The sequence below is a fragment of the Haliotis rufescens genome, unplaced genomic scaffold (genome assembly GCF_023055435.1).
Source record: "Haliotis rufescens isolate VD_foot unplaced genomic scaffold, xgHalRufe1.0.p SCAF_3, whole genome shotgun sequence".
NCBI lineage: Eukaryota > Metazoa > Mollusca > Gastropoda > Lepetellida > Haliotidae > Haliotis > Haliotis rufescens.
Window position 1 is genome coordinate 52,089,028 of NW_025964001.1, and position 59,735 is coordinate 52,148,762.

General features: G+C 38.2%; 2 protein-coding genes across 2 annotated transcripts; both read right to left on the reverse strand.

Moving 5' to 3' along the window:
- Positions 1 to 12,223: 12,223 nt before the first annotated feature.
- LOC124141970 (D-aminoacyl-tRNA deacylase 2-like) lies at positions 12,224 to 15,117 on the reverse strand. The gene is made up of 4 exons (XM_046510177.2): positions 14,996 to 15,117; positions 14,453 to 14,614; positions 13,865 to 13,934; positions 12,224 to 12,887 (listed from the first exon to the last, which is right to left on the reverse strand). Exons 2-4 carry the CDS (start codon positions 14,558 to 14,560, stop codon positions 12,562 to 12,564), a joined length of 504 nt encoding a protein of 167 aa, XP_046366133.1. The 5' UTR covers positions 14,561 to 14,614; positions 14,996 to 15,117; the 3' UTR covers positions 12,224 to 12,561.
- A 3,875-nt stretch (positions 15,118 to 18,992) lies between these two features.
- On the reverse strand, positions 18,993 to 42,830 carry LOC124141969 (transmembrane protein 145-like). The gene is made up of 5 exons (XM_046510176.2): positions 42,238 to 42,830; positions 26,187 to 26,736; positions 25,157 to 25,412; positions 23,886 to 24,011; positions 18,993 to 23,179 (listed from the first exon to the last, which is right to left on the reverse strand). Exons 1-5 carry the CDS (start codon positions 42,708 to 42,710, stop codon positions 22,998 to 23,000), a joined length of 1,587 nt encoding a protein of 528 aa, XP_046366132.1. The 5' UTR covers positions 42,711 to 42,830; the 3' UTR covers positions 18,993 to 22,997.
- Positions 42,831 to 59,735: the final 16,905 nt, after the last annotated feature.

The following is a 59,735-nucleotide window of genomic DNA, read 5'->3' on the forward strand; positions in this document are numbered from 1 at the left end:
ATAACTGAACTGTTTTTGTTATTGTTTGCCGACGATGTCATTTTGATATCTAATACAGTTTCTGGTCTACAGAAAAGAATATGCATATTAGAATCATACTGCAATAATAACCAGTTTACAGTTAATTTGGATAAGACTAAAGTGGTTGTTTTTTTAAGAATGGGGGGCATTCTCTCGAGAAGTGAAAAATGGTATTATAGAGGGAAATATTTGGGTATAACTTTTAGAAAAGCATTATCTTGGGATAAGCATACCAGAAGTGTGGCTTCTCAGGCTAGAAATGTTTTGTTGGGCTTATTAAGGATATTACATTGATTTAAACCAATTCCGTTTGAATAATTAATATGGATATTTGATACTAAAATGATGGTCTGAATGGTTTGGGGGTTGGATAGTGTAGCAACTATAGAAATCATTCACATGTTTGCATGTGAACGCTTTCATGGAGAGATTATTCCAACACCACATTAAACAGTATTGGGTGAACTTGGCAGATACCCTTTGTATATGTTTGCATTTAAACGTTCTATAAAATTTGGTTTATCATTATGCAAAATGCTTCAGAAAAATCAATGTTGACTGATCATTGCTTTAATTGTTATATATTTACATGTATTACATGCTGACCGACAACCCGTATGAACATGGGCCGGAGCCTACATTCTTCATGAATAAAGATCATTGTGTCTAGGATCATTGTGTCACTTCACTACATCTCTTACAAAACTACCTTGGGAATACCAACAAATGGGGAGCCAACCTCTTTTGCTACGCCGAATGCCGATCCCTGTCACGTGGTATACCGGGTGCCGCAGACTTGTATGCTCGATGGCATGAAATGTTTAGCTGGTATTGCAACGCGGGTGCCAATATTTCAGTGTTGAATTTGTTTTTCGTCTTTATTTCTGCAAAGGGTGACACATCAAAAGGACATACAGACCTAAGCCTATGAACAACATGGTCAGGCATTCTCTGTGAACAACACAGAAAAGTTTACCCGTACTAGCTGTGTACACTGATATGACTCAAGAGTTACATAAGACGCCAAGACACACTATGCAGTATGAGGGGTGGTTTTGGCCCTCAACATTCTCACAGTCTCTATATATCAGACAGTAATAAAATATTGGATGCTTCATGTAAATGACTGGATACAAAGAAGCGTTATTACAATGTTATTGAAATACGTTACATGCAGTGAGTAATCGATCGCCAGATTGAGTGAAGGAACAAACACTGCTCTACCTCCTATTCACGCTTTACGTCACGTACTGGAACATAATATGTCTATATGCTTTAATTCAGTCGTTCGTGTTCATGTGGGTGAATTATTCATAACATTCAGCGTACATTGTGTTCATTAGATTTGTTCGGAAAATTAAATTCAACATATTCAATCTTGGGTGACGACGCATGTGGGAACATCAGTGAGAGAGTGAGTTTAACGCTGCTTTGAACAGTATTTCAGTAATATCACGTGTGTCAGTTTAATGTGGGAGGAAAGCTCGAAGTACTGCAGGTCTCAGGCCTTTACCAGTTGGTGAAATCCACGAGCACGGGTATGGTGCTGACAAACCTAGAAACAAAATCGGGGCAAACCGGGATTCGAACACATGATCATAGGTTTCTGACACATCTAAGGGAAGCAACTGAACAATGAAATGTGGTGCCTTAGACGACAGGCCACCCGTGCCATGTGTGAATATCAAAGCCGTCATCTCAATCTCAAAGCTGGTAGATCCACTTTCGAGATAAATGGACGCTATGCATAGACGAGAACTGCCCTTGCACAAAGACACGACTGTATAGAGACACAAGTACAATTCAAGTGTCCTTAGCTCGCAATTAATTTGGAAAAAGGTTCGTGGTTTATCAGACACAACGTTAACCCTCACTTGTATCTAGAATCAAATTGTGGGACACTTGCACTTGGTATAGAGTTTAGAGTTCCCTAGGTTCTCCAATTTGACTCTTGTTATATCCCCTGCAAGTGTTTGATTACAGAGGATTGGTTCAATGTAATCCTTTTAAAGATTTAAATTCCAAGTGAGATTGGTTGTGTTTTCCAAGCTGTAACGGCGACCCGACTCCAGCGCAGCGTCTCATGGGATGCCGGTCTGCTTGGGATTACGGCCGCGCACGTTCAACCTACAAAATACACCTCGCCTGCAACTCTACAAATTGATGAATTCTTTGCACGGAACAAGTTCTGATATAATTACGTAGGGACCTCACTTTCCTCGAGCAACGGCGAACATGCAGTTTTCTGAAGTGTGTCTTTATTGTAATCAGCTGTGAGGCAGGGACCAGACATGCCACATAATGACTTGTACACATCTCTGATCGGCTCATCACGAGGATGCTGGTAGATGTCTCACTTACTTCGGGCACTAGCTGACGCACTCAATAGATTACTTTCTGAGAATACATCAAATATAATTTCAGTAATTGAGCACCGATACTGTTGAGATAAGTAGTATCAGTGAACTGTCGATTAACGTATGATCAGGTTTGTCTCTTACATATATGAGTTAACTCCTGGGTTTTGTTCTTCTCTCTCACACTTAAACACACACGCACGCACGCACGCACGCACGCACGCACGCACGCACACACACACACACACACACACACACACACAGGCGCACACGTGCACATTCACGTCAACGCCAGATAATAACCAGTCTCGATTATCTGGACGTAAAAGGCAAAATAGCTGTGAAAACTACATGAACACATCACTGAAAAACAGTGACGACACCAGGTGGTCGCGAAAGGCGTAAGCATGTCCTGCCCAGGCGGTAGCACCCGCCACTCACAATTTGTATAAAAAGTAAGTATTTGTTTCTTGTCTGACGCCGCACAGCAGTACTCCTGCCATGATTTCAGTGTTTCATAAGCTTGTTTTTCTCTTGCGGTAAATTGGCAGATGTTATAAAACCGCCTGAATGATGACAGTTGCCAGCCTCCAGTAGCTAGCCTTCAATGTCGCACCATGATGGCTGCGGGGCCGGAAATGACCTGTCAGCTGCTTGATGGTACTTCCGGTACTTTGCGCCACCTAGCGGGGGTTAAATGAAGAAACGAGGACTGATAAGTCATCCGTTTATGATTATAAAAGTACTTAAGGAAAACACACACGCAACTTCTCAAACATATTTATCTTTGAGACGATGTCCAAAACCAGGAGTGACAATACGCTGATGGATCGAATGTCTGCTTTTGATGCCTATATTAGTACAACATTATACAAAGCAGTCGTTTAGGTAAGCAAAACCATGCCCTCCATTATGAAGGATACTTATAAAAGAGGAACGCATTCCTACCTTTATGTTAGTACATTGAAGTTATAGCCGTACTCGTACAGGAAGGTCACGTCACTACATGTGTCTTTCACTACATTTTGAAACAGTGTGAGCATACTGCGCTCGAAACTATTCACACAAAGCACAGAAACAGTTGACGTTTCTGATTCATTGTGGTGGGACATTACATGCAAGTAGCCGCTCGATACCTTTCATCAAATGATCTGTATTTATTTGATCACCGCCATGATAGTTTCATTCTAACAGCATTATTGTTTGTCTGTTTTTTGTTTAACGCGTCGCTCAGCAATATTCCTAGCTATTTGACGACGGTTTGTAAATAACAAAGTTTGGACCAACAATCCAGTGATTGACATCATGGGCATCGTGCAATCCACCAAGTCACCGAGCCTGCTCACCCCATCCTCTTAGTCGCCACTTACACGTATAGGTTGCCGAGGACATAAGTCCTTACCCGTAAACCCCACGAGCATTGTACACCTGGCCGTAAGCGTATAGCATTTGCATCTCCACGTTCATAAAACCTTTATTTCCCTAAATGGTACAAAGGTGATACTTGTTCGTTAAACTGCACTGTTCGTTTTACGTTACGATCTCCACTCGAACACAGAGCTAAAGCTTAACACAGCTTGCTTAAAGCTTGATATTGGACCTATAATATCAGGATAAGGATCGCGTAGCATAGTATACCATCATTCTTCTGGTGTAGGTTTCCATGCACAAGATCTACGCACCACTCTATTGCAGCTCGTATCAGACACGCAGGACGGCCCCTATGTTAGGAAACACGAACGAGTGCCATTTCTAATACCTCACCCCTCTACCCTAGCCGAACACCTAAAGTTCTAGGAAGATACCCGACTTCTCTCACTCCCTTGTTTTGGAAGTGGTCAGTAATTTGCATACATATTAATTCGCCTAAGAAAAATGGAAAATGACGACCTATGAACTCATTTCGTGTACTTTTTGGCTAAAAAAAGAAAGCTTTTCAACTGCTACGGAACAAAATGGCGGTCTTCATGTGATGACAGTTTATATCTTAAAGCCGATTTCTTGATAGTTTTGACAATAAATACAGTCTTTAACAAGAAGGTTATGCAATTGTGGAGCATTATACAAGTATCGGAAAGAAAACAGTCGAAACTGCCTTACTTTTTCCATTAAAAAAAAAAAAGTGCCCGTGGTGATCGAAGATGACAAATGTCAAAACGTGATAAAATCAGATGACCATACTGATACTGATGTGCAAACAGAGAATTTCGTGCGGGGCTGTATTGAAAAACTTATAACGAAGAACGTGTGTTTTTTTCTGGACGATATGCCACAAATATGACAAAAGTGGGAAGGTGAATGCATTAAAGACTGGGTCAAAATCTTTTCGTTGACACGAAATAAAAACCTGCGCAACAGTGAGTAAACTAACATCATCTGTGATCATGAAAAAATGAAATGTCACGGCAGGATCTAACTCAAAACACGTCCCAAACCATATGTACTAGTATTAAATTGCACACGGTGTGTTCCTACAGCATATCAGTTATCAAAATGGCGATGCGAAAATGGCTGAGAAATGGGAGAATTCAACATAGCTTTTCTGTAATAGCCTCGGCTTCAGAGATCATATTGCTGAAGCTGTATACACTAGCTCTGTGTGCTTTCAGGGCCAATTGTTTGCTTCCTTGTTCTTTAACAGTAATAGTAAAGCTATATGACGGCAGTCTGTAAATAATGGCGTCTGGACCAGAACATCCAATGATAACATCCCACGCAATTGGGATACGATGACATGCCATCAACCAAGTCTCCAAACCTAACCACCCGATCCATTGAGTCACCTCTTAAGATAAGCATGGGTTGCTGAAGACCAATTCCAACCCGGATCTTCACTCGTTGGACATCAGTGAAGACGACGAAGAAGATGACACAAGGGGTGGCTGCAATAGCCTCGAAGAGAATCAGGAAGCCCTTCATCTGCCATCATTAAGGAAAATGTTGATAAAATACATATTACCATGGAAGATGGACGACTCACCACATCTCATATAGCAGTAGGTTGAGAACATTTTGAGGAATGAACTGGGGCAAGACAAAGGTTTCAGCCAGGTGGGTTCCAAGGCTTCCGAACGCTACAGGTTCATAATCTCTTGTAAGAATGTACGTCTTTTTTAAGCAGACCCGCTGATTTTGTTGAACGATTTGTAACCATGGATGAGCCTTCAGTTCACCACTATCAGCCAGAAACTAAACAAGAGTCAAAGCAGTCGAAACAGCTAACATTTCCCCCAAAGAATAAGGAAAGGTCTGTTCCATCAGCTGGCAAGGTGATTACTTCCGTTTCCGGGATTCCAAAGGAATCCTACTGATAGGCAATCACCCGTAAGGTCAGACCATCAGTGGCCAATATTATAATATGTTTAGGCAATTGCACATGAACACAAATCTATTTTCGCCATGGCTGCAATGCATGACTGGCTCTGAACTCATGAAACATCATCTGTATTCAAAACTCCATCAATGCAGTTCGTCATAGTTAGTCTTAGAACTTTTCAGCTACCCCTCGAAAAACGTTAAGATATTATATATATGTGCATATATACAGTACATTCAAGAGTTCAATATACATAGTTGCAGAGGTTCACAAGGAGCAGCACACGGACCAGCAGTCCAGACTAGTCGGTATTCAAGCCCCTCTTGGTCGCTGTTCTCCACTATCTCTCCGTAGAGATGCTATATATAGATGTGGTCGCCCACAACAGAGTTCTTATCGGAAATAAACATAGATCTTAAATGCCACTGGTTGAAATATAATACAGGGAAAATAGTTCCAAGTGAGTAATAACAATTCAATGACATATGACACTTAATTACTTCTGTGTGGACAAAGACTAAGCACAGTGAAGGTGAGTGAGTTTGTTTTTACTGCTGGGTCTAGGCACATTCTCAACAGATGCAAAATTTATTCACTCTGGACGTATAAATGTAGTCATTCTGTTACGGTTAATTCTGCTGTTACAGCAAAACCCAAAAATTGTCACAGATGTATTCGCATGCTCTCTCAGAGTTGGTTGTATTATAGTTCCTTCTTGTTTTACATATCCAGAAATGATCTGGCCAACATAAATGGAGACATTAAGAAAAGTCTATGAACCGAGAATTCAATTCCCTCTCGAAACAATTCACCTTTTCCACCTGTTCTATGTGCTGCTGCTATAATTTTAATATCAGACTCTAGTATCTTGTCTCCAGAACCGCACAGATGTTCCCAAATAATACTGTACAAGAATTCTGGATATGTAAATCTTGAAACCAAGATGTGTGCAGGTAAACAATCGGAATGTGTATTCATCTTACAAATTCTTTGGCGTCACTTTCTCATCTTACCTTTAAGAATAATCAACCCCCTTCTTACGGAAAGGAAGTACATATGTTTCGCATTGTTGGAGAAAATGTAATGCGCACTTTCCTTTCAGACGATAAGAATTTATTTATATATATTAAAACATGTATAAAAATAAAACATACTGACGTATATTTAATTTGTCACCACATACGATCAAATATTTGTGGGCCGACATTGACCTTCTCGTGCATTTGGCGTACAGCGAATCAGTGAACGAGCGTGACCTGACCTTTTTGAATAGTGACATCATCGTTTCTCTGTTTCTCTCTTTTGTGTACTTCTTACAAGTATTGTCAGTCGTTTGTTCAGCGTCCGTTTGTTAATATGTCAAAGAAACCATCTTACAAATGAACGCATTTGGTGTTCATTTGTTTGTTTGTTATTTAACGCCGCACTCAAAAATATTCCAGCTATATGACGGCGGTCTGTACAGCTTTGTGTCTGGACCAGACAATCCAGTGATTAATATTGTGATCAACAATCCACACCGTCAACCAAGTCACCCGAACCATTTGGTCGCCTCTTACGACCAGTATAGGTTGCTGGAGACCAATTCTAACCTGTAATCCCCATGGTATAACGTCATTTGAACGTAACATATAGCGACATTGACTGTGGTGGTATGCAGACTGGTCTGTAGTCAGGAGACCCAAAACAGGCCGTCCGTAAGAAAACAATTGTTAAAAACCGTCCTATCACCTAAACAGGGAATCTCGCAATATTATAAACAGAGGGGCAAAAGATGCTATACCTCTCAGATGATTTTATCATATATTTGATTTTCAGTTGCAAATATCTTAAGTTAGCGACATTGTATAATAACAATGAACTGTACTGACGCTTAGTCACTTCTACACGGTTATATTTTCTGAAATATAATTTTATTTAAACTTTTATAAATTTGAAACAAAATCTCATAATAAATAACTGCTGATGGGTATCTTAGACATCTATCTTCGAAAATCAATAAATATGCTTCTTCGGCACAAATTTACATTCAAAACATGGTAGGGATTATGTGGGTGTAAATTCGTTTCTTACCCCTCTTTGTTGAACTAATTTAGTTTTACAGATACTTACCCAGCCTCAGATTACTTTTTACTAACTATTGTTGGGATACGTGTTAGTTAAACAGACATAATCAAATTTAAAACAACCCTTCTTTCAATTACATAAAAAAAAAGACTCGGTATACTTTCTTTTGCCGCTAAGTTTAGTTCAAAACAGACGTCATCAGTCAAATTTTTGAGCCCATCATTGCATGTCAATCGTTTCCACTTGGTTGTTTTTTATAGTTTTCGGGGGTATAGTTAGGTTTGGGGGATACATGGTGCTTTTTAAGCTTTATATCATAATGACAGGCGGTGAGCCATTGCCCACTAGGTGTGCAAAATAAACAAACCTCAGGTGCATGATTGTCTGGTCCAGACTTGATTATTTACAGACGGCCTTCATATTGCTGTGATGTTGAGGAGTATGGCGTTAAACAAACAAATGAACCAAACCAACATCACTATTTCAATAATGAATGTCAATATATTTATCAAAAAAGAGCAAACAACTTTTTCACAATATAGTTATTTTTCAGAAAAATATTAGTTCGTTCTGAACAGATATCTTATTACTGATTCATGTATTTAAAAGAGCATGTAACACAGCACAAGGGAGGTAATGATTTATCATAAATTAAAGTCACGATGCAGTGAGTGAGTGAGTATGGTTTTACGCTGCCTTTAGCAATATTCCAGCAATATCGCGGCGGCTGGGGACACCAGAAATGGGCTTCATAAATTGTACCAATGTTGGGAATCGAACCCGGGTCTTCAGCGTGATGAGCGTACGCTTTAACCACTAGGCTACCCAAACGCCTATAAGATGCATAGGCTTCCTATCTATTTTCCTGTGATGTTAGTCGATGAAAAGGCCAAAACAGAGCTATCAAGAAAGAAATTTGTTCTTTTATGTTTCGATGATGTAATGTGCACATTATTTATTTTTGGTTTTGGTTTTTCTGTTTGTTTATTGTTGTTTTTTTGGCCCCCTCCCTGCAATAAATTACCTGTCCCTTAGTATAGGATATATCACCAAGGTCAATGATACCACGTGGTCAAATGTTCCGACGGCTTCCACGTCATTTCAAGGCATTGTAACTTTTTAGACCCAATATAACATTAATTGATCACATTGACACATTGACAAAGCAATGCAGAAAGATTCCAGTACGTATTGGGATCGTAATGAACAAGCATCGTTGCGCCACCAGTGGCTATTACGATTTATGTTCCTTCTATGTCCATCCTACTGACCAATCAGATTCCACCTCTGTTATCACTTGCATTTGCACCAAACAAAATGGCGGCAAGTGAAGACGATTTGATCGATAATCAAGATATCTATTGTAATAAAATGGGTCTTACTTCGCGAAGTGTACCAAATCACGTGATTACCTTGATTAAGAACATTAATAGATTTGGAAAATATCAGCATTCTGTTGACGGTACACATGCTTTCAAAATCCTGCAATCGACCGAAATCTGTATACGAACCGAAAGTTAATTTCGTTTCGCGATTTCGATTGGATTATGCAAAGACTCATTAGGCCAGCCAAAATATAACTCCATAATTCCGGCCTTGTTTGGCAAGAAAGGAAACTGGATTTTTATAGTCGGATAACTCCCTTGCCTCGGGAAAATGATCCCCCACCAATGATTGCAAGCTGACAACTATAAACTAATAATATTGAATTTTATAAAACGACAGGCATCAGTCCTAACTAACATGATACATTTACAAAGTCGCGGGCCACTTAGTGAAAGATCTGGTACCAGAATAAAACTGACCTTAATTTGTTGCCTCGGAAAAGAAAATCTATTTTTTTAACTTCCAGAACATCAAATGCACTAGTTCAGCACTTGCTTCATGTGCATACAAAGGTTCACAATATATGAAACAGTTAATGCTCTCATTTCAGCAAACCCAAACAACAACTAAACATAGGGCATAACTCTGTAACATATTAAGTCTTTATGGCTGTTTTCGAACTTCATAACATATTCAAAATTTCATCTATAGTGGTTTCTGAGAAATTGACAGTACCGTGCACCATGTGCAAAAGACCAAATAGGGGCCATAACTCTGAAAACCATGAATTTACAATGACGGATTTCAAACTTGATCGAAATATTTCTCTCTTACTGATTTATGCAAAATGTCGTCCCTTTAACATTAGCGGATTCAAGAAAATCTGCACTTTATGGGAGTACAGTGCACCAGGTCCAAAACCTTAAGGTAAGGGTCATAACTCTGCAAAATAATTATTTCTGATGCTTCGCAGCTCAACATCCTATAGTGACATGTGCAAATACAACAATAAACAAAAAACAGTACAGTGTTCACCTGACCAGCTACATTACACAAAACACGAGATATGTATAGGTTTGGTTGGTTGGTTGGTTTGTTGTTTAACGCCGCACTCAGCAATATTCCAGCTATATGACGGAGATAATCGAGTCTGGACCAGACAATCCAGTGATTAATATCATGAGCTTAGATCCACGCAATTGGAATCGATGACATGCATCTACCAAGTCAGCGAGCCTGACCACCCGATCCCGTTAGTCGCCTTTTACGACAAGCTTAGTCATCTTTTACGGCAAGCATGGGTTGCTGAAGACCTATTCTACCCCGGATCTTCACAGGTCGTATAGGTTTGGTAAAGGTTGGGTGAAATGCAAATGACCTTTCTACGGGTCAGTATTCGAGAGATACCAGGGTAAGTCAGTACTGAGCACCGGTATGTTCTGTTACAGTGTACCTGAGAAAAGCACTGTTAATCATTTAACAGGGTTTTATCTAGGATTCGAAACTAAGCACCTTTGACAGGTTAATTGGGGACAGAATTGTGATATTTTTTTATGTTCTTGTTTTTGTTTATTCTGAGGTTTTAGTAACTTTTGTATTCAAATTGGGAATTTTTACTGTCATTTACTGAAGACTTGGGGCCGTTATCAATGGAGTAATTAATCGAGTCTGGACCAGACATGAGCATCGCTCTACACTATTAGGATACAACGCCATGCATCAACCAACTCAATCTGTCCACCCTATCTCGTTAGTCGCCCTTACGTCAAGCATGGGTTTCAGAAGATCAAGTCTGTTTTATGGACACACCAGAATCATTTAAACCTAGCTAATTAATGACCTGTCTTCTTACTTATGTGAGCAGATAAGAATAGCAGTATTCATCATGAAAAGAAAACTCTGAAAGCCTTATCATTTCTTTGCGAATACCTGCTTCACTGAGTAGGTCCAATCTTTCTCCAACTAAAGTTGGTTGGTTGCTTGGTTTGTTGTCTAACGCCGCACTCAGCAATATTCCAGCTATATGACGGCGGTCTGTAAATAATCGAGTCAGGACCAGACAATAAAGTGATTGATATCATGAGCATCGGTCCACGCAATTGGGATCAATGACATGCATCAACCAAGTCAGCGAGCCTGACCACCCGAACCCGTTAGTAGCCTTTTACGACAAGCATAGGTTGAAGACCTATTCTACCCCGGAATCTTCACGGGTCTCTCCAACCAAAGACGTACATACATCCATCTATATGTCTTTTCTCCAACATAGGTGCAGGTTTTTGTTTTGAGAAAAAGTCCATTTACCTTATTGGAAATTGAACTCCGTCAACTCCCTTGCCTCGGAAAGATGACCTGACCTGTCTTGAAATTAAGTGTACGAAACAGTATTATTTTAATTGGGCCAGATACACTGCACTTAAATAAGACATCTACAGTTTGTAACATTTTTGTGTGCTGCTTAACACCGCACTCAGCAATATTCCAGCCATATGACGGCGGTCTGTAAATAATCGAGTCTGAAACAGACAATCCAGGGATTGACCACATGAGCATCGATCTACGCAATTTGGGATATCATACAACACATCATACTGTCTATATCTCCTGTTGTAATTAGCATTGGATAAGGACAAAGAATAACAGAACAAAAACAGTAGCTTCAAGGTGCCATTTATCTAAGGCGTCAAGAGTTATCTCCCATACATTAAAGCACCTTCCCGAGACAAGGGACTTAACTGACTATAGAAGTCCAGTTTCCACCCTTGCCGAACTAGGCTGGTATTATGGAGTATTGTGGTATTTTGGCTGGACTAACTAGTCAATGTATAGTCCAATCAAATTCGCGCAATGAAATCGAAATCCGGTTCGTAAACTGTTATGCAGAGTTCGGTCGATTGCAGGAATTGCAAAGCATGTGCACTGCCTACTCGGCGTCAACAGATATTTTCCAAATCTTTTCATGTTTTTAATCATGGTGCTCAAGTGATTTGATGCATTTCACGATGTAAGACCCATTTTGTCACAATAAAGATCTTGATTATCGATCCTATCGTCTTGACTGGGCACCGCCATTTAGTTTGAAGCAAATGCAAGTGATACGAGAGGTAGAATCTGATTGGTCCATATGAGAGGCATAGTAGGGACATAACTCGTAATAGCCACTGGTGCCGTTACGATCAAGTCCAGGAATTCAAGCCTAGTTCTGCAAGGGTGGAAACTGGACTTTTAAAGTCAGTTAACTCTCTTGCCTCGGGAAGATGGCATTGAAGCTGCAGGATAAGCTAACTCCTCATTAAAGTGCAGATATCCCAGTTTACAGCAGTCAACTTTCCATGGTCATTAAGTAAAAAAGGAATGATATCAAGATTTGTTGTCATTCAGTGAGAAAGGATATTCTATGCACCAACTCATATATTTTCCATAAAAACAACGACAATGTTTTTGTAAATCAAGAACCTGAACTGGCAGTGACTGTCAAAACTCCAGTAAATGTGTATATGGACCATTGGTATCACATGAAAACACCTGTCTGTTCCCATAGGTACCTGCCTGGACGACACATCCAGCCTCCTGTGAACAAACAGTCTCCTGTAGGGCAGTCCGACACAGAGACACAAAATCTGCGTACAAAGATGCTCCCTCCCCTTTGTCTATGTTTCTATGATACTGCATTCTCTTGCCCTTCAGAGATCCACCAAGTGTAGCCTGTGGAATGATGAGGACATTCCCTGGGAGCTCCAACACAGAAACACGCTTCCCTTCACCAGTCTCACTCAACTGGGCAGACAGCACACACTTCACTACAACCAACAACGTTTACAATCACTCCACTACAAAACTAGACTTTATTGCAGGCTTTACAAGCCTTATCAGTTGACCTTGTGTACATTTCACTGAAATAAAAATCCTGACATTTAAACACAACACTTAAGCAATGTTAAGTCCATAGGCAGATCCAGAGGTAGGGTCCATGCCCAAATTCATCTTCCTATGTCTGTGAAATTCATAGAAGCTTACAGAGCCAATATGCCTTAGAATTCGAGAGCATGGTCAAAATAAAGTCAAAATTGCAAAATATTTTAAAGTAGATTATTTAATAACTACCCACTATTCACTACACATATACCAAATTTCATCACATTTATTAACAACAAAAAATTGACTGAGTAATGCCCATAATTAACTTTTTCAATATGGTAGGTGAGATGGCCAAATCGAGCATAATCAAAGTGCAAAGGTGAAAATTATGAAAATAATGAAAAATGGAACACGCATTGATTCCCACTACTAATTACACACATACCAATTTTTCCCTACATTTTGACAGATAAATGCTGAGTAGTGGCCATAAAGATGTTTTTAACATGGTGGCCATGTTGAAAATCTGCGGTGGCCCATACACGCCACTGGTGAGATCATTTTTCACTGCATGCCTCTATATTTTATCTGGCTCAATCTTTCAAAGCTCAATCTTATGGATACAATCTCCAACCTGTCGATTGCCAGGGCACTGATCTGGAAGTAATTCTGGTCACATGTGGTATGCCAATTTGAAACGGAAAGTATCTAGCAAAATATAGAGGCATACAGTGAAAAATTATCTCACCAGTGGACATATCTGGCGGCCGCCAGAAAAAAATATAGAGGCATACAGTGAAAAATGATCTCACCAGTGGCAGGTATGGGCCACCGGAAAAATCAAATTTGAACTTCTTGAAAAGATTCAGTGTTATCATAGGTGAAAACAGTGACTTTGTCTTGCCAGTTGAAATATTACCCATTTTATCAAGGATATCAGCTGTAGCTCCTTTCAGGAAACACACATACATGACAAGTCCTTTTCCAATCTGAAATATAAAAAAGCCTATATGCTACTAATCACCTGAATACTTGTTATGAATAGTTGTGAAAAGTTATGAATACACATGTCTGTATAAAAACTAAGGCATTTATTTCAATGTTTCTTTGTTGTTTTGTCAGTCAGCAATATTCCTCAATTTTTAAGTCCTTTTTAGTAACTTTTAGACCATGATTTGCATGTCAGACAACAGTAATAAGATTGGTTGAAGACTGGTGGAAAGCATGTTATAATCATATGAGTATGTCGCTGCAATATCTAGAAGGCTTTTAATTATCTTCCTCATCACTAGAGACTGGTGAAGCTGCAAGGCCTACGCCACCCCTACGCAGCTATCACAGAAAACAACATGTACAACTGGGTCCAAACTGCAGTGACTAGCTTTATATCTTTGAGGGTGTAGGACAGTGTATGCCCTGTTATCACACTATCCCCCTTCCATCCTAATTCGCTAATTCTGGATGGATCTCTACAATCAAATTTCATGGACACTTGGTTGCCATATACCTCAACATATTTTGCTTCAGTATCCTCTGTGGCAGGTTGAACTTGTAAACGTGCAGATAAACATTGCTGTAAAACAATTCGGGCTTTACTCCCCTGACCACTCGCCATTACACCAGCAGACAAGATAAATGCCAGGAAGGTTCGCGTGGCCTGAAAGAGCGTCTGCAACCAAGGGGGGTAACTCTATTGCACGTACATAAAATACACATAGTATAAAAGTAAAACTACAGTTACAAACCACAATCCATATATTGGAATTATTTTGGATGATATTGTAATACGAAATATCCGAAAGGGGAGAAGGTCGTTACTTGAAGAAAAGCTCAGTCTCAATTGTTCTTATCACAAGCGACCCAAGATGGCAGCTCCCACTGGGCATGACCGATCACGCCGTCCTAACGACGAGGAAGAAGATGACCCAGTTGAGGCAATGTTGAAGCGAACAGGCTGTGCTGAGTTGCATTATGCTGTTCAGGTGTGTCATGTTCATAACATTTAACTGTCGTGCATTTTTCATGAAAGATAGGTTTTTACCCCACTGACCACAGCTTTTAGTGGAAACCTTGAATCGTAATATCCAGACACCGAGACATTCCAGTGTCGTAGCTGTATACATGTACTGGGTGCTGGTTCACTTCTCTGCTCTCCGACATCCACTGGTCGCGGCAACAATGCAGTTTACCGGGCAGTAATTGAGTCAGGCTGCATCACGCGCTTCTCTGATCTCGCGTGACTCTTTGGTGTTATGTTACGTGTTAGTTTGGGTAGGGATACCCCCCAACTCTGTCCTTTGCTCTTTGATGCCCTTTACTGATCAAACACCCTTTTACGATCCTTAGGGTTAGTTGTGAGGTTGGGTAGGGGTTTAACTATCTCTTTTTATGATAACAAAAATCCTTACAGTTTCTTGTCAAGTTTCAAGTTTTGCAGAGAAAGTCGCTACTGTGCATGAGCTTAAAGTTAAAGGTAAACGATCAGGTGCTGATGACTTGGTTAACAAGAACTAATATTATTATTTCTGATAGCGCCCATGTTAAAGTTTTGGCTAATTAGATTAACTCTTTAGTCAAGCTTTGGTTCAATCTGGCAACGTGAATTTGATCCTCCACACACCGCTACATGAAAACTGATAAATTAAGTGCTCCCGGGTAAGTGCGCATCTCCCCTGGTCGCCAATATACACATTCACACTTTTTTAATGTTTCTAAAAAAGTCTGATGTTGATTTTGAACTGGTGTTCACCATCTCCATTCTTATATAGAACAGATTTGTTTCCCTTTGATCGTTTTTATATCTACAGGCCACTGGTCATACATTGGCATGTTTTGTTGTAGGTGACATAATTCATGTCTCTGTGGTATTATAGAGTGGGAAACATGTTAAGGGAGCTGAGCCTGACTAAGTTCCCTTTCTGCTACATATACTACTTGATATCTGCAGCCTTCTCAACTCACACAACATCTTAGATGCTCAATTCTATGCAGTCCTACTCCTGTTTTGGGGATGTGCTTTGCATTAGCACTGTGACAAAAACAGAAGCAAATCAGCCTACTTACATTCAGCGACAAGATGGCATTACCTTCATTGTCAGATGATCAGACACTATCTATGCCAGGAAAGACTTCAGAGTTGTGTTGGCCAGCTACATTTTCCACCCCTTTGACCACTTCTGTAGTATTGAAAGTTTTGACACCAGCAGAGACAAGTTCCACAGATGCATAATTTTTTTTCTCTTCCAGAAATAACTAATTCTTGTGACATCACTCTATTGTTCTAACACCGCCATCATATAGCTTGAATATTGCTGAGTGCAGCTGTTAGAACAAACAACCAAATATTGTGCTGTGTGTTATTTCCCACGAATAATTTCAGCCAAATAGCTGAAGCTCCCCAGTCATCAACATGAACTATTCCGTTGTCATTGCAAATCGCAGTGATTCATTCACCATGTACATTTTGAACTGCATATGCAACCACCTGTTTCATTTCGACGTAGGTATAGTTGGTTGTGTTTGCACATTAGCTGTTCGTCTGCATTAAATTATTCATGTCAAAAAGCCCTCAAAAGCATGTATTCGTGACTCTCGTGTATTCTTTTTCACAAAAACACACTTTTTTGCTCTTTCATCCTGACAGAAGTTACCTTCATCCCCTTACAGCACAGTCCTTTCACAATCGCTTGTTTCAACTCGTTTGGTCTTTCCAGGATTAGCTACAACACTCACAGGCTTTAAAGGGGAGGTGTTTACCAAACTCCTTGCATCAGGTGTCCCCATAGCAACTTGTGTCAACAGTTAGCTTTTCCCTTTGAACCTGCTCTACAATATTTATAGTCAAGAAGTGTCCATGTGATTTAAGATACGTATCGTATAGTGAGGCCCCTAAGTATCGTGATACTTATCGTATCGTGACCTTGCTGTATCGTTGCTGTTGATTCTTTACAGGAATGTATGGCAGAGACGAGGGACTGGCGCCAGTGTCAGGATAAGGTGAAAGCTTTTCGCAAGTGCGTCGAGAAGAGCATGCTAAATCAGTTGCCCAAGAGCTGACCATTGCTGGACACGCCGTGCTGTGACGTGTTGAACTTTTCCATCCGCCCGTTACAGTTCAACCACAGGACCAAGTGTTCTACTGAGTTTAAAAGTCACAGTTGTATGATGAACATATTTCTGTTTGATATACATGTATCATGTATATTGTATATGTCCAAAATAATGATGGAAATGGGTGTAGGTAATTCTATCAAGGTCAGAGGCTTGCCCATCGTGTAATACTTGTAATAAACAACAGATAGTGCTGTACATTGTCATGTGGACTACCACCCTCGGGAACATGGAAAGAGCATGCAGAGTCAGGTTAATTTGTGTCAACAGACTGTGATTTATTAAAGTTTTTCTAAATTTTCCGTCCTCATTGAGATTTTTTCCGACACTTTCTTGACAAAGTTGAAAAAATTGGAGAACATGTTTTCATGCATCATGCAGCTGGCTTACAAATCAGAAGAAGCCGAGTTACCTCTAATCAGTATCTTGGTGACCTTGTGCCATGATGTTGTCAGATGCTTGGGGAGTATCGATTGAATGTGAATATTTGTCACCTTCATCTAAGTAGGTGATAAACATACATTGTTTTCAATGGAGCAGGGTTTTACGGGATGCAGAACATTGCGTCTGATATGCAGTAAAGTTGAGAGTGAACACACATAATCTGTACTCAACAGTTCATGGAATTCACAAGTATGGCTCTATGAAAGAGTCAGGGAGTTTGGTTCCCTGCTGCTTCTAGCAATATCACAGCGGGTGAAAAAGGCTCTCCACATTGTGCCCATGTGGGGAATCAAAACCAAGCCTTCGGTGTGACAAGCGAACCCTTTAACCACTAGGCTACCCCACCGCCCCTATGACCCTTTGAAATGTTGACCAATTCAGTTGCAGCCATGGTAGCATGCACAGAACACTTTTATCTCCATGTCTGATTTTCACGCAAAACAACATTGCAAACATAAGACATTAATACAACATATATCCCCATGTTATGGGTTTTCGGACGCTGAAGTAACATTCATAGTTTTCTCACTAATCACATAAACAACTGTAAAACATCTTATTCACTTATGGGCTAAAAGACAACTTTATCTAAAAACAAGCCATCTTCTGAGTATTTACAATTTCTATGTGACGCCACACTCCGCGTTGTAGTGCAAGTATTCGTGATAAGAAACGTATGATGTCCAAAAACCTATGATAGGACGATAGTATTGTCAGGAATAATAGTAAAGGCATATATATATGATGCTGAAAGCTCTGGTCGAAAGCATTGATCTATGCAATTGGAATACAATGACATGCATCAACCAAGACCACCCAATCCCGTTAGTCACCTCTTACAAGCATGAGATGCTGCACATACTGAAGACCCAGACCTTCATGGGTCTTCTTTGTTTGTTGTTTAATGCCACACACAGCAATATTACAGCTATGTCAATTATCGACAGGAGCATCGATCTACACAACTGGGATACGATGACATGAACCAACCATGTCAGTGAGCCTGACCACCTGATCCTGTCAGTGGCCTCTTGCAACAAGCATGGGTTGCTGAAGAAGTATTCTAACCACGACCACGAACGAGTGTTGATATATTTGCTATCAAAAGACAAGTGGGTGAGATTATATTTATCATCCAACATCATTCTTCCAACTTTTTCAGTTTGTAGATAGTAATAAGCAGTGTCTTATTTGTAAAAAGTACTGCTAACAGCTTCAGTAGCAGAGCCATTAGTGATGTCATTTGATTGTGACGTCATGGTAACCAATGACGTCACGATGGTCTGCAAAGCATTGTGATGCAGTTTCATTGCAGCGATATCTACAATGAAGATATTGCTTGATCTCACCCAAGTGAAATCTCCTGTGGGAGCCAGTTTTGGATGATCAATGTGATTGCCATTTTTGTTTATGTACAAAACAATGAAAGGAATGTGTGTATGTAATATTTGATCTATGGTACTATTCAAAACCAAAAAATAATAACTCTCACAAAACCTCCCCATAATTTTATTCAGTCAATATGACATATACATACTTGAAACAAAATGGTACAAATTCATCCAAAAGATGAGTGAGCAAACATACATTTATACCAGTGTTTCAAAACACAACCCCTTGTACTTTCAGCACGTGTCATCACCCACATGTACAGAACATGCTATTGCCAGATCATACAGGGAATAATGGCCAAACAACACTTCCAACTGGTTTGTTGGTTGTTTCACGCCACTCTCAGCAATATTCCAGCTATATGGCGGAACCCTGTAAATAATCAAGTCTGGACAAGACAATCCAGTGATTGAAGTTGTGAGCAACAATACATGTCATCAGGATACAATGACACTCAATCAACCAAGTCACTGAGCTTGACCACCGATCCAATTGGTCACCTCTGATGACCAGCATAGGTTGCTGGGGACCAATTCTAACCCAGAGCCACCATGAGGGATTCCAAATGGTACTTAGTAAACAGTTTCCGCAATGAAAGGTGGAGGATTCTATTTGTACAATTTGAAGAATACACCATGTTCATAGTTGCTCATGCAACCTTGGATGGCCTGCTTCCTCTTACTATTTGGACAAGAGCAAGTATGTCTTTCCAGACAGGCGATGACATTTTGAATTAATCTTTAAGCTGTATCACATACCAGTGACAACTGAGGACCTAACTTGTACTTGTATTTGTATTGCTTGCTTGCTTGCTTGCTTAATGCTGTGAGATAAATCTCATAAACTGTGCAACACATACATTGATCTAATATCACTCAAACTGCTTCAGTGTAAAACAGCGACAAAAAGTGCACTTTCATATTTAAGGCCTTTTATTTTGTTTATTGGCTTACGAGAAAGACCGACACCAAAATAAAAAGAATTTTGTCTGACTTTTATAATTAGGGGAAATGGTGAATATGTATAAAAATCTATATTCTAACAAAAACATCCACAGTTACCTTTCAGTATTTTGCCATGTTAGAACACCTACATTGAATATCAGGCATAAACTTTTGTAAATCAACAAGAAAATACCTAAATAAATACACGGCCTTAGCATGTTCCATTGTGGCCACAACATCCTGCAAACACTTGAGGTACTTGACATAAAGCTAAAGTCGATGAAGCCAAGTGGGAAGTTAAACTATATCTATGTACATATGTAAACAGGTTGAATAGAAGCAGGAGAAGGTGACAGGAAGGAAATCCATTACTTGAGACCATGTTGCCCCCCCTGTCCCTTCTCCAACACAGCAGCAATATAATAACAAGAGCTAAAATTAAATATGCATGATATGAAAAATACAACAATAAATCGGTTATCCATTGTAAACATTCTTGTTTGATTCCCTGGAATGAACTGGAGTATAACATACTTATATTTATTAAACATTCTTACTAGGAATAGGATTATTTTTACACAAAAATGTGCTACAATTAATAAAACAGCATGCAGGGCAAAGTTTATCTACCCTTATTTTATGTATACCTGGCACACTGACGTCATGAAAACCCGACAAAAGATGTCATTCTTTTTGCTCAGTTTCCCGAGCTGCTGCTTGCAAAACATACAGCACATACTCTTGCTACTGACTTCATGGTGCACACACAGCTTGCAAAGGCTTTGAATTTTAGTGTTGGTCTTGAAAAAGCCTTTAAAAGGCCTATATACCGGTAGTTACATGAAAAAATCATGTGTTCTCTAACTCCTTTTGAGTAGTATACATTGATGTTACTAGCCACATTCTCTGTGGAGCAGGATGCCTAAAGCTGTAAAACAGAAGTTTTTTTGCATGTTCAGACCAAAGATAAGTTTTCTATTTCTCTATTCAACGAAATAATTTCCATCCCACACAACCCTGCATAATGATGAGATGGAACGGTCAGGATATATTAGGACTACTCACTCCTTATTTTCATGTTGTAAACAAAACAAATATATAAAGAGGACAATTGTCTTTTCTCAAAGAGAGAAACAAAAAAGGTTCTGAGGAATATTCAGTCAAGATATGTATTGATACAATAGTTAACTGAGATCAAGGATTAATGATTTCAGCAAGTGAGCATGCATAAAATGAAATGAGGACAGTTGTGTATGGTGAGGGTGCCAACCCCTTCTCTCAACATGCTCAAAGCATCCAGCATTCCACTTAGTTTGTCTTGGCATCCAATATAAGAACTCTTAGTCATATCAGTGTACACAGCTGCTAAAGGTAAATTAGAGTGGGATTTCACATGGAATGCATGACGATGTGTGCTCACAAGCTTAGGCTAATATTTTATTCATGTGTCACTCTTTGCACGAAAATAAATAAGACAAAAAATTAAACAATGAGATACTGGCTTCCAGGTAGCACCTAACAAGGCTCAGCTTTCATTTAAATGTGTAATTGCAATCAGAATCATGAGGTCATGCCACAGTTTTTACATTGAAATGTCACTGGGCTGAAACTTATTCGTTGACTTCATAGAAAGTTGTGAATAATAAGGTATATTAATAAAAAAAATTGGCCAATGTTGTTCACTGGCTGTGGAAACTGACATCGTTGTACATGTTGTATGAATGAATGTTGTTTGAAAGATAAATATCATATTAAGAGAATGCAAATACTTGTTGACTTCTAAAATTGAAATATACTACATGTCACTGTCTGACTTCAACAAGCAATGACTTTTCCGCAAGGGAAAGTGAATTCCTCCATTCCATGAATCTACCATGTAATCATAACACAACTACCGTAATTCCTCAATTAAACGCCCAGCCTCAAATTAATGCTGAGGTCTCGATTAAAAGCCAGGCCTTGATTTATGCACAGAGTTCTCCACATTAATATCTTTGTGATTAAACACCTGGAGCAAAGATTGTCTACAAATTTGAATATATGCCCAGGCGTTTAATCAGAGAAATATGGTACCCGGGGTATGGTGTATTCCAAGCAGGAGGCAGTGGTACCTGACCTTCCATGATATCATGGGACTAGACTCTTTGGGGCACACCTCTATTACTTCCAAGGAATGGACAGCTAATTGTGACGTTTTGATATACACAACCTTGCAATAAAGTTCTTTTTTCAAACATATAATATAACAAGTTTCGTAATGAATATGTCTGACTGCAGGTACAATTGAAGAATGTGTAAATATTAAACAACAAATTTCCACCCAGTAAAGACAATGAGAAGGATTCAGATGCACTGACGCAAACCATAAAACATAGTGCCCCGGCACTGTAGCTCACCTGGATATGTACACAACAGTTGTAAATGTTAACACAGACAGACACTGAACAATGCCGGCCACATTGAAAATGAGATCCGTACCTCTCGGACAAATTTAGGTGTCATCACTGGTGGGAACAAGTTTGTGAAATTTCCGCTTCTTTGGTCCAGTGGTTTGTGAAGATGTTTACAACAGATGACTGATGCTGGATGCCAGACTATCAGGCCATGGCTTAAGCTCAGTTGACTTTCAGTCAGGAGAGCTAACATCTATAGCACAAATTCAACTCAGTGTGACAAGACTCCACACACACGCCACGCTGTTAGACAGCATACTGGAAACAGCGAAATACACAGCAATCACATCACATCATAATAGGTAACTTCACATACGTATCAGGTTAAAACTTCTGAATATATATTCTGAATATGATTTCGATATATATGTGTATATTACATTGGATTATGCTTGTACTGTCAATCTTAACAATATTAAATGACAGATAAAAATATGTCCCATTTGTTTCTTTTGGCATATCACATAGTCTCATCATTCTCATCATCTTACCAAACATGGCAATTCTTGTATCACGATAAATATATTATGCTTTGAATAATAATAATGTTCAAGTAACATGAGCCTTCTTATTAAAAATACTGATGCCAGTATCTATTGTTTTACAGCTATGAAATTTCAAAATAAACAAAACATTATTTTTGTTCATAAAAGGGATTCATGAACGAAGTGTAGCATGAATGCACCAGTGATCTGCTACAGCTGCAGATCTAAAGTGATGTTTCTTCTGGTTCACCTAGTAGAGTCACATGGTTGACTTTCCCATTTGAGATGTTGCCGTTGCTCTTTTTGTCCTCAACATGTCCAAGGAGTTCATCCCCCTCCTCTTCTTCATCACTCTTCCCTGTTGTTCGTGCAAACAGCGTTGTTTCCTGTATGTCATCCAGCAACCCTGCAACATCAGTTCAACACCATCATGCACTGATCACAAGACAAAATATCTCATTTTAGAATCTGCATCTCATCTTTTCTAATCATGAATCCGAGAAGAAGCTGTGAACTTTATTGCAGGTCTTTAATCTAATCATCATTTACAACCCGTTGACTTGGTTGATGCATGTCATCATATCTCAATTTCGTAGATTGATGCTCATGATATTAATCACTGGATTGTCTGACCCAGACTCGATTATTTACAGACCGCCGTCATATAGCTGGAATATTGCCCAGTATGGCATTAAACAACAAACAAACAAACAACATCATTTACAAATGTATTCATACGCCACCCTTACACCAACAACAACCTTTTTCAATGTTGAAATGAAAGAATGTGTAAAGTACACAAATAATTTACAATACTTGTCACCTTAGATACCATTTTTAGCAGAACTCTTGAATTTTTGTAAAAATCATTTTCGCTCATTAGATACATTTTGAAATACATAATAAACACAGTTTCTAACTGGGACACTCACATATATTTTAACCTTTAACACTTTCAACTCAAATACACACAAATTATACAAACAGGTCAACATGTTCAGTTCCAATACACACAGGTCATACCAACAAGGCATCATGTTTAGCTCCAATACACACAGCTGGTACCACATGTATTGTTTCATATTTTCAGCTCCAATACACAGAACACCAACCTGTTATTTCCAGATCATAAGTTTGCAAAGGGACTTCCCCTTTAATCATGTACAACACGGACTTGCTGGGCCAGAACAGGTGAATCAGAACAGCATACGCCAAGACATCTGCCGCATAGGATATACCTGGAGATACAGAATTAACATAGTTAATGAGATTAAGATTTATGAACAAGAATGTGTAACTGTCTCAATTACATTCAAACAGACCGAAAAGCCTCCTTGGACAGTTTAACACTCATACCTTTTACTGATGTTTGGCCCCCAAATTCATGTGTCAGTAGGTCAGAAAAATTAAAAATAGAAATTCCTATTTCAAATATCTATTTTATTTTTCTACAAATGTTAAGCAGGTAGGGAAAATATTGAAAATTTTCAACAGGTTTTAAAAACAGTATTTTACATTATTTATTTATATTGATAAAAAAAATAATGATAGGGATGTCACCACATGACAATCTTGAGCTGTTGATGAATTTTTATTTTCCAAAGGGCATAACACCATTGGCTTAGTACTTCCTCTATATCTGGTATATAAAACTTAATCTGTCTCGTTTCAATCAATGTTATTCAAATTTCAGATAAAACTAGAATGTCAACACCAGTTAGAAAAAGACTAGAACAGAATTTAACTCTCAAAACATTGTACAATGTAGATCTAGCATAAATTAATAATGATAAAATTGTGTATTACAATGTAGGTAATTTTGCCAACAAAGTCAATCCATTGATGTTTTAAATGTTCCATGTGTGAAACAATACGAGTAAATCCTGACGTCCCCAGTGAATGAGGTTGTTGTTTTGAAATTATTTCTGGTCAGCAGAACAAGCAATGATAATAAGAACACTGCTTCTGAATTTTATTCACATTTCTATTTTTGGAAATCAGTAGATTTTAACAATGTATGTTTGGTTCAAATGAATTATCTTCTTGTCTGAGAAAAAACAACAACTGAATACCAAAAACCAGTTCAGGACAAGTGTGACGTGTATTCACAGTTTCACAAAAAATACATTGAATTCTTCATGACTCATGAAGAATTCAATGTATTTTTTGTGAAACTGTGAAAAATATGACTGATGAATGATGTATAATGGATGGACCCTGTTTCAATACATGTAACAGATACATCAAAACATTTCCTTGATAACTGTGACACATCCATGCCTCTATTTACATTCACATGAACAAAGAAAGTAATTTATCTCCTCACAACCTGATACCATGTTCAGAAACTTTAGGAAATATTAAGTTAACTGCATATACATACTGAGAACGGTTTTGAAGCGCCATAAAGCTGACACCTGCGTTGCAATGAGAGCAAGGACAGGCAGGTAGACAAACCAGACCAGACAGAAAGCACCAAAGTGTTGGAAGAAGTTCAGGCGGTCTGGGTGGACGGCAGAGCGGAAAGTTTGGCGAAGTTCCCACAGAAACCACATCATTATAACCAGACGAAATGCAAGAGTCAGATATCCAGAGTATGTCTGCCATTCATCTAAGTTGGATATGATGTCTACTTCAGTCTGAAACATACATTGGATATATCTGCTTCTGTCTGAAACACACATCAGATGTCTATATTTGCCCTGAAACACTAATACAGTCTGTGACTTTAGCCGCTAGTCTCACTGTCTGTACTCAGAGTCTAGTAAAATGTTGTCAGGTCTTGTAATCTTAACATTAACACTAAGTTCTACTGAAATTGATGCCAAGAGACAGGTACAGGCTAGTAGACTCATACGTCTTGGGTACAGATTGCCAATATCTTTGTCTGCCACTAGTTCACTTAGTATAGAAGAGATAACATAGTCCCATCCTACAAAGGATCTACTAGTATCTGAAACATAACTTATACAATATAATACCAATAGACTGGGTCCCCTAAAAATATAGGTTCTTTGAGCGGCATTTAGAAGTTGGAGTACTAAGCATGCTAAGTAGGGATAAGATATATGAATTAACAACTTCTTTTTTACAATTAGGAGCTATGTTTCAGTGAAGTTGCTGGATGGATAACGGTGTTAGAACCTACACCGAAATGTCGCTCCTAATTGTAATAAAGAAGTTGTTCATCCATAAATCTTATCCTTACTTAAAAATATAGGGTCATAAAATATAATAGAAACTAACTGTTTAAGTCCCCTAGTCCTTATAATGATAACATATTGCAAAACCCTAAAGAATGGCAAGTTTCTATTAGTCCTTATGATACCTTAACAATTGGGCAGTTTGGAAAGGTCTATAATCATGATAACAGTATAGGACTAGAGCCAATTTCTAATGCTGACAATACTTACTTTGTTCCAGACAAAGAGGACAATATTCAAGACAGTGTAGATTCCCCATAGAGTGAAGAGGACAGTGTTTCTGCTGAGTTTGTCCGTGGTAATCTCCCAGCCTTTAGCAATGAGCAAGAGGAACAGCATAAACAGACACTGACTGAGGACTCGGACAAGGGTGCCAGTGATGCCCAGCCACTCGGCCCCCCACCCATTGAAAGCAAAGATGGTGGTGTCAAGGAGGCTACAGCTGATGCCCACCATCTCCAACAGGAAGCTGACAGTGAAGATCTTTGTTAGGGTGTGTTGTTGTCTACGGAATGCATACAACCACAACAGAAACAGTAAGCTACACAAAACTATTGCCATCAGGTGGATTTCAAACACATCATGCAGCTCGAAGGAGAACTGGTGTTCAAATGGGTTGAGGTGTTTTGCACTGGGGTCACCATTGACCATCCATATGTCATAGGCAACTATTCCATGTTGAGACCTGTTGTAGCGCCACTGACACCTGGGCTCCTGAACAGTTTCCCGATAACAGGCAACAATACTGACATACCAAAACCTGAAACAGACAAAAAGTTATGACTGGTTAATTGGAATACCAAAATAGAATTGACATGCATGATACAATATTTGGTTTTTAAAATCATTTTTAGTTTATGTCCTGTATTTTCTGTCATCTGACTTGCTCGGGTGGTTTTTGCATTTGCAACATCTCTGAAAATAGAAAGTCTATGACGCTAATACCTTACATATATGATCCCAGCTATGGTGTCTCTAAAGTGAGTGAGTGAGTTTGGTTTTACGCCGCTTTTAGCAATATTCCAGCAATATCACGGCAGGCGACACCAGAAATGGGCTTCACACATTGTACCCATGTCAGGAATCAAACCCAGGTCTTTGGCGTGACGAGGGAATGCTTTAACCACTAGGCTACCCGACCGCCCCGATGTCTCTAAAGACTAGAATTTTGTCCCTATCTTAAACATGGGCACCCTGACAATGCTGGCAGTGTATTTGAGATAGAAGGAAGCTGTGTCGGGAGCAAGGACAGTAATCATGGTGATATAAAACTAATTGCTACTGTAAAATGTAGAACACTAACAAATTCAAAAAAGAAACTGACAAATGCTACATGTATATGTATTCTTCATAGTAAAATAAAAACAAACAAAATTAGTTACTACTTTCATCATGTAGACCCCCTCAAAAATTATTCCAAATATTTGACAAATCAAAATAAGAGCCAAGTCCCTTTTACAGACACGTCACACTTATCATAAAACAAGCCTTGCAAAGTTTGATCTGGCTTTGAATAAAACAGCCAATCATGATGTGTGGCAACATTTAATACTTAAGGGTAAAAAATTATCTCAATTGTAATATACATTGTTATTACATTCAACACAATTTCAAGAAAACACCCAACTGTAGGTGTCCATGGTAAGAGAGTATGGCGGCAATGAAACATCAACAATAGCTACAACAGTCGACAGGAGCTCAACCATACCTGTGTCATCTATGTTGTAATCAAGGACCTGCATCATTTAGTTACTGTACAATTGGTAAATTGTTTGATAGGCATTACTTAGAAGTTGACGGATGACAAGGTAGACACAATTTTATGGATAACAACTCCTTTAATACTGTGAAAAGCGACGTTTCGGTATAGAAACTATTGCTTGACAATGGTATAAGGATCTATACTGAAACGTGAAAAAAACTTGATTCATATTGATCAAACATTTATAGCCATGATAACAAATGTTCCACTGTTTTCATTGTTTGTGAAGAGGCCCATAGCAACTTGACATCATATGAATGCATTGCCATAAATAACTGAAGATTATGTCCTCAATTGTTCATGACGACTTACTGTGACATGATTCCAACAACAAGGTAATTGACCTGATGTCTCAGTTCAGATCAGGAAACTAGGGCTGGGACGAGACCATATTAACTACCCGGGTACCCACCACCCTATTACCACTGATTACTCAACCCTTAGTAACCCGCTGAAGATATTTAGAGATAGGTACAAACTGTCCGATTTGGAAATGTTTGACCATAGCCCTGGCAAAATGTATTTAGATACACGTGTAAAACGATCCGGTCATGCATACACTGAAGTTTACTGCATGAAGTTTTATCCTTATTCAAACATATAAAAGTCAGAAGAAATGGGTGCATTGTCAGAAAGAAATTGGAACATTAGTGACTTATAGTGTAACCATAGAGTTTAGATAATGTTTGTCATTAAACAATATATCACATGACTTACCACAGGTTCGGGTAGTCCTGTGGGTACCTGGGTCCTACTCAGGACCCACCCGACCCTCGTACCTGAGTTACCCGTCCCAGCCCTACAGGAAACAAACATTTTTCTACATATTCTCAGAAAAAAGACTATAGATAATACATAGCATAACCTACTAATACCCAATGGCTTGGAAATTAATTCACAAGGGGCAGATAAACCATAATCATGATAACTCCTTGTTGCTCGTAATTTAGTCTCTACATACATCAACAGTTAAGAACATGACTGGTGCTATGCTAATGTTAAACACAATTTAATAATAATGATAAGGTCAAAACAATTCTTTGGTTATAATGTAAGTCACTCGACCAAGCTAGATGCTCTGAGGTTCAGGACGATCACTGCTTGAAAAGGTACTGTTCACTGAACACAGAAACAAGACAATCATCATCACCATCATCATGATCATGTTTATTATCATCTTTCACAATGATTGCAATAATCAGATGCAGATGTATGGACACTGTAAACATCCACCTGTCTACACAGCTGATAAAAGGTAAGTTATCATTATAATAATTATACATGCACACAGTTCCACATTTTGACCTCAATCAATGACCAGAATAAATTTCAGACACCTAGAATACTATTGTGAAGATGATGTACAGCTGCAACATGTGCAAAGTGCTCCAGATTGTAAATACAACGTCAGAGTATGCGCAGTCCTGCTGATGTCATTGAAGTTATAGATTTGGTCACAGTGCTTCACTGGAGGGAGTTGTGGGTTTGCTACACCTGTTACAGTCTACAAAGACACAAACGACACATGCTGCAATATCACTAACACTTATCTATCTACCATTAACCGAACAGATTTAACAAGAATACTCTCCCAGCTGTGTGCCTGAAGCACATATCACCTGTCTCATCGATCAAGCATAAAAGATGTAACAACTATGACAAGTGGGTTACACATGATGAATAGGGCACCTCACATCCATTTGTTCTTTAGCTTTGATACCTTCAATGCAAATACAATATCTAACGTGCTTAACGAATGGAATTTACTTTCTTGTGGCTTCCATGGTGACATAAATGGACAGCAGTTATTCTAATGTCATTATTCATGTATACTGATCTAGTGCAGGGATGTGAGCAGGTTTTCCCGAAAAAAGAGGAAAAGTGTAGGGGGGTCTGGGGGCATGCCCCCCCCTGAAATTGTTTAAACATTTGATTGCATTTTAAGCGTTTTCGTGCAGTTTGGACAACATTCACACCAAGAAATGTAATAAGTCAATGGCAAAAGTCAATAAGTCAAATAAACAAGATGGCAGCTGCAATAAAATTTCGAAGTTAAATCAGTACTTTTATCAAATCGGGCATAGCTTCCGCGCACCTGGCTACCCGCCAGGTCTGGGAGCAATACTGCCATAAACTTCAACCCCCATCCCCCAGACACAAGGACAACTGTCACAAGCGTGCAATGTCTGACCATTTCCCCATTTTGAAGCATATTGAAAAAAACTTACCTTGTACTTACCACCCTTTTTGTTGAAAAAAACAAAACTCCATTGCAAACATAAGACATTTATACAACATATATCCCCATGTTATGGGTTTTTTGGAAGCTAAGGAAACATTAACAGTTTTCTCGCTAATCACATGAACAACTGTAAAACATCTCATTCACTTACAGGCTAAAAGACAACTTTATTTTAAAAACAAGCCATCATCTGAGTATTTACAATTTCTGTGTGACGCCACACCCCTCGTTATAGTGCAAGTATTCGTGATAGAAAACGTATGACGTCCGAAAACCTATGCTGCTGAAAGCTCTGATCGAAAACAGGACAATCCGCGACGATGGTCCGGTTTTCGATTATATTTTTCGGAGTGTTTTTTTTAAAATCTTTGATTATATTTTTACGCGGAAGATGATTTTTCCCGAGGACTACTGTTTTAAAAAACGTGATTTTCCGCGTTTCCGCGGAGATTTCACATCCCTGCTAGTGGATATGATGATAAGCATGATAAGGGATAGAACCTACATGAACCTAGAAAGTCTACCAGCTCGAATAGTGATAACATACATTCATCCCCCAAATGTTCAAAATTCTACCAGCCCTTAGGATACCTTTAACATTAGTGAAGATGGCTCAGACTAGCGGGCTAAGTTCTAATATCTGTCCCTGCTGATACAACCACACTGATGGAAGTCTTTGAGTTTATAGTTCAAAATATAGGCTATGTTACCATGGTTACTGTGAAAACAAAGTGATGCTTCAAATATGCCTAAGACTAATTGGTTCATTTCCTTTAAATAATTCATTGTAATATATCAGCTGTACTATTTCTGTTCTTGCATGACTATCTTGAATATAGCAAACTGCATATTGCTATGAAAATTATCATGATTATATATAGTTAATCTGGAAGCTACATCAACATGATAAATTTTAATTTTCAAAGAAACATATGGTTTGCTATTTTCATCCAAGAACAGATTATTTTACCTGGAAGCTTCTGGGTCAAAAAGGTCCCCAGCAACCTATGTTGGTCATAAGAGGTGACTAAATGGATCAAATGATCAGCCTCAGAGACTTGGTTGATTGTCATCATATCCCAATTCCATGGATCAGTGTTCATGTCAATCTCTGGATTGTCTGGTCCAGATTCGTTTATTTACAGAGAGTCATCATATAGCTAAAATATTGCTGTGTGTGGCATCAAACAACAAACAACATCAACAAGAACAACACAACACAACACAACACAATACAATACAATCTGTGACGTTACATCTATAGTCAAACAGTCCAACAGGCCATGTCTAGCAAGTCTGGAACTTAGCGGAGCTAAAATGCCTTTTGAGCCATAAGCATGAAAAGCATGATAAGTGAATGATCTATCACATTTCCAAAGTACAATCAGCAATATTCAAGCCTTATCACGACAGCCTGTATATTTATATCAGTGGCCTGAGGTTGAGCACGAGGAACTAGATATCACTGCCATTGGACAAAAATTGGCACTGTCAGCCATGTCACACATCATAACCACATGATTCCCCATTAGTCACTCTCACTACAAGCACTAGCATCCTAGAGCTTTATTCTAACAGGTATCCCCACAATGGCCCGGTTTAAAATGGTCAAGAAGGCATGGTAACCTTGGCTACTGACAAACACGCTGAATTGCTGAAAGTTTCAGTAAGAAGACTCAAATTCTATATCTGGGGTAGTGAAATGTGGATTCATAGAGCATTCAGGATTATTGCCTAACTCAGCATAAACCATCTGACAAATCAGGGGCAGACACCAGCAACTATCAACATGGTTCAAAGTACATAACTCAGCATAAACCATCTGACAAATCAGGGGCAGACACCAGCAACTATCAACATGGTTCAAAGTACCTAACTCAGCATAAACCATCTGACAAATCAGGGGCTCACACCAGTAACTATCAACATGGTACAAAGTACCAAACTCATCATAAACCATCTGACAAATCAGGGGCTCACACCAGCAACTATATACATGGTACAAAGTACCAAACTCATCATAAACCATCTGACAAATCAAGGGCAGACACCAGCAACTATATACATGGTACAAAGTACCTAACTCAGTATAAACCATCTGACAAATCAAGGGCAGACTCCAGCAACTCTAAACATGGTACAAAGTACATAACTCAGTATAAACCATCTGACAAATCAGGGGCAGACACCAGCAACTATAAACATGGTACAAAGTACATAACTCAGTATAAACCATCTGACAAATCAGGGGCAGACTCCAGCAACTATAAACATGGTTCAAAGTACATAACTCAGCATAAACCATCTGACAAATCAGGGGCAGACACCAGCAACTATAAACATGGTACAAAGTACATAACTCAGTATAACCCATCTGACAAATCAGGGGCAGACACCAGCAACTATAAACATGGTACAAAGTGCCTAACTCAGTATAAACCATCTGACAAATCAAGGGCAGACTCCAGCAACTATAAACATGGTACAAAGTACATAACTGAGTATAAACCATCTGACAAATCAGGGGAAGACACCAGCAACTATAAACATGGTACAAAGTACCTTACTCAGTATAAACCATCTGACAAATCAAGGGCAGACTCCAGCAACTATAAACATGGTACAAAGTACATAACTCATGAAAACCATTTGACAAATCAGGGGCAGACACCAGCAACTATAAACATGGTACAAAGTACATAACTGAGTATAAACCATCTGACAAATCAAGGGCAGACACCAGAAACTATATACATGGTACAAAGTACATAACTCAGTATAAACCATCTGACAAATCAGGGGTAGACACTAGCAACTATAAACATGGTACAAAGTACCTAACTCAGTATAAACCATCGGACAAATCAAGGGCAGACACTAGCAACTATAAACATGGTACAAAGTACATAACTCAGTATAACCCATCTGACAAATCAGGGGCAGACACCAGCAACTATAAACATGGTACAAAGTACCTAACTCAGTATAAACCATCTGACAAATCAAGGGCAGACACCAGCAACTATAAACATGGTACAAAGTACCTAACTCAGTATTAACCATCTGACAAACCAAGGGCTGACACCAGCAACTATATACATGGTACAAAGTACATAACTCAGTATAAACCATCGGACAAATCAGGGGTAGACATTAGCAACTATAAACATGGTACAAAGTACCTAACTCAGTATAAACCATCTGACAAATCAAGGGCAGACACTAGCAACTATATACATGGTACAAAGTACATAACTCAGTATAAACCATCTGACAAATCAGGGGTAGACATTAGCAACTATAAACATGGTACAAAGTACCTAACTCAGTATAAACCATCTGACAAATCAAGGGCAGACTCCAGCAACTATAAACTGACTGTTCCATCAATGTCAATCACACCTGAAAATATGTGCCATTCAGAAAATGAGAGTGCCATATTTCTTGTGTGATCTTGACACACTATACTTACATGTTAAACAAATACATTGTTGAAAAATATATGGTGGAAACAATTGATATTTACCAGATCTAAAGTATTAATAAGATCTATCGCACCCTTATATCATGTTATATGTTTGAGTATGACAACTTGTGTGACAATTTTACACTAATTTCAGTAGTCCTCCCAGACAATGTGTGGAGACAATGCATACTTTCACCAGGCCAAACATTTCTTTGTGACCCTGCATGGGCAGTTCTAGGGCTGGGATGAGTCCGAGTTTGCCACCAAGGTAACCGAGCCCCTATTACCATGATTACTAGACCCTACCCGGGTACCCACTGTAGGTCTCAATTGTTGAGTATGAATTATCCGAGAGGAATGGTTTTACCAGAGCCCTGGCGAAAAGTACTTAGATCATGTAGATACACATATTAAACGATCTGGTCTTGTATACACTGATGTTGTCAGAAGCTTTATATCTTTATTCAAACACATCAAAGTCAGAAGGAATAGATGAAGAGGCAGAAAGAAATGAATATGTGTGACTTGTAGTGTAACCATGGTAACCATTGAGTTATAGTGAATTCTTGTCATTTACCCCAATATCATGTGACTAACCACAGGTCCATGTAGTCCTGTGGGTACCTGGGTCCCACTCAGTACCCACCTGACCCGAGTTCCCGAGTTACCCGTCCCAGACATACAGTGAAATTTTTTCATATGTGTTTTTTTCATTCTTTTATCATAAGCCTGACCTCACAAACCCCTACCCATGTAGCCCTACTCTACAAAAAACAAACACGAGGAATCATGTAAATAGAAAAACACACATAATTTCTTTTTTCCTTACATTTCACTACTGGTAGTCATCTAAACCAGAAAACAAGTACAATTTTCACCATGGATTTGCCCCAAAAGTTAAAACAATATTAGTATCCCTGAGACCTTGAACGATTGATATTCAAACAAAAAGCAAGCAAGCATAAATTTGTCAGTTAGCCAATGACTATTGGAAATAAAATGAACATGATGAAAAGAATGATTGATTAGAATATACTATTATAATGCGCATGACACACACTTGTCTTGCTTGTAGTTATGTTTGTCAGTGATGTCCAGAAAGGCCTTCGTCACTGAAAGTACTCCCTGTCATCTACATAAGCTCGCTAGATTAACATAAAACTGTCAACTCTCCTTCACATTCCATTGTGTGCAACAGCTGCAGCTGTCATACTCACATTCATAATCATAGAAATTCAGACACGAAGTTTAAAGAGTTTCACTGTTCGACAATGACTTGCACCAGGGTTAATTATTAATATATGCCATCCACTAAACATGTTGAGGTGAGTTTATTTGCTTCTATATGTTCTAGCTAAGAAAAAAAATGATTGTCCTCAGTTCCTTGAGATTTGCAGTGAACTGTTTCAAATCCCTTTTAGCAATATACCAACAATATCACAGCGGGGGACACAAGAAATTGGCTTCACATATTGTACCCATGTGTGAATCAAACCCAGGATTTTCGCATGAAAAGGGAAAGTTTTAACCACTAGGCTAAACATGCTAACCCACCACCCATGTTACCATGTTTATTTGAATCTTGGGACCCCTCAAACCTTTTAACTTTAGGGTAATGACCTCTAAGAACTAAGAAGTTTTATGAACATTTTGTCTGAAGACCCTGTCTAGTAAAGTTTCTTATGGTCTAGTAAGATCAGCTAACCAGTGTTATAGTCCATATACTAAGACTAACAACTCCAGAAAATCATGCCTCAATACAAGCTCAGGTTTATAACCTCAAAATGTTTTGGCTCAGACTGGGTTATTGTGATTTGATACCTGGCTGACCAATCAGAATCAAGTAATTTCCAAATTCATTGAAGAATGTATATACATGTATTTCATTTGAGTGAGTGAGTTTGGTTTTATGCCATTTGAGCAATATTTAAGTTCCATGTGCGTAGCAAGACGTGGGAGGAATGCCCCAAATGATACAGGTCTTAGATGCACATCAGTTTGGAGAAATCCTTGAGGAATTTGAATCCATGGTAATCAATGTTTCTGTCATGACTAAGGGGTGTAACTCTGTACATAGTATATGCGGTGCCTTAAACATGTTAAAGGACTGGGCCATCCATGCCTCTTTATTTCATAAGAATAAATATAGAAAAACAAAATGGCAGATGATCTGATATTACAAAACTGAAAAACTGGAAACTGAAAATAGTGAAACACAATACATTAATAAGTACTGAGTAATTGGAAACACTGTATGTGAAAGTACAATCCACACTGTCACCGAAACTCCATGTACATAAAACAAAAATATCACTACTATGACTACAGCTGGAACTACAGACAATGGCAGTACCGAATTCCCAGTTAACATGGTTTAATGTTTAAGGGAAACAACACTCCAACTTTGCAACTATTGAAATATGGATGGGCTTTTCTTCACGGATTCACGATTTGCTTATTAAAAAATGGATTGATTTAGATAACAATGAGCAACCAATCAACATATTATCAGCTAATCCTTTGAACGAAGTACATGTATGTTGTTTTCACATGGACATTTCATGCCCAGATATGGGTGGATTCCGTCTGCTTGAGTAAACCTACACATATAAACACTTACTTTTGACACATTTACCGCAGAAGATAACACTTATCATGCTCATCATGTTGATTAATCAATCTATGTATTATCATGATTATTGGTTAATCCTTTGATCAATGTTTTAGGTAACACAACTGATCATTCCTCTCCTGGTGCGCTGCCATGTTCAATATACATAACAAGTCATACATTGAGCACATCAAACCTGGATTCATAACCAATCTTAAATTGAATAATTACACCAAACACATGAAATGTCAAATGGGATCCACTAATTGCTCTGTATCGTAGGCATCCTCAGAGGCAGGAATGAGTCTTTGCCAGGTAATCTGAATGGTTCTACCACTATACCAGCAAACCAGCAAATGAACAAGTATATTTCAGTGAAGAGGCCACAGGCCCATTATACAATATGGATACAGTGGATTACAACAATAGCAGGCGCCAGATAATATAAGTGATATACATAGTGAAACAAATGAATTATTGCATACATTTGAAAAACTGTTGTCATTTCTTGAAAGCAAGAAAAATATATTTAGCTCATTTATTAATAACATGTTCATTTTGGCAAGACATAGAGTGCAAAATTTATCAAATGAAGGTTGTGAATGGTAATACTAAGGTATAAGACTATTTCTTAGATCTGAATAAAATTGACATTCAATGCAGAAATGATACTCAGTTTCAATTACACGGACTACACAAAATGGACATAAGCGTTCATCTCTAGAAAGACCAATTTTTTTACCTCCTTCAAGCATTAGGTTATGGCTAGAACAACGGAAAGAACTAAGAGCAAATTGATATACTCTAACAGGTATTGATGTTTAATATTTTTCTAATACAATGCATGGTTTAATTTGTGAATACATTTCAAGTTTGGAAAATGTTTTTAATTTACTTAATCAAGTTTGCTAATCTATATATATACATCTTTGCTTAAAACAAACAATAAACATATTTACATTTGGAACATCTTGATGACACCAGACAGAACCAAAACCATATGATGATAATAATTGTTTTACATGAAAAGCCCAACACTCAATACCTTTATCCGCCAAGGACACTTGATAATCATAAACAAGTTTCAAAATAGGATTATCAGTTTGAAATATCAATCTAGTCCAATATTTAATAATTTTCATATATTGGTTTACTTTGAGTGAATACCAACCTATCTCCCCCCTTGCAACAATATTAAGGGTGCTCTGTCTTAAATGTAAAAGCTGTTTACAGAAATGGAATGTATTCATATCAGATGAAGGATGAAAACCCCAAACTTCACAGCCATGCAACAAAATTGGTAAAAGCTTGACATCAAATAAATGAGTCAAAACATGAGAAGGTAACTTATGAAAATCAATAATGTTTGTTTTTAGTGACTGCAAAACTTTATTGGCCTGACGTGTTAAAGTTTCCTGTGTATTAAACCATGAGCCAGAGCTTGAAAAATGTACACCAAAGTATTTACACACTGAAACAATTTCAAGTGGACATGTATTTAGAGAAAAGATTTCATATTTCTTTAATCGACCACCTTTACAAAATACAATTACCTTGCTCTTGACATTATTAATTTTCAGTTGCCATTTATCACAATATTGGGAAAGTTTATTTAATCTCCTTTGATGACCAATAACTGTGCTATCTATTACTACAACATCATCTGTAGAGTACCTATACTAATACACCATTGCTTATCCTGTTGCAAAAAATCCTTAATGTCATTAATAAAGGATGAAAATAAAAATGGTGACAACTGGCAATCCTGTCTAACTCCAAATGAACAGTCAAAAAATTTAGAGATGGGCATGATTTCACATTTTCATGCCTATTTCTAATTAATCTAAAAACAGAACCAAAGTACATCAGAGCATTATGTGAATCAATAAAGGCACAGTATAGTCTCTCTTTATGTAATCTTTGATATTTATCAACATGATCAATAATAGTTTGAAGTATAAATATATTATCCAGTAATATCCACAGTTTAAAACCCCTTTCTAAAACCTGCTTGTTCAGGGGTAATAACATTTCCATCAGTTGCCCAATTGGTGAGTCTAGTTCATATAATTTTAGAAGATTCTACCAGATATTTCTAAAAGAGTGATAGGTCTGTAAGTACTAGGGTCATTTACATTACCCTTTTAATGTAGAGTAAGGATGTCACCTAAAGTCCACTCATCTGGATAAATACCAGTCAATATAATTTTATTAAACAAGGATACCAGCATTTCAAAACACATGGGAGGGGTATATATAAAAAATTCAATGGGTACACCACTAAACCCTGGGGCTTTTCTATTTGGCATATCATTAACAGCCTTAAATATTTCATCTAATGTTATTCCAACCCATTATCCATGTTATCATCTACAGTAGAGTTAATCAAATCTTCACTAATAGATTCTACAAAATGTTGGACAGCTCTATAAAATTATTTCACATATTCAGCAGTTCAGCAAAATTAGTGCCTTGGAACAAATGATTGAAATGCAATGACCAAGAAACGGGTGAAATTGAATTATTACTTTTAAACCATCTTTTTTCCAAAACAAGACCAGAACTGTCTACTATTATGCGTTGATACAGCATTGTTAAAGGGGCACTGATCTAACACAATTCCCCGGGACTGGTTGTTGCCTTTGTTATTGTTTTTTCCCAGTGAGTACCCGGATGTATAGCAGAAATCTAGACTAGTTCGCGACCTCTGCTGCGCCATTCGTAAGCGCATTAGTCACTTTTATGGGTAGTAATCATGGTAATAAGGGCGTATGGTCACATTGATCAACAAAATGAAATACAGTTTTCGAGATAATAAGGAAATGTAGGTATCTTTGTGGGTAGCATCGGTAATGGTGACGAAGTTTTGAAAAGTCACTTGGTTGGTAATTTTGCAATTTTCGTTTACACTATTTTGACTTGCAACACAAAGTAAATATTTCACCTGAGCATTGCTTTTTTTTATAGTGTGTACATTTTTTAAGGGTCAAAATGTGTTACATTTTCAATTTTATTAAATGCCTAAATACTCAGTTATTTTACAAAGTGACTGAAAACATTTCCATCTGTATTATTATGATAACGAATTCCAAACATTTTGATGTTTAATGTCATCACCAAGAGACTGAAAATGTTACATTGAAAAGTACATTTCTATGTTGTTTGGCTTCTAATCCTACATAATAATCTGTTGTGATGTTTGTAGGCCCTTTTGATGGTCTTAATCAATCTGGACAGATTTTTTAGTCAAAATGACTTAAATATTTACACATTTTATAAATTGCCTGAGAGAATCACATATTACAAATTGACGGTAATATATACACGCTTACAAAGGAAAAGACTTGTGAAAACAACGTCTATCGCGCATTGAAGAATTTCCCAACCAAGACGTAGAGAAACAAGGACGAATCGGCAAATGAAGGAAAACAAAATGCAAATACCATAATTACAACCTACCAAATTTATGTGTATAAATTTTAGGCAGCTTCCTTGTTCGAGGAATGTATCTGTGAATATCCACATAAACGAACAATATCCCATTCGTCTGCAGCTGTACAAAGAAACTTATTCGATGTCATGTGTCTCTGTAACAATCAAATATTTTAAAAGATACTGTTTTGGGATATTATAACCCGTGTTCGTTTCTCAACTGATCACTTTGATTGTTTCAGGTGTTTCACATAGGTGTCAAGTCTCAAGGGTCGGCTGAGAAAGCCCACATGACAACTATTTTCATAACGTCCACGGTTCCTAAAAATCCATTGAGTGACAGATAACAGTGATCAATCAATCAACGTATTATCAGTTAACCCTTTGAACAAAGTATGTTGTTTTTACATCGGCACTTCACGCCATGATATGAGTGTATTCCCTTTGTTTTAGTAAACCTAGACATGTAAACACTCACTTTTGACATATCCACTGTGCAAGATAACAGTGATTAATCAATCAACGTATTTTCTGTTTATCCTTTGATGACTAGGAACGATCCGTTGATTTACCAAAAAAAGTAAATCAACTGATCATTCACCTCTTGCTGGTCTGCCATTTGCATATTACATAACACACATTTCACCTCACTTCCAACCTGGATTTAGATTGAATAATTACCCCAGACACAATAAATGCCAAATGGAAACCTTTGTCAGGTAATCTAAGTGGTGCTACCACTAATTGTACCTGCAATAAATTCATTAACTGAGCATCGAGTGAATGACGACAAATACACAAGTGTAGGGTTATACGAGAAAACGTGGATGACAACAAGGGAGTAGTAATCGTATTATCGACGCAATCCGAAATCCGAAATTGCTTTCACTGCATGGATACTTTTTTTAGTATTAAACTATAACCATCTGGGGTATTTCCAAAAGACGACATCCGATGAGCACCGCCGTTCTTTTTGTCTGTTTGTTTAGGCTGAAGAAATTTATTAACATGCGCCCTTTGTCGAAATCTTTTTAGATCACAGTTAACAAATCAGTGTTTATGCAAAAATGCGTAAAACAAATATCGCCTCCAGCCCTCAAGTTTATTTAGCTGTCCTTGCAGACGGTAGCCCAGTCTCTGGTCACGCTCAGTTGCGTTGCGTATCATCCGGGTACTCACGGGGAAAAAAACAATAACAAAGGCAACAAGCAGTCCGGGGAATTGCGTTAGATCAGTGCCCCTTTAATGTCAGTGATATAACACTGAAACACAGATGTAGATTTCTGTTTACATAGGTGAGGTGAAATTGGGTTTAACCTTGCGTCCAAGATTATTGCACTTACATAGCGACGTGCATGCATGTATGTGTGTGTGTGTGTGTGGCTGCTTGTAATAGTCCGGACTGATGCTGATTTATAGTGCTATCACACTGAGATACCATGCCGCAGTTCAACATGAATACCCCACTCAGACACAGTATACTGACTCCGAGCCGACCAGTCCTTGTTTTAGTCCCTTAATGCCGAGCACCAGACAGGGAAACAACAAGTACCATCTTTTAATGTCTTTTTGGTATGACGCAACCGGGGATGGAACCCCTGACCTTCCGCTCTCCGGGCAGACTGTTTACATAGTCTTCTGTATGACCTACTATATATAGTGATGACTTTATCTTCTTGTTCATTCTATATCCAACAGTTGATAGTACACAATAACTATGCAATGGGAAAATTAGGTTTTTTTAGAGTCTCAAATAAATAAATGTTTATTTATTTTTAATATGATAGGTCTACTAACATGACATTATTACATGATTTGATTAAATATCAACATGATCAAGCAATGATTAGTATGAAACACAAAAATGGGATCCAAATCAATCTTAGTCATCTTATTCAGGCATTCAGAAATCCAAACATGTTTTCACCATGTTCACTGCAATATTCTCAATATTCACATATAATATCTTCACCTAGTATTATTGTTCAATAAAAATCTAAAATCTCCATCTGAACTGCTACTGGGATCAAGGAACCCATACATAATTGTCAATTGAAACACTGTTTTCTTAAAGATTAGCTTCAGTCAACAGATAAACCCACATATGCAGTTGTTTTTGTTCTAATAAAATGTCAGTCTACATCACCAGGATATATTGGTTCGATCTAAATCTAAATTAACACTTGATACAGCATAATTCATTGCTTTTTGCATAAGGGTTACAAACCTACTTTCGATTGGGGTTACCATGGTTACCCATGAAGATCAATGTTAGAATAGGTCTTCAGCAAACCATGCTTGCCGTAAAAGGCAACAGTGCTTGTTGTAAGAGGCGGCTAACGGGATAAGGTAGTCAGGCTCGCTGACTGCGTTGATGTCATCATATCCCAAATGCGTAAATTGATGTTCATAATGTCAATCACTGGATTTTCTGGTCCAGACTTGATTATTTACAGACTGCCATCAAATTGCAGGAGTAATGCTGAGTGTGGTTTTAAACATCAAACAAATGATTTGGGGTACGATTTTTTCGAATTTGCATACACCCTGTACAGATATAGTATCGGTTTATGTAAAACCGATAACTTGTTTAGCATGTCTACAGCAGACACTCAGAAAATATGATGGTTCTAAAATCCCAGACAAGTATGTCTGAAGCCAGCAATAAGCCACAAAGTAAGTAGAAAATAATGAATACAGCTCCAGATGGTGGTATCATTCATGCAGTATATCATCATATGTACATACCTTGGTCGTTCTGTGTCCCTTACTTTGTAGGTAAACTGGTACCCAGGCACTACATTCTGTGGGTCGTCTTCATCCGAACATAACATATTATACGGACAAGGCACCCTCCTCAGAAAATCTTGCTGTCCTTTCGGTTTACAGTCAACATCAAAAGCGATAGTGTCTATTTTGTTGAACATTCTTGGACAAGCAGCTTTCCGTGGTAACGTCCGATTTGTGTAAAATTCAATAAAATATTCACTATCAACTACTACAAGCATGAGATCCATGCTTAGACTTGAGTCTGTGGTGATGTTTCCAAAAATATAACCTTGTGTTCGGTCTAAGTCTGGAGATGTGGTTTTCTGAAAACCAAACTTTGCCAGAAACAGGAAAAATCCTTCCGAGTTCCATGTTCCTTTTAAGTGAAGACATGTTGTGTATGGTAATAAAATGCCGATAATAAAAACTAGCTTCACGTATGAAAGTTCCATTTCTGATATGAATCCCTATGTATCAGTTGTTTGTTCATATCTGATGCAGACGCATACTTCTACACATAGAATATATTTCACGCCGGGTTGTCACTGTCAGCTGCGTCCGCCATCTTTACAACAGATGTCATGTGACATCAACTTCCGGATGTATACGCTTTTTCTCGCCACACTTGCTATAAGTCTCTTGTTAATATAATATAGATTGCTTTTAAACGCAAAACACCATTTCTCAAAATTCTGTTGTTGTTTTTTTGCGTACAAAAATCGTGTTCAAGAATTAGAAATCCAAACAAGAAAGGTGTGACATGAGGAGTATATATTTTGAATGCAATTTTTGAAAGTGATAAAGTAATGTAGTTTTTAGTGCATGTGTACTAGCCAATTAATATATTCAGTCACAAAGAATGTTGTTTCGTGTGAGATAGACTACTTCCCCGACCTCTAACAAGTTTCTAACTTATTTTATTCTAACCAAACCATATTACCGTATTCGCCGTAATATAAGATTAGGAGGATGAAAAACGGGGAGCCGAAAATTGACAGAGAGGGTCACTTATTATAGCCATACATAACGAGTTAAATTGTCAGTGTTCGAGAGGTGGTGTATCTTATTTCAAACGTCGGCGAAACTAAACCTTTAGAAAGTTCTTACTATAGGCAATTGTGTGCCCCTTCTACGCGACTGTTTGCTGTAAAACAACAACACCAATTTGTAATGTTCACGAGAAAATCTATGGATTGTCATGCAAATGTTAGGTCTTTGTAGGGGGCGTTTATGAAGGGGACCGACACGTTAAACTAGAGGTTGGCTGGGCGCTTAATACAGCGATTCGGTAAACTTAAAAAATAATAAAATCAACCCAATTGATTCCGTGACTCAGCGTGAGAAGTGTCACAGTTGGGTCATCAGGTGCATCATAGACCGAACAAAAACAGAGTAAATCCATTTGATAGTGTTGATTTGCAACAATTTGATTGTTAATCCGACCGAAAACTGTTCCTTTGTATTTCTTTATGTATGAGGATGTATGCTGGGAAGAATGATTGCAAAGTGGTATTACAGGTAGCTTCACCTAGTACTATAATGTTACCAATTTCATTACTAAAAATATTAAATTTGACCACAAAGAATCGTTTCCGATTGTTTCCGAGTGTTTATCAATTAGATAGCCAGTACTGTGGGTGTAGGGAACGATGTGTGTATCAGCATCTTTGAGAAAATAGTTTTGACTGGACCAAGTCCCGAGCAAAGGTATTCATAGTGCGCTCATTTTTAATAACGAGGTCTACATACATTATCGTGATATATATGGGCCTGGTCGTTTAATGTAACGTTTACACAATATTAAAGTCTTTTTCATTGGACGAGAGGCCGGTCACTTGACCGCGCAACTAACGTTCATAAACCGTATAAACGACACATCTTGACGTTCAAACGTTTTTCATGAGACGACTGTATTCTTGAAACGACGTAAACACTGGCGGACCATCCTTGTTAAACCCCTTGGAATTCCCTTGCACGAATAATAGGGCTGAGTTTTGTTTCTGACACTTAAATCTTGAAATCAGCGTTTTTGCATTCATTTGAAAATGTCAGAGCGTTTGACCGCTTGCTCATGGTCGAAGATCCTCGTTACGGGGCATCCCACCGTAACAAATGAAGAAATGTTCACCCAAACTATCGACTTAAACCGAGCCTATAGACTGATATGACAGATATATTATCGCCACAAGTTCATTGACAACTTTGGAAATCTGCCTCTCGTTGATGGTGTCAGCAATTTTGACGTCTTCTAAATGTAATAATACGACGCTATGTCCCTGTGTATGACCCAAGAGATAGATTTTAATAGACACGTCTCATCTAATGGCGATACTATTTCAACGGGCAAAAGATGACCACCATAAATACTCTATCGCACCTCCATGTCAGAATGATGAGATCTGATTGGCCCACGTGATCTTGATAATATACCTTGTAACACGTCTTGGAGGGAATAAATTTCTCAGCGGGGAAATAAATCTCTTATACCCCGCCACGAGCAAAACAGGCTGTACGTGGATGTCTGACAGACAGAATCAATCCCTTAAACCCCGCTTCAAAGCAAAAAGCCGCACGCTTTTTCCGAGTCAGTGGAAGTCACGTGGCATAGCGCAGGCTGACCTAAGCTGTTTTCTATCAATTTTGAATTTGTTTGAATTCTCTTACAACGTCATATTTAATCATGTCGGTAAGATAAATTAGTTGTAGCAGGATCACGAGGGGTACATGGGGATACAACTGAAAGTATATTCTAACCAAAGTCTCAAATGTACTGTAACAGAATAATAGCTGTCCATTTTTGCGTGTATGGCGACGTCATGATTGTTGTGACGTCAATAAGATGTGTAAAGGCTATGCATGTCCATCGCGTGCGAGAGGCGTAACCGACACACTGCTGGGAGAGTGCTGGGAAGTCGACATGACGGCTACCTCCGCCCAGATGATCCGATCAAGTACACAGAAGTGTCGTTAAGCATCTCTCTCTCTCTCTCTCTCTCTCTCTCTCTCTCTCTCTCTCTCTCTCTCTCTCTCTGTGTAACATGCCATCCTGATATTCATAAAGCGAAGCTAAAATCGATAATATTAAATTGTATGTAATACAGTTATATATATTCGGTGTTTTTTTCTCCTTGAATTAATTCGACGTGGATGCATCGACGCCCTTGGTTGTCTCAAGATACCGCCCTGGTCTGAGTTTCCACACCGGACACACTTGTTAATGCACCCTGTATTTAAATTCAGTAGACCTAATACATTATATGTGAACGTCTATATACATTATTTTTATAATTATGGATTTTGTTCATAATTGTATTGCTGCGTGGTGGAACGGATCTATACACTTTGCTACATTAATACAGGATTTATACTGCCTACACACATGGCTCCTCGAGGCAACAGATGCTCATGAATATGTAACGGGGCAAACTTTGCTAGACAACTATACCAAACCGGACAAAGTACTTTCAAATGACATTAATTGGGTCTGCATACATTTCCATAGAATAACGGCTCAGGAATTGTTTTTAATTTCGTATTTTACAGTTCAAATTTCCTGCCGATATGGAAAAAGACGGAATATTTCGTTAACATATGGCTTGGCAGTCACATGTCCTTTCACAATAACGAAATCAGTTCGCCTATCATATGTGATACCATCACGCAAGATGATACTACCAAACCCCCAACCCCACCCCCCACCCCCCACCCCTGCCCCACCTTGCACTTTCCAATATTTTGTGTCTATGGTCATCTGTTTGTGTCACACCCTTCACAGGACGTCTTGCTCTTAGGCGGACTGCACAGAGTCGGTTTTTAACGATATATGTTAAAAATGGCCTTCATGTTTTTGTACGGAATTTTCTATAGATACCAGGGGCTGACTTGACTCTATTGCGTAGTGCAATCAATGTAATGAGACGGTCTTGTCTCGGTGTCGTGTTCTTAGACCACGCCCTGGTCTCATGGCAACGGTACTTGACCCACTGTCGATATCTTACACTTTCTGATTGGCTAAACATTCGGGAAGCTTGGAATATTGCCAGCCACAATCATACCCACAGATCGCTATTTTTGCTCTTCATTGAGATACTGTCTGGGAGGCATTTTTAAGCGTGTGCTTAGTTTCAATTGCATTAGTGATTGTGAAAACCCCTATAGGCGCACACACTTTGGCTTCAGAGAAATTTCATTGTGATTAAATGTTGCGTTCAGATGCAACGCCGCTGTATTGTAATTACGATAGCTATATTCAAACCACGAGTTCCCTTATTTTTTATCGACAGTATATGTTCCAGATGTCGGCACTGGTTTTTCTGTGGGGTACTCGGTGAATTATAATAGAAATATGGTGCATAGCTGACAGTATTATAAGCATTCAGCACGCTTTTCTATATCACTACACTGTAATGTCACTATCATTAGAAGGGGACACGGGTGGCCCAGTCGTCTAAGGCGCCGCGATATGCTGTGCAGAGCTGCGTCCCTTGGACACGCCAGAAACCTATGATTGTGGGTTCGAATCCCGGTTCGCCCCGATTACCCGTGCTCGTGGGTTTCACTGAAGTGGTAAACGTCTGAGACCTGCATCACTTCGGGCTTTCCTCCCACTTTAAGCTGATACGCCGTGATATAACTGGGATACTGTTAAACGCGGCGTTAAACCCAACTCACTCACTATCATAAGCATCCGACAAGCTTGTCTATATCACTATACAGGAATGTCACTATCATTAGCATCCAACATGTTTGTCTATATCACTATACTGTAATGTCACTATCATTTGCCTCCAGCATGCTTGTCTATATCACTATACTGTAATGTCACTATCATTTGCCTCCAGCATGCTTGTCTATATCACTATACTGTAATGTCACTATCATTTGCCTCCAGCATGCTTGTCTATATCAATATACTGTAATGTCACTACCATTAGCATCCAGCATGCTTATCTATATCACTATACTGTAATGTTACTATCATTAGCATCCAGCATGCTTGTCTATATCACTATACTGTAATGTCACTATCATTAGCATCCAGCATGCTTGTCGATATCACTATACTGTAATGTCACTATCATTTGCCTCCAGCATGCTTGTCGATATCACTATACTGTAATGTCACTATCATTAGCATCCAGCATGCTTGTCGATATCACTATACTGTAATGTCACTATCATTTGCCTCCAGCATGCTTGTCTATATCACTATACTGTAATGTCACTATCATTAGCATCCAGTTATATCAACTGTTTCTACATCCCTACACCCTGTCCTAGTTATATCAACTGTTTCAACGTCCCTACACCCTGCCCTAGTTGTAACAACTGCTTCCACATCCCTACACCCTGTCCTAGTTATATCAACTGTTTCAAGCTCCATACACCCTATCCTATTTAAACTAGTATCAACTGTTTCCACATCCCTACACCCGGCCCTAGTTATATCAACTGTTTCAAGCTCCATACACCCTATCCTATTTAAACTAGTATCAACTGTTTCCACATCCCTACACCCTGTCCTAGTTATATCAACTGTTTCAAGCTCCATACACCCTATCCTAGTTACACTAGTATCAACTCTTTCCACCTCCCTAAACCATATCCTAGTTATATCAACTGTTTCCACATCCCTACACCCTATCCTAGTTACACTAGTATCAACTGTTTCCACATCCCTACACCCTGCCCTAGTTATATCAACTGTTTCTACATACCTACACCCTGTCCTAGTTACACTAGTATCAACTGTTTCCACATCCCTACACCCTGCCCTAGTTATATCAACTGTTTCCAGATCCCTACACACTGTCCTAGTTACACAAGTATCAACTGTTTCCACCTCCATACACCCTGCCCTAGTTATATCAACTGTTTCCACATCCCTACACACTGTCCTAGTTACACAAGTATCAACTGTTTCCACCTCCCTACACCATATCCTAGTTGTATCAACTGTTTCCACATCCCTACACCCTGCCCTAGTTATATCAACTGTTTCCACATCCCTACACACTGTCCTAGTTACACAAGTATCAACTGTTTCCACCTCCATACACCCTGCCCTAGTTATATCAACTGTTTCCACATCCCTACACACTGTCCTAGTTATATCAACTGTTTCCACATCCCTACACCATATCCTAGTTATATCAACTGTTTCCACATCCCTACACCCTATCCTAGTTACACTAGTATCAACTGTTTCCACATCCCTACACCCTGCCCTAGTTATATCAACTGTTTCTACATACCTACACCCTGTCCTAGTTACACTAGTATCAACTGTTTCCACATTCCTACACCCTGCCCTAGTTATATCAACTGTTTCCACATCCCTACACACCGTCCTAGTTATATCAACTGTTTCTACATACCTACACCCTGTCCTAGTTATATCAACCGTTTCCACATCCCTACACCCTGCCCTAGTTATATCAACTGTTTCTACATACCTACACCCTGCCCTAGTTATATCAACTGTTTCCACATCCCTACACCCTGCCCTAGTTATATCAACTGTTTCTACATACCTACACCCTGCCCTAGTTATATCAACTGTTTCCACATCCATACACCCTGCCCTAGTTATATCAACTGTTTCTACATACCTACACCCTGTCCTAGTTACACTAGTATCAACTGTTTCCACATCCCTACACCCTGCCCTAGTTATATCAACTGTTTCCACATCCCTACACACTGTCCTAGTTACACAAGTATCAACTGTTTCCACCTCCATACACCCTGCCCTAGTTATATCAACTGTTTCCACATCCCTACACACTGTCCTAGTTACACAAGTATCAACTGTTTCCACCTCCATACACCCTGCCCTAGTTATATCAACTGTTTCCACATCCCTACACCCTATCCTAGTTACACTAGTATCAACTGTTTCCACATCCCTACACCCTGCCCTAGTTATATCAACTGTTTCTACATACCTACACCCTGTCCTAGTTACACTAGTATCAACTGTTTCCACATCCCTACACCCTGCCCTAGTTATATCAACTGTTTCCACATCCCTACACACTGTCCTAGTTACACAAGTATCAACTGTTTCCACCTCCATACACCCTGCCCTAGTTATATCAACTGTTTCCACATCCCTACACACTGTCCTAGTTACACAAGTATCAACTGTTTCCACCTCCCTACACCATATCCTAGTTGTATCAACTGTTTCCACATCCCTACACCCTGTCCTAGTTATATCAACTGTTTCCACCTCCCTACACCATATCCTAGTTGTATCAACTGTTCCCATATCCCTACACCCTGTCCTAGTTATATTAACTGTTACGATCTCCCTACACCCTGTCCTAGTTACACTAGTATCAACTGTTTCCACATCCCTACACCCTGCCCTAGTTATATCAACTGTTTCCACATCCCTACACACTGTCCTAGTTACACTAGTATCAACTGTTTCCACATCCCTACACACTGTCCTTGTTATATCAACTGTTTCCACCCCCTACACACTGTCCTTGTTATATCAACTGTTTCCACATCCCTACACACTGTCCTTGTTATATCAACTGTTTCCACCTCCCTACACCCTGTCCTTTTTGTATCACCTCTGTCCATCTCTCTTCACCCTGTCCTAGTTGTATCAACTGTTTCCACCTCCCTACACTCTGTCCTAGTTGGATCAACTGTTTCCACATCCCTACACTCTGTCCTTGTTGTATCAGCTGTTTCCATCTCCCTACATCCTGTCCTAGTTGTATCAACTCGCTAAGTCTTGGGATGTTGTAGCTTTCCCCGCTGTTCTATATGCTGTTAAAACAAATGTCATTACTTATTTCTGTACTTTTACTTCTTATATCCAAAAGGCTACAACCGTCCTTGGTGTTTCTTGCCATTACACATCTCAGGTGTCTTCAGTGCGCCTCAATCAGTAATCGTCAACTTAGTTCAGAGTTATAATAAAGTATCCGCAAAACTGTACCCACCTGAGCTATAAATGAATAAAGAATAAATTAATAAAGCTGTGCATAAAGATTCAAATTATCCGCAAGACTATGACAAGAGGGATTATTTCAACTTTCCCTTTATGTCGAGCAATGTTCCAGCAGCCTCAGCCTTTTTGTGTCAATTGAGGTACAGTCGATCTCTTTCTACGAAGATTTCAACATACGACACTTGTTCTAAAGTTGTTTGGCCTGGATTACAGCGTTCAAGGCCTTTGTAGAGTTTTCTGATGCTATTCCCAATGTGGACTTGTGCCATATGTTCACGTGTTTGTTCAGATGAACATTTGATGTGCCTTAGCATGTGTTTGCTCATAAGCTCACCTTTACGCGAACACCTGGTATCCTCAGTATTTGATAGTGATTCCGAAACACACGCTTTTTATTTTGTCGGAATCATGCAATGGACTCTACTTTTAGCAGAGATTTCTTATAATTATGAAAATGTTTTTTGTTGGGAGAGGTGGACACCAAAGGCTGGAGCCGTTTTAATATTGCCCGGCATTAGAGGAAAGCTGACTACTGTGGAGAATATTTATGCATAGTGAATGAGTGAGTATGTTTTACGCCGCTTTTAGCAATTTTCCAGCGATATCACGGCGGGGGACACCAGAAATGGGCTTCACACATTGTACCCATGTCGGGAATCGAACCCGGGTCTTCGGCGTGACGAGCGAACGCTTTAACCACTAGGCTACCCGACCGCCCATATTTATGCATAGAGCTACACATTAAACAGACGAGGCGGTGTCACTGGTCTCTTTCATTTCTGGTTCTGGTGGGTGAATCAGTGGAAGGGAATTGGCTTATTTGATCTTTATTGAATCTTTTGAAGCATTTGTTTATGAATCACCATACAATAGTTATGATAACAGATGTTCGCAAGAACGAGGGCGTAATCTGCACTGCACTCCCGGTGGCACCCGTCACAAACACATGCAAAGACAAGTCAATTGTTCACTGACATACAAACATACAGTTACATTTATCCATATGTTCCTATACAAAATGCACATTTCTGCCCATACAATTTTTAATATATGTGTACACACTTTATTATCACGCCCTTCAATACGTCTACACTTCGTCACAAGTTCTACGCGGAGGTCAGGAATACCCTTCCCCTCCCCTGATTCATGTTGCAGGTATGGGATACCTTGGTCTCAGCTTTACATTGGCAAAATTATTTATGATCAGCGGTAAAGTAGTCACAAGTGTTGGAATCATATGTGATTCACACACTGGTATCAATGCCCGGAAAGGGTCTGTTTATTACACCAGTAAATGCTGCTATAAGTATTGAGAGTTTGATACAATCTGTTTATGTATGTGTTAGACTCATTGTCTGTGTAAAAATGTAGTAGATAACTACATAACTCACATCAGAACGCACAATTGTTAACCATACAGTTTAAATGGATAGAGAATTGTTACATAAATATGTATATTCCTGTCTGAGCCTTTACTATAATCGGATATCTAGTCTCTCCTGGCGGGAAAGTTAAATTTTATTTTACAAGCACTTAAGCATTAAATTTTATTCCCGAAGACAGTTTGATCGAAAGTAATTATAAGAAACGAGTTTTTACAACGCATTTCATTTCTATTGTCCAAGGAATGGGGTTACGGGTTAATGACGCTCTCGAAAGTCGTATATGTGACTTTAGGGAGAGACATATATCTAATCCATCTGTATTTTGTAAGGGAAACCTAACTGTGTACATGTATAACTTTTGTTTGCATAATGTACATGCAACTTAATGAACATAATTGTGATCCCGAAATCGGACGAGCACATATTCGGCTTCAATTCCAAATCTAATGACCGAAAAAAATAATTCTTTGGACGTTGCAAACAATACAAACAGTGGCTGATAAAACTGACAATTATTTGTCAATATATGACCTGGTTTTTTTCTCAGTTTTAAGATTCAGGGGAAATAGGGGGAGGGTGTGTGTGTGTGTGTGTGTGTGTGTGTGTGTGTGTGTGTTACGAACAAAATGAAAATATGAAAAGTGACTGTCTGTATTCTGTGAATCATTTACTACACTACAAGCTAAACGAGAAAAAAAATATGTGTGTATTTTGTAACGTATTTATCTACTACAAGGTGTTTAAAAAATCTAATCATAAAAGGCAAAATAGCGGTGAGAATTACAGGAACGGATCACTAAATATCAGCAAAAACCGTTTTAATGTACGGCATTATGGGAAATATCGCTTTCTCGCTCTATCGCTTTCTCGCTCAAACCTTTTTCTCTAATGACTTAACATAGTCATATGAAAGAATCGGGTGTTCTTTAACTACTTTTAAAAAAGTATGTACTGTAAACCTTGACATTAACGTTAGAGTTAATTATAAATGCAAAAAATGAGAGCAGACTTCATTTATTAAACTTTGCATTTATGTCTCAGAAATGACTGTTCATAAGGCGGCCTCACTGTACACTTTGAATAGCGGAAATACCAACTTGAATATAAAACCAATCAACTATCTATTTCCACATTACGGTTACTGACAGACAGACAGACAGACAGACAGATTTGTTTGTATAAGGCCATTTGACCCATTGTACAAAATACATTTACATTTTATTTATCTAAGAGTTACCTAATTGATACTTTTGTGTGTGTGTGTGTGTGTGTTGAGAACACGTACATTAGAAATTTTGCAAAATTTATCATTGCATCGTTGTTGGATACTTGACAGAGTCTTTCTCAACAAAAATAATTATGATTAACTGTCTTTGGGATATACATTTCCCGCCGACTTGCATAAAGAGGACAGTTGTATATAACATGAAGTTCGTCCTCAATTACATGACAGTGTTTACATAAGACGGCATCCTCCTCAATATTAGCAACACCCCTACGTATAAGTTGAATACCAAGAGTATTCTGTCCACATCTAAATTTGGTTATTAGCCTTCTATATTCACAATGCTTAATATTTGATAAATATTTTTCACAAACGATATTAGATTTATGCAGTTTATAGAATGAGAGGGTCTTGCTGCCTAGAGATGCATGCCAATCTTGAAACGAACAATCTTTAACTCTTTCGCTGAACATATGTACAAATAATTCTGCATTGCCAACGCCTTGTGCAGCCCATACATCCCCAAAACCATAATGACTTAGCAAAAGTCTGATATGCGATGCCCAGTTAGGACGTTTTCTATCAGCAATGGATAATAACATTTTATAACACTGGTATGGGCATCTGTTTGGACTCATTTGCAAAATCTTAAACCAATATTTAATGCATTTTACATAATAAATAGTATGAAGTGGATACCTACCACATTCACCATAGGCTACTGCATTTGCAGTACTGTAGCCCGTGTGAAGTAAAAATTTACAAAATTTGCGGTGAACAATTTCAATCGTATTCCATTTTTGGTATCCCCAAATCTCAGCACCATACATTAATATCGGAACAATTTTTTTTATCAAATATAAAGAATGCTTCCGTAACCGAAATGTCATAACGTCTTATTAACGATTTAACTGACCAAAGTGCTTTGCTTGCTTGCTCACATAGAGTTTTACAGGCCTTAGTCCAAACTAATTTGGGAGTGAAAACAAGTCCCAAATATTTATAGGCGTTAACCGTATTCATACGTTCACCGTTATAATACCATTTCTCATTTTTTGACAAGGGTCCTCCCATTTTAAACACAATAATATTACTCTTTTCAGTATTAATATCCATACCCCATTTATCAGAGTATAAATATAATTCATCAAGACGCTTTTGTAATTTTAATACATTGTCTGCAACAAGTATTAAATCGTCGGCAAACAACAGGGCAATTATATTTAACATTTCCTCTGAGATAAAAACACCATCCTGGAATTTACTTTCCAAACATATAACTAATTCGTTGATAAACAAAGAAAACAGTACTGGACTAAGAGTACAACCTTGTCTTACCCCACATGAACTATCAAAATACTCAGTAATTTTCTTGCCATAATCGTATGTTACAGTTGCTTTAACATGATTATACATACTCTGGATATTACATAAAAACTTGCCATGAATACCATTTTGCAATAAAATATACATTAACTTACCCCTATCAACCATATCAAATGCTTTTCGAAAATCAATAAAAGCGCAATATACTTTTCCTTTTTTGCGAGTGATATACTTGTGTATAATAGCTTGCAAAATGAAAATGTTATCAATAGTTAAATGATCTTTCTTAAACCCCCCTTGATATTCACCAATTATGCCTTGGTAGTCTAAGAAACATTGTAGTCTTTTATTCAGAACATAAGAAAACATTTTACCCATTATATTGAGAAGTGATATACCACGAAAGTTATTAGGATCACTTTTACTACCTTTTTTATGCAGTGGCATTATTATTCCCGTTGACCATAATTTTGGGTAATGTCCACTGGTCAACACTGCATTAAACAAAATGACAAGATATGGAGTTAATACATTTTCAACAGATTTGTAAAATTCTGGTGGGAGTCCATCATCACCAGGTGATTTTCCACACTTTAAATGGTGAAGAGCGTTTACAACCTCTTGTTCGATAAAATCACACGATAAAATATCATCTTGATTTTGACAGTCTGGGCATAAGCTATCATTATGATGTTGAAGAAACTCACTGACTTTAGTTGAGAAATTCTCATCCCCTATTGACACTGGATTAAGTAATTCCTTAAAATAATCTACCCAAGTTGCGGGTGCGATGCTAGAGTCCTGCGAGCGTGCGGTTATATAACGTTTAACAAGTCTCCAAAATGATGTACAGTTGCTATCATTCGCAGCATTAACTAATGCCTTTGTAATGCTCTGCTTAAAATGAGTCTGTTTTTGTTTACATAAAGATTTACATTTGTTTCTAATGTTCTTGTATAAGTTATAGTTTTCCGAAGAAGACACCTTTCTGAATGTATTCAAGAGTTTATACTTTTCCCTCTCCAAGTGTTCACACTCTTCATCAAACCATTCTGGTTGTTTCTTAAAGCCTATATATTTGGACCTCTTTACTTTCATATTCCTTCCACAATATTGTATTATGTGCTGTAACTTCTCTGCGGCTTTATCAACATCAATTTCCACACAGGTTATAAATTCATTTAACATTTCTTGTACTAATTCACTTTCAAAATTATTCATATAGTCTTCACTCTTATTCACGTTCACTGTAATCCTGATCTAGAGTGTCTACTACATTAAACAATGATGAAAAAGAAGCAAATATGGGAAGATGGTCTGATTCAGTGCGACTTATAACTTTAAAGTCCTCTACATACTTGTAAAAGGATGCTGATACACAAATATAATCTGGTGAGCTAACACCTGTTGCTCCAACATAGGTATAATCCCCTTCATCAGAAAACCTGCCATTTAGTAAATATAAACCAAACGTCTTACAAACGTCTAAGAAATCTTTCCCATAATTGTTAACGACTTGGTCCTTGTTCTTTCGCCCTGCAGGGCTGTCATACTGATCGTACACAATATCATCCATCGGTAGATGATCAACTGCATCAAAATCAATATAATCTAATTCGCTTCCAGTTCTACTATTAAAATCACCACACAAGATGTAGTCACTTTCCGGGATTTCGTCCATGAGCACTGCAAGAAAATTTTCTAAAACTTCAATACCCTCATTATAGCCCAATGTTTCAGGTTTCAAGTACACACATCCCACTATTAGCCTTCTACCAGTAATGAGTACATCATTAGATACAACAAAAACACAGTCAACCCATTCGTCATGTATCCTTGAAAAATACGATGAAAGTTTATCACTAATATATACCGCGACACCTCCACTGTATCGACCTGCCTTCTTCTCTTTAGGTCGAACTGACTGAAATGAAATGAAATTAGGAAAAACAAACTTGAAGTCATCTAAACATTTTGCCCACGTTTCGGTTAAACAGATGATATTCTGCTCACACACAAAGTCAAGGAAGTCATTATTGTTTATCTTAGAGTTACGGTTACGGTTACTGAGAACAATATGTCATCCAAAAACTAGAAATTACAAAATGGACATCCGACAGTATTACCATTGCTTGGGCGAGGACTTCCACTTTGATGACATCTACTCCGCAAACAGAATAAACATTGACATAAGCGTTGTATTAGGAAAACACTATTGTTTTTTAGGAAGTACGTACTACTCAGCGCTAATGAGCGGTGTTATTTGCTATTTGTTTTGATAACTTGGCCTGGGGGCGGGGGATCCAATAGCTAAATAGGGCCATAAAACAATCAAATTCTTTTTTACGCAGAAATACGTGGATAGTTATAAAAGCACCCATGTCTGTACTGTTAAATTATGTTTAAGTAGATTGTGGGTAAATCTCAACATTCCGTCCATATGTATAATTTGAAATGTGACTGGAAAAATCTCAGCTCTCTGTTATGATTAAAACACACATCAGCCTCCGCCCACTGAGGTCAGGTTTAACAATTCATTAATGTTGTTTTACGTATATACTTTTTATCGTAAAGAAACACATAACACATGTGACCCATATAGTGGCCAAGAGGAAACATTGCTACACCGCGAGAAAGCGATAGAGCGAGAAAGCGAGAAAGCGATAGAGCGAGAAAGCGATGTCCCCTCTCGGCCACCATAGAAATGTTGCTAAAAGCGGCGTAAACCCATTCTCACTCACTCACTCATTCACTTCAACATGTGCATGTTCGACACTTATAACAACACTAAACGAATATATAAGGCTACACTCAGTACACTGTGTCAAAATGTTTTAGATGTTATCGGGACATGTTTATTCTAATATTGGATTTTCTAAGGAGATTAAATAAGTATGGAAAACAATTCATCTTGGACCACAGACTTGCTCGTATGTAGATTTTCCCTTGAAGTTCAAAAATCACCCTTTTTAATCATATTAGCCATACCTATCTGTTTGATCATATGAACGATCCACATCTTGCAAGACAGACGCTAGCCTAGTTGTCCGCCATTTAAACATGTCTGATAATTTTCATTTACACGTAACTTTGATCAGGGTTACAACATTCAAGGCCTTTGTAAATCTTTCAAAAGGTTTTATGGTAGAACAGTAAAAAAGGCATTTGTAAATTTGACGCATCAGTGGCCACACTTGTGTCCGTTGCATTTCCCCTATTGACTTGTACCATAGGTTCACGTGTTTGTTCAGGTGAACAACTGACTTGTCTTTGCATGTGTTTGTGACGGTTGCCACCGGTGGGACAGGATACGCTCACCTTTTCACGAACACCCGGTGTCATCACTGTTTGATAGTGTTTTATAAACACCTGGTGCCATCACTGTTTGATAGTGTTTTATAAACACCTGGTGTCATCACTATTTGATAGTGTTTTATAAACACCTGGTGTCATCACTGTTTGATAGTGTTTTATAAACACCTGGTGTCGTCACTATTTGATAGTGTTTATAAACACCTGGTGTCATCACTGTTTGATAGTGTTTTATAAACACCTGGTGTCATCACTATTTGATAGTGATTTATAAACACCTGGTGTCATCACTGTTTGATAGTGTTTTATAAACACCTGGTGTCATCACTATTTGATAGTGTTTATAAACACCTGGTGTCATCACTATTTGATAGTGTTTTATAAACACCTGGTGTCATCACTGTTTGATAGTGTTTTATAAACACCTGATGTCATCACTATTTGATAGTGATTTATAAACACCTGGTGTCATCACTGTTTGATAGTGTTTTATAAACACCTGATGTCATCACTATTTGATAGTGTTTATAAACACCTGGTGTCATCACTATTTGATAGTGTTTTATAAACATCTGGTGTCATCACTATTTGATAGTGTTTTATAAACACCTGGTGTCATCACTATTTGATAGTGTTTATAAACACCTGGTGTCATCACTGTTTGATAGTGTTTTATAAACACCTGATGTCATCACTATTTGATAGTGTTTCATAAACACCTGGTGTCATCACTATTTGATAGTGTTTATAAACACCTGGTGTCATCACTGTTTGATAGTGTTTTATAAACACCTGATGTCATCACTGTTTGATAGTGTTTTATAAACACCTGATGTCATCACTGTTTGATAGTGTTTTATAAACACCTGATGTCATCACTGTTTGATAGTGTTTTATAAACACCTGGTGTCATCACTATTTGATAGTGTTTTATAAACACCTGGTGTCATCACTATTTGATAGTGTTTTATAAACACCTGGTGTCATCACTGTTTCATAGTGTTTTATAAACACCTGGTGTCATCACTATTTGATAGTGATTTATAAACACCTGGTGTCATCACTGTTTGATAGTGTTTTATAAACACCTGGTGTCATCACTATTTGATAGTGTTTTATAAACACCTGGTGTCATCACTGTTTGATAGTGTTTTATAAACACCTGGTGTCATCACTGTTTGATAGTGTTTAATAAACACCTGATGTCATCACTGTTTGATAGTGTTTTATAAACACCTGGTGTCATCACTATTTGATAGTGTTTTATAAACACCTGGTGTCATCACTGTTTGATAGTGTTTTATAAACACCTGGTGTCATCACTATTTGATAGTGTTTTATAAACACCTGGTGTCATCACTGTTTGATAGTGTTTTATAAACACCTGGTGTCATCACTGTTTGATAGTGTTTCATAAACACCTGGTGTCATCACTATTTGATAGTGTTTTATAAACACCTGATGTCATCACTATTTGATAGTGTTTTATAAACACCTGATGTCATCACTATTTGATAGTGTTTTATAAACACCTGGTGTCATCACTATTTGATAGTGTTTTATAAACACCTGATGTCATCACTATTTGATAGTGTTTTATAAACACCTGGTGTCATCACTATTTGATAGTGTTTTATAAACACCTGGTGTCATCACTATTTGATAGTGTTTTATAAACACCTGGTGTCATCACTGTTTGATAGTGTTTTATAAACACCTGATGTCATCACTATTTGATAGTGTTTTATAAACACCTGGTGTCATCACTATTTGATAGTGTTTTATAAACACCTGATGTCATCACTATTTGATAGTGTTTTATAAACACCTGGTGTCATCACTATTTGATAGTGTTTTATAAACACCTGGTGTCATCACTATTTGATAGTGTTTTATAAACACCTGGTGTCATCACTATTTGATAGTGTTTTATAAACACACACTTATGCTAGTCGGAACCGTCCAGTGGATTCAGTGTTTAGCATTTCTTATGATTATGGAAATGATTTTGTCGTTGTTATTTAAAATTTGTCATTTGAGTATGTCAAGAGGTCCTACCTCCTCCTCCTCTTTTAGATGGATATGGCAATCCTATTTAATGACAGGAACTATCTATACTTTGTGTTATATGTTCATGCAGTATGCAGTATGTGAGGGTGCATCATTACCCACTCCTGTCACTGATTGCATAGTTATGTATTTGTTTACATATCCCCCCACAATGCATCACTGATACGTTCAACTTTCATTCGGCGAC

Excerpts from the sequence above, each read along its gene's own strand:
- LOC124141969 (XM_046510176.2), bottom strand. The coding sequence starts at position 42,710 with ATGGAACTTTCATACGTGAAGCTAGTTTTTATTATCGGCATTTTATTA. Across the intron at positions 25,413-26,186 it reads TCCTCTTTGTCTGGAACAAA|ACTGAAGTAGACATCATATC; the intron begins GTAAGTATTGTC and ends TGTATGTTTCAG. Across the intron at positions 23,180-23,885 it reads TTATGATCTGGAAATAACAG|GGTTGCTGGATGACATACAG; the intron begins GTTGGTGTTCTG and ends CTGATGTTGCAG.
- LOC124141970 (XM_046510177.2), bottom strand. The coding sequence starts at position 14,560 with ATGGCGAGTGGTCAGGGGAGTAAAGCCCGAATTGTTTTACAGCAATGT. Across the intron at positions 13,935-14,452 it reads CTGAAGCAAAATATGTTGAG|ATTGGAAAAGGACTTGTCAT; the intron begins GTATATGGCAAC and ends TTTATATTTCAG. Across the intron at positions 12,888-13,864 it reads TGATATCCTTGATAAAATGG|TGAAGTGTGTGCTGTCTGCC; the intron begins GTAATATTTCAA and ends TGTTGGTTGTAG.